The sequence below is a fragment of the Salvelinus namaycush genome, chromosome 9, assembly GCF_016432855.1.
Source record: "Salvelinus namaycush isolate Seneca chromosome 9, SaNama_1.0, whole genome shotgun sequence".
Taxonomy (NCBI): domain Eukaryota; kingdom Metazoa; phylum Chordata; class Actinopteri; order Salmoniformes; family Salmonidae; genus Salvelinus; species Salvelinus namaycush.
This window is the reverse complement of record NC_052315.1, coordinates 23324732-23396820: the sequence shown is the minus strand read 5'-3', so window position 1 is coordinate 23396820 and position 72089 is coordinate 23324732. Positions and strand designations below refer to the sequence as shown.

The 72089-nt window shown below is 41.6% G+C and overlaps 2 protein-coding genes across 4 annotated transcripts; one reads left to right on the top strand and one right to left on the bottom strand.

The window, feature by feature from the left end:
- Positions 1 to 16863: 16863 nt before the first annotated feature.
- LOC120053432 (forkhead box protein I2-A-like) lies at positions 16864 to 18561 on the bottom strand. The gene has a single exon (XM_039000559.1). The coding sequence runs from the start codon at positions 18515 to 18517 to the stop codon at positions 17327 to 17329; it is 1191 nt and encodes a 396-aa protein (XP_038856487.1). The 5' UTR covers positions 18518 to 18561; the 3' UTR covers positions 16864 to 17326.
- A 36404-nt stretch (positions 18562 to 54965) lies between these two features.
- LOC120053868 (gigaxonin-like) lies at positions 54966 to 71830 on the top strand. 3 transcript variants are annotated; one of them, XM_039001144.1, is made up of 12 exons: positions 54966 to 55168; positions 55518 to 55715; positions 56160 to 56274; positions 56553 to 56903; positions 57283 to 57503; positions 59145 to 59266; positions 59434 to 59546; positions 59936 to 60085; positions 60202 to 60338; positions 70270 to 70404; positions 70593 to 70702; positions 70921 to 71102. In XM_039001144.1, the coding sequence occupies exons 2-12, from the start codon at positions 55525 to 55527 to the stop codon at positions 71100 to 71102; spliced, it is 1827 nt and encodes a 608-aa protein (XP_038857072.1). In that variant the 5' UTR covers positions 54966 to 55168; positions 55518 to 55524. The 3 variants fall into 3 exon arrangements, with proteins under 3 accessions (XP_038857072.1, XP_038857071.1, XP_038857070.1); XM_039001143.1 differs by lacking the exon at positions 54966 to 55168 and adding an exon at positions 55173 to 55232; XM_039001142.1 differs by lacking the exon at positions 54966 to 55168 and adding an exon at positions 55201 to 55295 and having other exon boundaries at positions 70921 to 71830.
- The last annotated feature ends 259 nt before the right edge of the window (positions 71831 to 72089 follow it).

The window sequence follows — 72089 nt, the reverse complement described above, 5'->3', positions numbered from 1 at the left end:
CTCAATTGGATTGAGGTCTGGGCTTTGACTAGGCCATTCCAAGACATGTAAATGTTTCTCCTTAAACCACTCAAGTGTTGTTTAGCAGTATGCTTAGGGTCATTGTCCTGCTGGAAAGTAAACCTCCGTCCCAGTCTAAAATCTCTGGAAGACTGAAACAGGGTTCCCTCAATAATTTCCCTGTATTTAGCACCATCCATCATTCCTTAAATTCTGACCAGTTTCCCAGTCCCTGCCGATGAAAAACATCCCGACAGCATGATGCTGCCACCACCATGCTTCACTGTGGGGATGGTGTTCTCGGGGTGATGAGAGGTGCTGGGTTTGCGCCAGAAATAGTGTTTTCTTTAATGGCCAGAAAGCTACATTTTAGTCTCATCTGACCAGAGTACCTTCTTCCATATGTTTGGGGAGTCTCCCACATGCCTTTTGGCAAACACCAAACGTGTTTGCTTACTATTTTCTTTAAGCAATGGCTTTTTTCTAGCCACTCTTCCGTAAAGCCCAGCTCTTTGGAGTGTACGGCTTAAAGTTGTCCTATGGACAGATACTCCAATCTCTGCTGTGGAGCTTTGCAGCTCCTTCAGGATTATCTTTGGTCTCTTTGTTGCCTCTCTGATTGCCTTCCTTGCCTGGTCCGTGAGTTTTGGTGGGCGGCCCTCTCCTGGCAGGTTTGTTGTGGTGCCATATTCTTTAAATTTATTAATAATGGATTTAATGGTGCTGCATGGGATGTTCAAAGTTTCAGATATTTTTTTATAACCCAACCCTGATCTGTACTAATCCACAACTTTGTCCCTGACCTGTTTGGAGAGCTCCTTGGTCTTCGTGGTGCTGCTTGGTTAGTGGTACCCCTTGCTTAGTGGTGTTGCAGACTCTGGGGCCTTTCAGAACAGATGTGTATAAACACTGAGATCATGTGACAGATCATGTGACACTTAGATTGCACACAGGTGGACTTTATTTAACTAATTATGTGACTTCTGAAGGTAATTGGTTGCACCAGATCTTATTTAGGGGCTTCGTAGCAAAGGGGAATACATATGCACACACCACTTTTCAGTTTTTTATTTTTTTGAATTTTTTTAAACAAGTTACTTTTTTCATTTCACTTAACCAATTTGGACAATTTTTTTCATTACATGAAATCCAAATAAAAATATTTTTAAATTCCAGGTTGTAATGCAACAAAATAGGAAAAACGCCAAGGGGGATGAATACTTTTGCAAGGCACTGTAGAGTGGGAAAGCGTTTGGACAATTAATAGACACTGCGGTAAAAGGAAACAAATAAGGACTGGAGTCTACACAGACCGGTGCGCTATAGCCAATTCAGAGCTGCAGTAGGCCTTTATACAAACAAGCCATTTGCCACACGGGCCTGCCATCATTCAATTTGAACTCGACTGTGTGTTTACAGGCAGTTGCAACAGCGCGACTTTAGATCATGAGAACGCATTCACCAAAAGCCACAAAATACACCTGAATGGATTTCTGCAAATATGTAAACACCACCTCTTACACTTGGGAACTGTACAGTCCTATAGATCAAACAACCATGACAAGGTAGGCTCTCTCGCCCTCAGTTATGCACATCAACAATATCAACAACTAATGCTAGTCAGAGCAAGATGAGCTAAACTCTAACGAAGGAACATAAGATATACCATCTCTAACTTTTTCAGTTAGTTGGCTGTCAAAATTGCACTAGTAAACGATGGGGAATTGTAGCCTCCTCGTCCTTCTGCAGCTTGTCTGCCAATTCATGCTTGTCCCAACCAAGCACCCAAGCTAACTGGCTAAAGTTGGCTAGCTTGCTAGCTAGCTACTTCCAGACACAAATGAGAGAACACCTCACTCTGACCATTTTGCTCACCGTAGCAGAGCTGGTTAGGCTGTTTACATGTTATCTAGAGTGTTCTTGACTAACTATTACTTTTTTTGTCTATGTGTACTGACACCGGTCATATTCAGCGGGTGTTGGGGTGTTGCACATTTGTAAATTCATCAGTTGTTCTGCGCTCTGGCACACTCAGATGAGAGTGCTCTGATATCGAAGTACAGTAGCTAGCCAGAGTGAATTTGCTAATGCAAGAGATATGCTAACTGGATAACAGTTGTTCAAGTTCTTGCTAGCTAACCAAATGACACCTGCATCTCTAGCTGTGTACAGTATAGCCACCGAAAAATTATATGAAGGGTAAAAGTCAGTCACTTACCCCCTCACTCCTTCAATGGCATGACATGACATCCTCCTCGCAGCTATCTAGCTATCTATCCAGCTAACGTTAGGCTCTGTGTTTTTAGTTTGCTACATAAATAGATAAGCTAGCCTATTAGCCATGTTATGACAGGTGATCATTGCCCTTGCTAGTTTGAGTGTATTGACATTCTGTCACGTCCTGACCATAGTGCTTATGTGTTTTGCTTGTTTTAGTGTTGGTCAGGACGTGAGCTGGGTGGGCATTCTATGTTGTGTGTCTAGTTTGTCTGTTTCTGTGTTCAGCCTAATATGGTTCTCAATCAGAGGCAGCTGTCAATCGTTGTCCCTGATTGAGAATCATATATAGGTGGCTTGTTTTGTGTTGGGATTTTGTGGGTGGTTGTCTCCTGTGTCAGTGTTTGTGCCACACGGGACTGTGACGGTTAGTACGTTTGTTGTTTTGTATTCTTGTCTAGTTTTCATGTCATTAAATTATGGAAACTTACCACGCTGTACATTGGTCCTCTGATCCTTCTCGTCCGATGAGGAGGACGACTTAGACTGCCGTTACACATTCCCAGCCTTAGTTACATTCGTCTGTTTTTGTCCAGAATATTGAGTCATTTAAACTGAAACAGTGCATCCTGAATGGAGGCAGCAAACAATGTACCAGGCCAGCTGTGATTTACAACCTGATAGCAATATTTTTTAGACTACAAATAAATGTATTGGTGAATTATATTAATTATGCATTGAACTGCGTCCATCTATTCTGCCAACAAAGCCTTAGTGTACAGCATGGAAAGTTGACTCAAATACATTGGCGGCATCTTTTACCTATTTAGGTATAGGCGGCATCTTGCCGGGGGCAGCACGGGGGCCTGCACCAAAAAATCCTAATGTTGACATTTGCGCGATCGGTTTTCTATTGCTCATTTGCACATCACGTCAATGATATCATGTCACCGTGTGGGACTGTGGGTCAATTAACCTTGTCGGAGTGGGTGCCCTGATTCTAGTTTGTGAGCTAGGCAGGCTACTGCCTGGGAAGGTCTCCCACTCAGAAGTATGAGATGCGGAGGGGGGCGGGGGTAGGTTGACCTCAGATTCCCCCGCTCCCCTACCTCGGGCTTCCAGTGGGGAGACCTATCAAATAGCGCACCTCTAACTTTGTACAGTATTAATGCAATTAGTAAAATCAGTCACACTACGAAATGCTACCAAATAAACCACAATTCATTCATAATACTGCGAATATATAGTTTCACAGATATGTTGTTGCATTTTTTTCTGGTTTGTGCGAAATCGTTAAGAATAATATAAAACCAGTCTGCACACCACAAAGGTGAATTGGTTTAGTCTTGACTCTTGGTTGACAGTGTTGCGGGATGGGTAATGTATTGATGCTTGAGTGCCAAGTCAACACAAATTTGTTTCTATTTGTCTTTGTTACTTCTTTTTTATATTTACGAGGCTTGTTTTTTAAATATATTTTTATATTTATATCGTTTTAAATGTTATGATTATTTATTTGTGTTCCAAATGTCTGAATAAAAATTAGTTCGTGCAGAATGGTGCTTTTGTTGGGGGGGGGGGGGGGGGGGGGGGGCTGAAGGGGGGTTCGCCCAGGGAGCCAAGCTAGAACCGCCACTGCTCAAATATAGTCTATTTTTAAAACCTCATATAAAACTGGTTTTGTTGCATGAACTGGAAATTTTGACTGATATTATGATTGTATGTTTGTTTCATATCTGCAAAGTAATTCAAACGCTGTCAGTTCCACTTTAAACTTTAGATTGGGAAATGCTTAATGGTTGTATTTTTGTATTCTTATGATTGGGACCTACTGGCTTATTATGTCTGAGTTTATGGACTGCTTATCTGCCTGACTGACATGCCCAAAGTAAACTGCCTGTTACTTAGGCCCAGAAGCCAGGATATGCATATAATTGGTAGCATTGGATACAAAACACTTTGAAGTGTGTGGAAATGTTAAAATAATGTATGAGACTATAACACAATTGATATGGCAGGCGAAAATCCAAAGAAAAACCAACCAGAATTTTTTTTTTGAGCTCCCAGACTCTTATAATGGAAAGCTATGAGTTGAATGTAATTCCAGCTCCCAGATTGCAATTCCTATTGCTTCCACTAGATGTCAACAGTCTTTGTTCATTGTTTCAGGCTTGTTTCTTCAAAAACTAGCAAGAATTCTGAGTTTTTGTACAAAGAGTCCCGGTACAACATCAGTCTGTCGGCACGCGGCGAAGAGGACACGTGCTTACTAATTTTACTTTTCTATTGAACAGTCTTCTTCCCGTATGAAATATTATATAGAAACGTAGTTTGACTTGTTTGAACAAAGTTTAGCGGTAGCTTTTTGGACTCCTTTGTCTGCATGTTGAACGAGTGGATTACTGAAATCGCTGGCGCCAACTAAACAGACTTTTTGGGATGTAAAGAAGGATTTTATCTAACAAAACGACCATTCACGTTGTAGCTGGGACACTTGGGATTGCAAACAGAGGAAGATTTTCAAAAGTAAGTGATTTATTTAATCGCTATTTGTGAATTTATGAAGATTGTTCTGGTTTGAAAAATATGTTGTGGGGCGCCGTCCTCAAACAATCGCATGGTATGCTTTCGCTGTAAAGCCTATTGTAAATCGGACAATGCAGTTAGATTAACAACAATTTAAGCTTTTAAACGATATAAGATACTTGTATGTTCATAAATGTTTAACATTACGATTATTTATTTGAATTGCGCGCCCTCCAATTTCACCGGAAGTTGTCGACCGGTGTCCCGCTAGCGGGACGCCTAGCCTTAAGAAGTTTTTAACATCAGGCTGTATGTGACTGCTATATTTCCATCGCCCCTATACAGTGGTGTAGTGGTGCCTGGAGAAGTGTGTATACTCAAATTTTGCCCAAAAGTTCCCGAATGGCCCGCATAATGAAGGAAATGTTTCCTATGGATTTATCCGATTTTCACTCTCAAAATCACACTTTTTAAATAGAAAAAACACAAAATATTGATGGTCTAAGTCCACAACAATACTTAAATCACATCAAGGTCATTGGGTGGGCCTGTCAGGGCTTGGTTCCCTAGTTGGTGGGCCTCTGTCCACCCAGGCCCATCCATGGCTACGCCCCTGATGTAAACAGTGCATGATGACAATTGTGCATCCCAAATAGCCTGCTAACCCTTCAGGACTTTAACTTTTTCAATACCTGGTTTGCTTACCCATTGTTGCCTTAGTTAGCATTTGCTGGTAGATATCATAAGTTGAAACGTCTTTCCTACCCTACCGGCTACTGATGTCCTTCTTCTGTGATCTGCTCCATGCCAAAACCAGTTGAGCTCTGTACACTTTTGCTGCCTGCAGATGATATTCCTCTGAAACTAGGCTATGTGTGCGGCGCGCATGTGAATATATTTCACATGCTTTGCGATTGTGTAGGCTACTTTGTGCATGATTTCTCTTTTGTACTACATACAGTAATTGATCAATCGTATAACTCCACTACGCTACTTTGATACGCATCCGTAGGGATTACGAAGCGAGTATATACAATGCTCACTGAAAAAGAAGTGGGTGTCAGGCTTATACCTGCGTATATTGTCCACTACACAACTGGCCCTTTGTGTTTTATAAAAAGTGCACTCTCCTACATGAATGCGCTACTATTAGGGTTCCTGCATTTTCAGAATCATGAACCTGTCACACACTGAAGGCCTATAGTTTCGCCACTGCGCAAAAATGCCTATAATAGATATAAAGGCTGTTACGATATTGTATTAATGTTTCAAGAAAGGAGTGTAGGTCTAAATATTTGGCCTTGCGAAGCGGTTTTATGCGCAAACTGAATGGAAGCTGATCATTATGAGATTTTTTACTCAGCTGGTCTCGGGAAGAAATTACTTGTAACGGCAGCCTTCCTCCTCTTCGTCTGAAGAGGTGTAGCAGGGATCGGACCAAGACGCAGCGTAGTAGGTGTCCATGTTTTAATAATAATCAACTGAACACGAACACAATACAAAATAACAAACGTGGCAAAACCGAAACAGTCCTATCTGGTGCAGAGAACACAAAGACAGAAGACAACCACCCACAAACCCCAACACAAAACAAGCTACCTAAATATGGTTCCCAATCAGAGACAATGACATACACCTGCCTCTGATTGAGAACCATATCAGGCCATACATAGAAATGGACAAACTAGACACACAACATAGAATGCCCACCCAGCTCACGTCCTGACCAACACTAAAACAAAGAAAACACAAAAGAACTATGGTCAGAACGTGACATTACTAGTCCTCACTGTCTGAGACTGAGTCAAGACTGAGTAGAAATGTATCTGACACCGAGACAAGACGGAGCAGTGGCGATTTTAGCATGTAAATCTTGGTGGGGAAAACTCAAATGTTTTAGATGTATGCCAGGAAAGCCACTACACAACACTAAACAATACATTAATTGCACTATAACGGTGACAAACGGTGCCGACAAACTGTTAGGGCCTACATAAAGCTGTCCCAACAGCAGTCCCAACACCTTACCACTGGTACACCCGGCTATCAGCGGAGCCTTGTCTGGCAGTGAAACCTTTCATTCAGCCTCATTTACTGCCTTTAAAAAAAACATAGCTGAAATGGCTGACTTGCTTAAACAAATGTGGTTTCTTCTGACAATTGAGATGTACAAACTATGGCATAAGGGGACGATGAGTGGATAAGAGGCAATCCGTAATTTTAATTTAGACATTAACCTGTCTAGGACAGGGGTTCCGCTAGCGGAACTCCGCCCACATTCCACTGAAAAGGCAGCGCGCGAAATTCAAAAAATATTTTGTAGAAATATTAAACTTTCACACATTAACAAGTCCAATACAGCAAATGAAAGATAAACATCTTGTGAATCCAGCCAACATGTCCGATTTTTTTAATGTTTTACAGCGAAAACACCACGTATATTTATGTTAGCTCACCACCAAATACAAAAAAGCACAGACATTTCTTTCACAGCACAGGTAGCTTGCACAAAACCAACCAAACTAACCAAGAACCAACCAAACTAACCAACAAACAACTTCATCAGATGACAGTCTTATAACATGTTATACAATAAATCTATGTTTTGTTCGAAAAATGTGCATATTTGAGGTATAAATCATAGTTTTACATTGCAGCTACCATCACAAATAGCACCGAAGCAGCCAGAGTAATTACAGAAACCAACGTGAAATACCTAAATACTCATCATAAAACATTTATGAAAAATACATGGTGTACAGCAAATGAAAGACAAACATCTTGTGAATCCATCCAATATTTCAGAGTTTTTAAGTGTTTTACAGCGAAAACACAATATAGCATTATATTAGCTTACCACAATAGCCAAAAACACAACCCATTTATCAGCAGCAAAAGTTAGCGATCGTAAAAAAACAGCAAAAGATATATAATTTCACTAACCTTGATAAGCTTCATCAGATGACAGTCCTATAACATCAGGTTATACAATACACTTGTGTTTTGTTTGAAAATGTGCATATTTAGAGCTGCAAACCGTGGTTATACATTGTGAATATGTAGCATCGATTCACCAAATTGTCCGGAGATATTTTGGACACTCACCTATTCTGACCAAATAACTCATAATAAACTTTACTAAAAAATACATGTTGTACAGCAAATGATAGATACACTAGTTCTTAATGCAATCGCCCTGTTAGAATTCTAAAAATAACTTTAGTACGACATACAGCTTACGTTATAGCGAGAGAGCGCCCAAAATCTGGGCGGAAACTAATAGTAAACATTTTCGACAGAAATACGAAATAACATCATAAATGGGTCCTACTTTTGGTGAGCTTCCATCAGAATCTTGTACAAGGGGTCCTTTGTCCAGAATAATCGTTGTTTGGATTTAGAATGTCCTCTTCGTCTGTAGATTTAGCAACCAAAACTAGCATTGTGGCGCGAAGCTGTCCATCGTCACCAAACGCAGAGAACGGAACACGCCAAAACTCCCGAAAAAATTTCAATAATCTGATAAAACTATATTGAAAAAACATACTTTACGATGATATTATCACATTTATCAAATAAAATCAAAGCCGGAGATATTAGCCGTCTATAAGGAAAGCTTTTCAGAAGCCAAAGCTGATGTCCTTCCCGCGTCTTCCTGAACAAAGGAAATTGGGGTCATGTCATTCCAAGACCTCTCTTTTGACCATAGATATAGCTAGACTCCCCATTTCACCTCTCACTGCCTATTGACATCTAGTGGAAGGCGTATGAAGTGCATGTATAGTCATACATTTCAAGCAAATTGATAGGGAGGCCCTGGAACAGAGCCTCGATTTCAGATTTTTCACTTTCTGACAGGAAGTTTGCTGCAAAATGAGTTCTGTTTTACTCACAGATATAATTCAAACGGTTTTAGAAACTTTAGAGTGGTTTCTATCCAATAGTAATAATAATATGCATATTGTACGAGCAAGAATAGAGTACGAGGCCGTTTAAATTGGGCACGATTTTTCCCCAAAGTGAAAATAAGAGGCAATCCGTAATTTTAATTTAGACATTAATGAGCGAGCTAGGACAGATGTAGTCCATATAACAATTTGTTCAGCACTTTTGAAATGTAAGGTGACATAATTTGTGTTTTTTCAAATTGTTTGTATCTTATTTTGTACATAATGTTGCTTCTACCATCTCTTATTATCAGGACTCAGGATAAGACACAGATGCAGACTGCTAGAGTCACAGATGTTTATTGACACAAACAGGGGGCAGGCAAAAAAAAACAGCTCAAAGTCAGGCAGAGGTCTGTAATCCAGGGCAGAGTCAATAAGGTACAGAACAGCAGGCAGGCTCGGGGTCAGGACAGGCAGAAGTTCGTAAACGGGTCAGAGTCAGGCAGGTACAAAACGGCACGCAGGCTCGGGGTCAGGGCTGGCAGGATTGTCAGGACGAACTAGCAACAGACAAACAGAGAACACAGGTATAAATACACTGGGGATAATGAGGGAGATGGGTGACACCTGGAGGGGGTGGAGACAAGCACAAAGACAGATGAAACAGATCAGGGTGTGACACTTATGACCAAAAATAACTTCTGGATATCAGAACAGCGATTACTCACCTCGAACTGGATGAAGGATATACTGCTTCTCCAAGACCAGGCCCAAATCCCCTTCATTCGCATAAACAAAATATGAAAATGCAGGGGGTGGAAATCAGGGTGCCTTGTGAGAATCTGTTGGCGAGTGGGTAACCCCCCTCTACCATCCGTTCTATTGGCCAATGTGCAATCACTGGAGAGTAAACTGGATGATCTCCGTTTGAGACTATCCTACCAACGGGACATTAAAAACTGTAAGATCTTATGTTTCCCCGAGTCATGGCTGAACGACGACACAGATAATAATAATATACAGTTTGCTAGGATTTCCGTTATGGTGGAAATTACAAGATTATGTTATAATACTTTTTATTGCATCAAATGGTTGTTTTATGCAACAGAATAGAGGGTTCTTATAACTCTATTGTGTCTATGTGAACTGAAAGTGGGCCTCTGGGAGATAACACTGACAGGAGACTTAAGATGTCTTTGGGGATACCGCATTTCAGAGCATGAGTTAATGTTTCTGTTCTATATGGTACCAGGGAGAGATGAGTCCAGGGCCAGACCCTGGTCTCTACACTTGAGATACTGTCTGCTCTGAATTGTAAGTATCTATCATACAAATCTTAACCTTACGACCCATTCCATACATCTGTTGTTTGTCATGTAGACTGAAGGAGGATGGACTTTGCTAAAAAATGGTGTGGCTCAAACCAGCTCGTTGAGTTCTCAGTGATCACCTCCAGGGATGATTACCGACCAGCTCCATTACTGCACTAATTAAATAATAAAGTTAGATTGTTTTGAAGAAATCTACAAGTCTCTCCTTTTGATTACAATAATTCCACCACACCGTGCATCGGCAGGACAGAACAGCTACGTCTGGTAAGACGAGCGGTGGGGGAGTGTGTCTATTTGTCAATAACAGCTGGTGCGTGATGTCTAATATTATGGAAGTCTCGAGGTATTTCTAGCTTGTGGTAGAGTACCTCATGATAAGCTGTAGACCACACTATCTACAAAGAGTTTTCATCTATATTTTTCATAGCCATCTATTTACCAGCACAAACCGATGCTGGCACTAAGACCGCACTCAACGAGCTATATAAGACCATAAACAAACAAGGAAATGCTCATCCAGAAATGGTGCTCCTAGTGGCCGGAGACTTTATAATGCAGGCAAAAATCAGTTTTACCTTCTACCAGCATGTCAAATGTGCCACCAGAGGGGAAAAAACTCTAGATCACATTTACTCCACACACAGAGATGCATACAAAGCTCTCCCTCCCCCTCCATTTGGAAAATCTGACCATAATTATATCCTCCTGATTCCTGCTTACAAGCAAAAACTATCAGGAAGTACCAGTGACTCGCTCAATACGAAAGGGATCAGATGACGCAGATGCTACTCTACAGGGCTGTTTTGCTAGCACACACTGTTCTGGGATTCATCCAATGGCATTGAGGAGTATACCACCTCAGTCACCGGCTTCATCAATAAGTGAATCAACGACGTTGTCCCCACAGTGACCGTACGTACATATCCCAACCAGAAGCCATGGATTTCAGACAACATCCAGACCGAGCTAAAGGCTAGAGCTGCCACTTTCAAGGAGCGGGACACTAATCCAGATGCTTATAAGAAATCCTGCTATGCCCTCAGACGAACCATCAAACAGGCAAAACGTTAATACAGGACTAAGATTGAATCCTACTACACCGGCTCCGACAATCATCGGATGTGACAGGGCTTGCAAACTATTACGGACTACAAAGAGAAACCCAGCCGTGAGCTTCCCAATGACGCGTGCCTAAATGCCTTTTATGTTCCGTTCGAGGCAAGTAACACTGAAGCATGCACGAGAGCACCAGCTCGGCTACGCACTCCATAGCCGATATGAGCAAGATCGTTAAACAGGTCAACATTCACCTGGCTGCGGGGCCAGACGGATTACCAGGACATGTACTCAGAGCATGCGCGGACCAACTGGCAAGTGTCTTCACTGACATTTTCAACCTCTCCCTAACCGAGTCTGTAATACCTACATGTTTCAAGCAGACCACCATAGTCCCTGTGTCCAAGAAAGCAAAGGTAACCAGCCTAAATGACTACCGCCCGTAGCACTCACATCGGAAGCCATGAAGTGCTTAGAAAGGCTGGTCATGGCTCACATCAACATCATCATCCCAGAAACCCTAGACCCACCAATTCACGTACCGCCCCAACAGATCCACAGATAACGCAATCTCAATTGCACTCCACATTGCCCTTTCCCACCTGGACATAAGGAACACCTATGTGAGAATGCTGTTCATTGACTACAGCTCAGCGTTCAACACCATAGTGCCCAAAAAGCTTGTCACTAAGCTAAGGACCCTGGGACTAAACACCTCCCTCTGCAACTGGATCCTGGACTTCCTGACGGGCAACCCCTATGTGGTAAGGGTAGACAACGACACATCTGCCATGCTGATCCTCAACACGGGGGCCCCTCAGGGGTGCGTGCTTAGTCCCCTCCTGTACTCCCTGTTCACCCACGACTGCGTGGCCAAGCACGAATCCAACACCATCGTTAAGTTTACTGACGACAAAACAGTGTTAGGCTTGATCAACGAAAATGATGAGACAGCCTATAGGGAGGAGGTCAGAGTCCTGGCAGTGTGGTGCCAGGACAACAACCTCTCCTTCAACATGAGCAAGACAAAGGAGCTGATTGTGGACTACAGGAAAAGGATGGTGGAACACGCCCCTATTCACATCGACGGGGCTGTAGTGGAGCAGGTTGAGAGTTTCAAGTTCCTTGGTGTCCACATCACCAACAAACTATCATGGTCCAAACACACCAAGACAGTCGTGAAGAGGGCACGACAACACTTTTCCCCCGTAGGAGAATGAAAAGATTCGGCATGGGTCCCCAGATCCTCAAAAAGTTCTACAGCTTCACCATCAAGAGTATCCTGAACAGTTGCATCACCACCTGACATGGCAACTGCTCGGCATCCAACCGTAAGCCGCTACACAGGGTAATGCGTATGGCCCAGTACATCTCTGCGGCCAAGCTACCTGCCATCCAGGACCTATATACTAGGCTGTGTCAGAGGAAGCCACAAAAAACTCCAGTCATAGACTGTTCTCTCTGCTACCGCACGGCAAGCGGTACTGGAGCACCGACCTATACCCCCGCACAGTGACTCGGTACCGGTACCCCCTGTATTTAGCCTCATTATTTATTGTGTTACTTTTTATTTTCTACTTTAGTTTATTTTGTAAATATTTCTTAACTCTATTTCTTGAACTGCATCGTTGGTTAAGGGCTTGTATGTAAGCATTTCACTGTAAGGTCTAAAACTGTTGTATTCGGAGCATGTGAAAAATGTGATTTGATTTGACACATGTTCATGCAAAAATAACATGCAAAACAGGCAAACAACCCACACACACACACAAAGGTGGGGCTCAAAACAGATGAGGCTCTGCCCCACTTGCCCTGAATGACGGGTCGCCTCTGAGCCCGAGACACTCAATATGTGGTCTCAAGATGGGTCTTGAGTACTACAACACTGTAACAAATATTATGGTTGAACTCAAATGTGCTGGTTGATAAAATACCTGTATTTATGGAACAATGTTATGTTTGAAAACGGTATTTTGTTTTTAAATTATATTGGAATGGTAGAGTTATGTCTTTCATGGAGCTATCGGAATTGTTTGGGATGGTCTGCTCAATCCAAGATTAAAACCAATCGATTACAGCACTACTCCAAAAATGGAGGAGGCAGGTGGCAGTGGGAGGAGGTGGGGAACTGCTCTGTCTGCCCAATATAAAGGATCAAAACTGGCGGAAGAACAAAAATAGCATAAATAGGAAAGTATACCCAATGTCATTTGAGGACCAGGATGTTGACAGCTGTACCATACAGATTGAAAAATAGCTGGGAGGAGATTTTTGATGTACCGTTTCCATGGAACAGGGTGTATGAGTTTATATATAAAACGACGCAAGATTCAAGACTTTGCTTTTCAGCTAAAACTATTGTACAGCATTCTTGTAAGGGGGTCTTGGATGGTTGAGGGGCAGCTCTTGGGGGGGAAATGTGGGGGGATCTTGGATGTTTGGTGGCTTGGCGGTTGTGAGCTTGGGCCAGTGGCCGAGAGGTTGCTGATCCGGGGCCCCCGATTCGACTTGGTGGGAGATCTGTTGATGTGCCCTTGGGCGTGGCACTTAACCCTGGTTGCTCCTGTGGGTTGCTCTGGATGGAAGTGTCTGCTAGATAACTGAATGTAATGTTAATGTTGAGCGGCTTCACTGCAGGTAGATTGTATGTATTTAAAATTATATTTAAATAAATTATATAAAATAAATACATTTAAATTATTCTGTGACTATTTCAATTGTTCATCTTGATAGTTGGTAAAGAGGGCCTGCAGAAGTAGAGCCAAAGATTCCAAAGTATCCTAGAAACTGAAACTGTTTTGTGGATGTTGGTAACCAGTTTAAGTACAGGCAGGGTTAATGAGAGAGGACTTTAAATGTTCACACTTGGTTTGCAGCTGTATGCGGTTCACACACAGCCTTTGGCTTCCTCACGCACTGAAGTGAAAGAGTCTTATCAAATGTTTTTCAAAGCGTTTTGCTGTTCTCTTCAAAGTCATATTTTCATGCTTCCACAGATGTTATCATGCCATTCACTATGTAGGTCCATCTTTGTAGGTGGGTCCATTTGTGTTGGTTTTATTGCGGTAAGCCTTCGGTATAATTTTCAAGAAGAGTAAAGGTTTTATGTCTATATTTTTGTGATATTGCTGCTTTGTGTTTTGATGGAAAGATAACTATCATCTGAGAGCATTTTTAAAACAGAGTTTTGTTTGTATGTGTCATTGTAGTGAATGTGTGTCCAATCCATGCTCAGTGTTTTCATGTCACTATACGTGCATTTGTGTCTACATGGTCAGCAGCATGCATAGGCCTTGTGGATATCTGAGGCAGATAATGACATATAAAATTGTGTGCCAGGAAACATAACTTGATTAGCAGCTAATGCTCCTTGCAGCGAGCCCATCAATCTTCATCACGGCCGCCCATACCCTTGTGCTGAGTATGTATTTGGACAAGTGTAGTTGATATATGTAGAGAGTGAACAAATATAATAAACATGAACCTAGCGGTTTTAAATGGCATGATTTATTGCAGAATGGAGATCTGATTGTTCATGAAAGTGATGACACTTTCCTATACAGGCTCTATTTCTCTCACTGTTTATTTGAACCCACGCTGATTCATGAAGCCTTGTCAACTCAATCTCAAATGAATTATGGTGAGGAGATTCAACTTCGATTCATAGAGCTGTGAGTGTGAACCACACCCTTAAACCTACATTACGATATATGCCTCATTACTCCACCATTCACCACTAAAAATCCTCTCATCCACCCATATATCTTCCCTAACAGCCCTCCATTTGACTACTGCGGCCTTGTCCCACTGAATGATGTCATGGAGTCTCTTCCTCGTAGGTGGTCTGGCAATTGGTTAGAGGAAGCAGAGTAGCCAACAGTTGACTTTAGGGGTTACTGAATCCATACGATTCAGTGAGCTGACCTGATTACCTACAGTTTGGGTCTTGAGAAAGAAATTGACAGTCATTAGTGTTTCAGTCTGACATTGTGCGCTATTGCAATTGGTCTAGTTGGTAGTAGAGTAGATCGGCAATATCATACTGGGAACACAGCATTCATCTCATTGAAGAGAAAAGTTATTGACACAGAGAGCTTTCAGATTTGTTTCCCATGAAAATAGATAAGAATGAGAGGACTACATATTGGTGCTGGAGCCTAAATGTGGATCATGTTTTAAATCAAACACTTAGAGGGTTCAACAGATCATGCATTTGTGTGCCTTAGAAATAGAGACCAGAGTGTTGAACAGTTGAGCCACTGAGTGGCACTAGAACATTCAGCCATCCTGGTATGTTTGTCTCAAGATCACCACTCTCTCCAATTAACCAACGTTACAGTTGTTGGTTGAGGAGTTTGCTCTAGAGAGACTAGAAATGATTTGTAATATATGCTGATCATAAGGCTTAGAAGTCATTATGTTAGGGAGTGGTATCTCAGACCAGTAGAAGTGTGTTTAGATGTGAACTGAAATTGGTTTTCAATCATTTACTTAGTCACAATATTTAAATTAGAATAATATTGAGAAGGAAGATTGTCATATTTTAATCAAATGCATAAAATTCAGGAAAAGGATCCATTTTGTGTGCAGCACATTTTATCAAAGAAATTCTTCCAAAGATTATGTTGTTTCAGTTGCTTAGTTCTTGTTTGTTGAGGATCGTCAGTTTAGCAGAGCTACGGTGTCTTACAGAAGGTCCTACAGAATTTGTCCATAGAGCCGAAGCCTAAATGGGCTGATGACCATTTGAGCTGAGCAGGCTAGGGAATGCAAACTCTTTTTCTCCTCTGAGGTTTTCAGCATGAGGTTTTATTTACACATCTGACCAAAATAATCCTATACACAGGAAATTCTTGTGATTGTGAGTTCCTCTCCTCAAATGTTGGGAAGTTTATTTATTTCTACATGCATTCCTGATTTCCACTCTCAAAGTATACAGTGAAGGTTTCAGAGGAATATAAATGTAAGCTATATTTAGAAGTCTGAGTTTTTTTGTCAGATATTTCATGATTATGTTGTCAATAATGCTCTGATTTCATGCAGGTGACATAGAAACCCCTACCACTGCTTATTTATACAGTATGAAACTTTACAGTTCAATACCATAACAACTTTAATTCACTGTAAATCAAATGTGGCCTCAAGGAAACAGATGGCAATGCTCTGATTGATTCAGTATTTGTGTTAACAGCACTTTTTGCAATGGGGAATTTGTTTAACTGATAAACAAATGCATGTTTACTAGTGCCCATAGCTCTAATCCTGATGTAGTATGCAGTGCAGGGTTATTAAAAATGTTTCACTTTTCCCTTCAGAATTTTGGTTTATTATTCCAAGGTGTAAATCTGTTTATGAGGAAGAACATTGAAAACCAGCTGCAGGACTATATTTAAGCAACAAGGCCCGAGGAGGTGTGGTATATGGCCAATATAACACAGCGAAAAGCTGTTCTTAAGCACAACGCAACGCGGAGTGCCTGGATACAGGTGTCCTGAGGCGATTAGAGCTGTAAAAATACATGTTTTGTCATACCTGACCTGTGGTATATGGTCTGATATACCATGGCTTTCAACAAATCAGCATTCAGGGCTCGAACCACCCAGTTTATAATAAAGAGTACATGACTGTAATGATCTTTAAGTTTAATAGGCTAAGATTGAATGTGTTACTTTGTACTGTCCTTTCTTTTCAATTTACTTATGTCTATTTTCATGGAATAAAATCAAGCTGACTTGCAATGTATTTTTTTAGTTTATTACACTTTTATTTTACGTTCAATATGGAAAAAATAATAATAATTTACAGAAGTTTTTTTCAACTAACTTCTAAAAAACTATTTCCACTTTAACATCTAAATTCAACATCTGAGAAGCAGCACAGAATATAACACACACAACAGTCAAATGGCAGGCACTCAGATGACAAGCTCAGAGCTCCTACATATAAACCATAGTTTTCCTAAACATTTACATTTACTAAAACAACATCCGTACACTCTTGGGCTTTTATTAACTGTTCTCTCATGGCGATAAATCAACTGAAAGAGGACCTGCAATGGTATTTTATGCACAGCTGCACTTCGGGAGAGAAGTTAGCCTATAATAACCATAATCACAATCATTTTTTAATCACAGTCTTTATTGGCGCCTGAAAAAGATACTTGTCGAAGTCATATTCTCTCTTCCCACTGTACCAAAATGGTGACACTCGCGCGTAATATCTTGCAATATATTTTATTTATTTTTGAGATGTTCCCATTATATTATTATTCAGATGTTTCCTATTTTTTTTAGCTTTACACTCTGCCTATTTAAAATGTAGAACTTTCTCAGGGCATGTGAGCGATAAGTAAGGGCAAAGCGGGAATCCCATCAGCTTGAATTGGTGACTTTGGGGGTACAAGCCTGTCTCTGTTGTTACACCAAAGCTGCTTTTGTGCATTTGGTTTCCCTTTTTTGATAAGATACTGTCTATGCTAAAACCTTTGGATTTGTCCGTTGCTCTGCTAGGGACAGTGGGTATAATTTCCATTGTTCTACACAGCATAGATGAGTTCAAGTTCTCCGTGCAACCGGACAGGATAGGAGGACCATACTCCCTCCCATCAAAGGCTAGTCTAGTGTTGTCTGCTTCACTCGCATGGAGGGAAGGCGCTCCTGACAGATGAGCTGTGTCCAAACAGACCCTGTGCTCCTGAACGGGTATGCACCTTGGACCGTGTCGCGCGTCAGTTGATTGTGTGCCATACATGTCCTGCATGGATTCAGTTTGGATTTGATTCTGCACATTACATTTTTGGCCATGGACAGACCCACTTTGCTGCATCCCAACATTGTTGAACTCACCAAGAACATGTTTTAAATCTGAACTACGTTTCTCAAAATGTCTATGTTGTTGTTCCACCTCCGTGCCCACCACAGCGCAATCTCCAGCTGACATAGGCCTACCCATCCTCCTCAGGTGAGCATCAGCTGGAACGTTAGATCCTGACGGGTTCGTGGAGACTGGACCTCTTTTCCTCTTGTGAGTAGTTTTGGACTCTGCAGTCTCTTGGACCTTTAGTTTTCTCTTCCTCCGTCTATAGTTCCCGTTCTCAAACATGTCTAGACATTTGGTGTCCAGAGTCCAGTAGCTGCCTTTCCCGGTACGGCCCTTCTCTCTCGGTACCTTGATGAAACAGTCGTTTAGAGAGAGGTTGTGGCGTATTGAGTTCTGCCAGCCCTGCTTGTTGTCATGGTAAAAGGGGAAGCCGTCCATTATGAACTGGTAAATGCCGCTCAGCGTTGCGCGCTTGTCTGGTGCGCTCTTGATGGCCATAGCGATAAGTGCAATGTAGCTGTACGGAGGTTTTTGCAGAGATTCCTGCCGAGTTGGGACGAAGCCCAAAGCGGGAAGAATGGTACCGCCGTCGCCTCCATACAAGTAAATCAGGGACGAATTGGGGAAATTGAGCGCCGAGGGTGGCACTCCAAGCACTCGGCTGTGGTAAAGGCTCATGATGCTGGAGCGCTATCTGCTTCCCAAGGAACTTCAGCTCGTGGGGAGAGCTGCTCTTGGAATGATGGGATCCCACAGTGTCTCTGCCTCATGAGTCAAACAATGTTAAATAATTGTTTAACATGTTTTATGTTGACTTTTCATTGGAAAATAAATTGTCTATCATAAACACTGGTTGTGTTCTCAGCCCACCCACATTAATTAAAATTTCATTGCTGAAAGCCCCAGCTCTCTCACCGCGTGTCCCCTGCGTAGGCCTACCAGCCAATGGTGTTCTTGGTTATTCCCACATTTGTTTATAGAATTAGTCTGTTGATAAGTCTGCCCACCCAAGTTGAATCAAGCTGTGTTTATTTGGAAAAATTTCCGGGCACCCAATACATAAACGCACTGATCTGATGTTTGAAATATCACGTCCACCCTTGACGCTGAAAGTTGCTCACACAGAGAGAACAAGCAAACACGGCCGAGTTCTTTCTGGGAGTTGCTGTGGGTTACTTGAAATAAAAACAAAGTGTATAAAAGGAAAATAACTTTAACCATTTTATTTTAAAGGGATAGTTCACCCAAATTACAAAATTACACATTGGTTTACAAAGTTACTGTTGAGTAACTGATTACATGTGGGGTGACCCCCCCAAGTGCTGACACAAAACATTTGGTCAAAAATTAGGTAGGCCTATGTGGATGATGGTCATGCTTAAACAAACAAACTATGAAGGGATATAAGTGGCTACAATTTGCACTTTTTTTGTTATTTAATTAAATGTGTTTGGCCAAATCATGTCCAAATCATCCTCAAGTTTCAAAAAATGACTGTGTATTTGTATTTGTATTTCTTAAGGATCCCTGCCAAGGCAGCAGCTACTCTTCCTGGGGTCCTGCAACATTAAAGCAGTTATATACAATTAAAAATATTTCATGACATTACATTTCATAACACTTTACCCAAAACATTTAGTTTGTTCCCTCAGGCCACTACACCACTATCACATATTTACAATACAACATCCATGTGTATGTGCGTGTCTTATCATGTGTATGTGTGTCTGTGCCTGTGTGTGTCTCTTCACAATCCCTGTTGTTCTATAAGGTCTATTTTTACCTGTTTTTTAAAATCTGATTCTACTGTTTGCATCAGTTACCTGATGTAGAATATAGTTCCATGTAGTCATGGCTCTATGTAGTACTGTGCACCTCCCATAGTCTGTTCTTGACTTGGGGATTGTGAAGAGACCTCTGGTGGCATGTCTTGTGGGTAATGAATGCATGGGTGTCCGGGCTGTGTGCTTTAAACAGACACCTCGCTGCATTCAGCATGTCAACACTTCTTACAAAAACAAGTAGTGATGAAGTCAATCTCTCTTCCACTTTGAGCCATGAGAGATATACACTGCTCAAAAAAATAAAGGGAACACTAAAATAACACATCCTAGATCTGAATTAATGAAATATTCTTATTAAATACTTTTTTCTTTACATAGTTGAATGTGCTGACAACAAAATCACACAAAAATGATCAATGGAAATCAAATTTATCAACCCATGGAGGTCTGGATTTGGAGTCACACTCAAAATTAAAGTGGAAAACCACACTACAGGCTGATCCAACTTTGATGTAATGTCCTTAAAACAAGTCAAAATGAGGCTCAGTAGTGTGTGTGGCCTCCACGTGCCTGTATGACCTCCCTACAACGCCTGGGCATGCTCCTGATGAGGTGGCGGATGGTCTCCTGAGGGATCTCCTCCCAGACCTGGACTAAAGCATCCGCCAACTCCTGGACAGTCTGTGGTGCAACGTGGCGTTGGTGGATGGAGCGAGACATGATGTCCCAGATGTGCTCAATTGGATTCAGGTCTGGGGAACGGGCGGACCAGTCCATAGCATCAATGCCTTCCTCTTGCAGGAACTGCTGACACACTCCAGCCACATGAGGTCTAGCATTGTCTTGCATTAGGAGGAACCCAGGGCCAACCGCACCAGCATATGGTCTCACAAGGGGTCTGAGGATCTCATCTCGGTACCTAATGGCAGTCAGGCTACCTCTGGCGAGCACATGGAGGGCTGTGCGGCCCCACAAAGAAATGCCACCCCACACCATGACTGACCCACCGCCAAACCGGTCATGCTGGAGGATGTTGCAGGCAGCAGAACGTTCTCCACGGCGTCTCCAGACTCTGTCACGTCTGTCACATGTGCTCAGTGTGAACCTGCTTTCATCTGTGAAGAGCACAGGGCGCCAGTGGCGAATTTGCCAATCTTGGTGTTCTCTGGCAAATGCCAAACGTCCTGCACGGTGTTGGGCTGTAAGCACAACCCCCACCTGTGGACGTCGGGCCCTCATACCACCCTCATGGAGTCTGTTTCTGACCGTTTGAGCAGACACATGCACATTTGTGGCCTGCTGGAGGTCATTTTGCAGGGCTCTGGCAGTGCTCCTCCTGCTCCTCCTTGCACAAAGGCGGAGGTAGCGGTCCTGCTGCTGGGTTGTTGCCCTCCTACGGCCTCCTCCATGTCTCCTGATGTACTGGCCTGTCTCCTGGTAGCGCCTCCATGCTCTGGACACTACACTGACAGACACAGCAAACCTTCTTGCCACAGCTCGCATTGATGTGCCATCCTGGATGAGCTGCACTACCTGAGGCACTTGTGTGGGTTGTAGACTCCATCTCATGCTTCCACTAGAGTGAAAGCACTGCCAGCATTCAAAAGTGACCAAAACATCAGCCAGGAAGCATAGGAACTGAGAAGTGGTCTGTGGTCACCACCTGCAGAACCACTCCTTTATTGGGGGTGTCTTGCTAATTGCCTATAATTTCCACCTGTTGTCTATTCCATTTGCACAACAGCATGTGAAATTTATTGTCAATCAGTGTTGCTTCCTAAGTGGACAGTTTGATTTCACAGAAGTGTGATTGACTTGGAGTTACATTGTGTTGTTTAAGTGTTCCCTTTATTTTTTTGAGCAGTGTACATGCATATTATTAATGTTAGCTCTCTGTGTACAGTTAAGAGCCAGCCGTGCTGCCCTGTTCTAAACCAATTGTAATTATTTTACGAGGTCTCTCTTTGTGCCACCTAACCACACAACTGAACAGTAGTCCAGGTGTGATAAAACTGTAGGACCTGCCTTGTTGATAGTGTTGTTAAAATGGCAGAGCAGCTTCTCCCCATCTTAGCTACTGTTGTATCAACATGTTTTGACCATGACCGTTTAAAATCCAGGGTTACTCCAAGCAATTTAGTCTCCTCAACTTGCTCAATTTCCACATTATTTATTCCAGGACTTAGTTGAGGTTTATGGTTTAGTGAATGATTTGTCACAAATACATTGTATAACTAAATTAAGTTACACTATATATAGAAACATATGTGGACACCCCTTTAAATGAGTGGATTTGGCTATTTCAGCCACACCCATTGCTGACAGACACACACTGGCAATAGAATGGCATTACTGAAGAGCTTAGTGACTTTCAACGTGGCACCGTCATAGGATGCCACCTTTCAAACAAGTCAGTTCGTCAAATTTTTGCCCTGCTAGAGCTGCCCCGGTCAACTGTAAGTGCTGTTATTGTGAAGTGGAAAAGTCTAGGAGCAACAACGTCTCAGCTGCAAAGTGGTAGGCCACACAAGCTCACAGAATGGGACCATCAAGTACTGAAGTACATAGCGAGTAGAAATCGTCTATCCTCAGTTACAACACTCACTCCCGAGTTCCAAACTGCCTCTGGAAGCAAAGTCAGCACAATAACTGTTTGTCGGGAGCTTCATGAAATGGGTTTACACAAACATTTACATTTACATTTAAGTCATTTAGCAGACGCTCTTATCCAGAGCGACTTACAAGTTGGTGCATTCACCTTATGATATCCAGTGGAACAACCACTTTACAATAGTGCATCTAACTCTTTTAAGGGGGGGGGGGGGGTTAGAAGGATTACTTTATCCTATCCTAGGTATTCCTTAAAGAGGTGGTGTTTCCGGAAGGTGGTGATTGACTCCGCTGACCTGGCGTCGTGGGGGAGTTTGTTCCACCATTGGGGTGCCAGAGCACAAACATTTGAATAAAAAAGACTGGGTTAAAAATGGGAATCCTTCTGAGTTACATATCCTTGGGAAAGGCTTATATTAGCATAAGGTTGTTGGTTGAAGTTTGTGTCTTTATCTCTTTGTTCAATTAATGTCAGGGGTATCCGTAATTTACTCAAACATAAGGATATTTTCCTGTTTTGCAAACGGTTTAATGCAGACTTGTACTTTCTACAAGAGACTCATGCAATAAATACTTTCTCTAATCTCTATGGTGGACCTTGATGAATAAAGAAAGGGTCTGAATGTACAAAGAGAGAGCAAAAGGGCATTTGTATGATCAAAAAGGAGATGGTTGGAGGAAGGTCAAAAATGTCAACATTTTTACAATTTAGAGGAAAAAAATCCGAATTTTTCTTCTACTAATAAGCTTAATATTGATTGCAAAGAAAACGAAAACCTCAAAGATATTTCTAAATATGTTTCAGAAATCTATGGTAATCTTTACACCAGTAATGCCTGTCCTACTAGTGATGCCTGTCCCACATGTATATATTACCTCGACTAACCGGTGCACCCGTACATTGACTCTGTACCGGTACCCCCTGTATATAGCCTCGCTATTGTTATTTTACTGCTGCTCTTTAATTATTTGTTACTTTTATTTCTTATTTTTGTAGGTATTTTTCTTAAACTGCATTGTTGGTTAAGGGCTTGTAAGTAAGCATTTCCATGTAACACCTGTTGTATTCGGCGCATGTGACAAATACAATTTGATTTGATTTCTGCTTTTCTAGACTGTCAAATACTATGCAAAATTCATAGATGAAGACTTCAATACTGTAAGTCTTGTGATTCATTTATTTCAATTAATGAAATGTAAAAAAAGAATCTCCAGCAAATGATGGCCTTATTAGGGAATTCTATAGATATTTTCATGAGGATATTGTTGAATTTATATGTAATGTCTTTAAGGAGGCAATTGATTTAGGATTCCTGCTTGTTTCTATGACAAAAGGCCTCAGTTCTGTAATCCTTAAACCAAACAAAAATCTATGATGTGAGAAAATCGGAGACCAATCACATTAATGAACAATGATGGAAAGCTACTTGCATCCATCTTTGCAGAAATACTTAAAAAAGGTATTGACCAAATCACTGATGATACCCAGTCTGGTTTTATGAAGGGCAGACATACAGTTGAAGTCTGAAGTTTACATACACTTAGGTTGGAGTCATTAAAACTTGTTTTTCAACCACTCCACAAAACTATAGTTTTGGCAAGTCGGTTAGGACATCTAGTTTGTGCATGTCATTTTTCCAACAATTGTTTACATACAGATTATTTCACTTATATTTCACTGTATCACAATTCCAGTGGGTCAGAGGTTTACATACACAAAGTTGACTGTGCCTATAAACAGCTTGGAAAATTACTGAAAATGATGTCATGGCTTTAGAAGCTTCTGATAGAATAATTGATATCATTTGAGTCAATTGAAGGTGTACCTGTGGATGTATTTCAAGGCCTACCTTCAAACTCAGTGCCTCTTTGCTTGACATCATGGGAAAATAAAAAGAAATCAGGCAAAAGAATTGGAGACCTCCACAAGTCTGTTTTTCCAAAATGTCCAAACGCCTGAAGGTACCACGTTCATCTGTACAAACAATAGTACACAAGTATAAACACCATGGGACCATGCAGCCGTGATTCCGCTCAGGAAGGAGACGCGTTCTGTCTCCTAGAGATGAATGTACTTTGGTGCGAAAAAGCAAATCAATCCCAGAACAACAGCAATGGACCTTGTGAAGATGCTGGAGGAAACAGGTACAAACGTATCTATATCCACAGTAAAACAAGTCCTATATCGACATAACCTGAAAGGCCGCTCAGCAAGGAAGAAGCCACGGCTCCAAAACAGCCATAAAAATGCCAGACTACGGTTTGCAACTGCACATGGGGACAAAGATCAGACTTTTTGGAGAAATGTCCTCTGGTCTGATGAAGCAAAAAAATTACTGTTTGGCCATAATGACCATCATTATGTTTGGAGGAAAAAGGGGGAGGCTTGCAAGCTGAAGAACACCATCCCAACCGTGAAGCACGCGGGTGGCAGCATTATGTTGTGGGGGTGCTTTGCTGCAGGAGGGACTGGTGCACTTCACAAAATAGATAGCATCATGAGACAGGAAAATGTATATGGATATATTGAAGCAACATCTCAAGACATCCGTCAGGAAGTTAAAGCTTGGTTGCAAATGTGTCTTCCAAATGGACAATGACCCCAAGCATACTTCCAAAGTTGTGGCAAAATGGCTTAAGAACAACAAAGTCAAGGTATTGGAGTGGCCATCACAAAGCCCTAACCTGAATCCCATTGAAAATTTGTGGGCAGAACTGAAGAAGCATGTGCGAGCAAGGAGGCCTACAAACCTGACTCAGTTACACCAGCTCTGTCAGGAGGAATGGGCCAAAATTCACCCAACTTATTGTGGGAAGCTTGTGGGAGGCTACCTGAAATGTTAGACCCAAGTTAAACCATTTAAAGGCAATGCTATCAAATACTAATTGAGTGTATGTAAACTTCTGACCCACTGGGAATGTGATGAAAGAAATAAAAGCTGAAATAAATCATTTTCTCTACTATTATTCTGACATTTCACATTCTTAAAATGAAGTGGTGATCCTAAGAGAAGGAATATTTACTAGGATGAAATGTCAGGAATTGTGAAAAACTGAGTTTAAATGTATTTGGCTAAGGTGTATGTAAACTTCCCACTTAAACTGTATATGTAATAATATCTGACTACTATGGGAATTGATAGACTACAATAAGCACATTATGGAAGATAGCTTTATTTCATTTGTAGACTTTTACAAGGTTCAATATGTAATATTCCTGTAAAATATGTGATCACATATTTTGGTATTAAAGTTTGAAAAGATCAGAAAGAAAGAGCCAATTAAAATGTCTCTCCTATTGTAGAGAAAATTGGAAAAAGATTGAACCCCTTGTTATTAAGAGATATTTCTTTATCTGGATGTGTACTTTTGTCAACATCTGCTAAACACGTGTATGTGACAATTACATTTGATTTGATTTTGATTTAGCTAGCGTTAGCCTACCAGGAAAGGATATTTAGCTCGCTAGTTAATGTTCTCACCAGTCGTGTAGTCAGACTTGCTAGCTAACATTAGGCCAGCACCAGGGCAAGGATAGTTGGTTAGCTAGCATGTCACCACTTACAAAAGTCTGACTAAACAAACGGTGAGCTAATGTTAACTAGCTAGCTAGCTAGCTAAATATCACCAGGTTACCTAGCTAGTTAGGCACCTTGGTCGACTAGTTAGCTACATCAGGTAAAGTTGGCTAGCTAGCTCTCAAAGGACTTGTGTGCTCAATGTTTTCCCCATACAAAACACCAACGTTTTTGTTCCATGAGTGCCTTTGTACATGACGAATCAAATGACCTGTGAAGTCAGTTATACATATCAGCAGGGATGGAAATTAAGCTAGCCTGAGGCTAGAACTTTTCTGACACAGCAGTGAAATACTTAGTAGAACATGTGCCAAACTAGCCTGACACAGCAGTGAAATTTAGCCTTTACAAACATCACATGCCAAAGATTTAGGACCTGAATGTAGAAATCATGGTTGGCTGGCCGGTGCCCAAAATCCTTATGTTACATCCCTGCATGTCAGTCCCTTTCAGTGACTTCACGGCTAACGGTTTTAACTTTCCTCTTGAGAATTAGAATCAGAAGTACAGTTGTGTAGCTCATCGCAATACTTCACCTCTTCAGGCAAATAGTACCCTAAAATTGTCCTGATCATCTAGTTGAGCGTTCCATATAATTCCTCCATCCCAGCAGAAATGTCCAATCCATATATTAGGATTTTAGATGTGCAGATAGACCAAAACCCAGTCTGTTTTACCGTTACTATGGTCAAGTCTGTGGGCTATGGTATTTTAATATAGATGTTAACATTTAATCAGTAATCAACTTAGCTAGCTAGTAAAAGTAACTTATCTTTTTTTATCTTTCAGATGGGCGGACCGGAAACCCAGTGACAACATTTGGGTCTGCGGCTGCCATTTTCCAGTGGGAAAGAGAAAGGGCCCTGTATTTACCAGAAAAGGAAGCTCATCCACCATGGCATAAGTGGAAGATCCAGACTGATGATTGGGAAACAAGAACAAACAATGAGGCATGAGGCATGAGGATTGGGTGTTGATGGACCACTTGTCACATTGTCCAAGGCTGGTTTGTGTTATGATAAACAATGCATTTTCTGTCCAGATAAAGATGTTGATACGGCATTGAAAAATACCCATCATTGATTAAATGTATCTTTGTTTTCCAGTCCAACAAAAAATCCTTCGGACCATCTGATGCATGGACATCCTGTGCCGGGGTGATCCGAGCATGAGCGTCCAGTTGTGGAGACTACAGCAGATAGGACAGATAGGTCAATAACTCATCAAATACGATACAATATTGTGTAAAACATTGCATTTGTAGCTGCATCAAAATTCTGACTTCATGTCCCCTTTTCCCCATGTTTTAGACATGAGGCTTGACATGCGGAACATCAGGCTCACCCCACGAGAAGCAGTGCACGATCAACGCCACCCTCAGCAAGGACATCTGCTGGAAGTGATGTACTCTTTCATTCTGGGGGTAAGAGATACAGTACCAGTCAAATGTTTGGACACACCTACTCATTCAAGGGTTTTTCTTTATTTTTACCGTTTTCTACATTGTAGAATAATAGTGAAGACATCAAAACTATGACATAACACATATGGAATCATGTAGTAACCAAAAAAAAGTTAAACAAATCTAAATATATTTTACATTTGAGATTCTTCAAAGTAGCCACCTTTTGCCTTGATGACAGCTTTGCACACTCTTGGCATGGTGCCAGTAAGGATGGTCTTCACTGAGAAAATCCTTTGACTTTACTGAATCTTCAATGGTAAGGTCCCTTGCACCATAGGTACACTTGACCTCCATCACTTTTCCTTCACCAGACCATCTGGTGGGGCACCCAGGATCCCAGACCCTGTGACCCAAAGCCCTGATTCCTGCACATCCATCCCTATAGCCATTTTGAATGCCTTGATGCCCTCCTTTTTGTTATCTGAGCCCCACATTACAGACAACAACCCATCCAACGACTGTGATCTGAGGACGGTTCCTTAGCCACTGAAGATCCTCCTCTGTGGGCTCTCAGGACAGAGGGTTGTAGTCTTCGGCCAGGTACAGGTCCTCCATTGTCGGCACCTGGTTGGGCACGGCTGGTTTCCTCCACTCGCATTCCACATCCATATGGCCGATATTGTGAACCGCCAAAATAGCTGCATGGCTACCTGTATGAGCTCCACGGAGGCATTCCCATGTGGTAGAGAGAATCCCCTGGTCACCTATAGAGACCTGGCAAGAGGAAGGATGTGCCACATGCCTTTCAATGTGTGACTTTGAACACATTAGTTGTAAGAAATGTGCTATTTAAATAAAGTTTGATTTGATTGATTACATATGTAGAATATTTAATAAACTGTCATTTTCAATAGAACAAGTGCAGTTTTTCCATAAATTTGTAATTGGTAACTTGGGATTTTAACACTTGACATATCAAACATAGAGTGGGAAAGATTCTATAAAGCAAGATTGTGTGAATGCATGTACCACTCCGAATAAATAAATACTTTGCCTTTGAAGATTTGTCTCTGGTCATGAAACTACAATACAGGCTGTATGTCTAAACAAAATCAATTCTGAATGTCAATACATTTTTTGATTCATTCTCATTAATGACAACACTGGAATGTATCCATGATAATCTGGTCAATGATTATATAATTTATTAAGTGGCTCTTTCCTTGTAGAATGTTGACAGCTGTATTGAACACATTGTGGTGCTAAGATGCTCAAAATGAACTTAATAGCTACACTCACCGACACAGGATAAACTTTATCCCTCATTCTGGCCCTGACCAAACCGGTAAGTTGCCCCTCACTTTAGCTGCACTTCTCCACATGAGTAGACTTATAGTAGTCTTCTCCCTTTTTAAAGCTCTTATGCTCATCCTTGAAAATTGTCTTAAGGTCTGAAGTAGACATGGTTTACAAATAATTATCTAGGCTATTTTTTTGGTCTACTGCTCTGCTAACTAGCTAGCTAAAGTGTAGTTAGTGGCTAGCTAAGACAGAGAAAGGGTACGCAAGAAGTTTAACACTTTATTTAATTAATTTCAATACAGCACATGGATTCATCATGGATTGGGTACAGGCCTCTGATCTGGTGGTGAACGGTAGCTGAAGTGCAGGATCTTCCTGCAGGAATTTGTAGTCTTGCTGAATTTGTAGTCTTTTCTGTTGCTAATTAGCATTTTGAATTTTTTAAAGTAAATTGAGGCGAATATATTGATAAAACGTACCTTGTCCGAGAGAGAATTACACGGTTATCAAAACGTCACACCAATGTAAGCCTACACAAAACACACACTTAATTTGAAGTGTTTGTAAAATTCACGATGTGAAAAATTAATGGCAGAAAAACCATTGGAACCATTTCTGTGTTGTTATGACCATTTATATAACCATTTCGGTGGCTTCAAAACCTCTCATCAGCAATCCAGGGTTTAAATACATCATTGGTCAATGACATTCAAATCAGCATTGGAAAAAAGCACAAGTTTAAGTTTGTTCTACCTGAGCAAGTCTGACCACAAGTCAAAGACCACTATGATGACACACCAAATGCATTTGATGGATCCTTTTTTGTCTTCATCTAATATAATCCAAAAGTAACTGAAAGTACTACATTACTGAGTTTGGGTAATCCAAAAGTTACATTACTGATTAAAATGTTGTAGAGGTAACTAGTAACTGCTACATTTAGAAAGTTACCTACCCAACACTGTTGGTTTAATCCGTCTATAGACAAGGTATGACAGCAATCAATGCTTTGGTTTTGTTTCCCTGGCACTGTTCCACATGCTAACATTTTAACATGCCAAATCATGGGACCGATTTTAACATTGTTCGTGCGTCATGTCCAAATAATCTCTAAGTACAATATCTCAAATTGATTGTGAAGCTCAACAAATTCACTTATAGATGATTTGAACATAATGCGCAAAAAATGCTAATATTTGAATTGGATTTGTGCCACAAATGCTCAAACGTTCGTATGTGGAAACAGTGCCAGGTAAACTAAACCAAAGCATAGATTGCTGCCATACCTTGTCCATAGACTGCTTACAGGTTAAGGAAACCAATATTTAATTTGTAATTTGGGTGAACTATCCCTTTAACTCATGTTGTGCAGATTCCCCTTGCATCTTAAATTAGGAATTTAAAAAGAGAGAAGCCTATACTTTACTTATTCAATTCCCAGACCTGCTGTTAATATACACTGATTTAATTTAATTTATTACTATACATAAAAATATACTTCAGGTATTGTTTTATAATGGAACATATCCCTCTGCTATGCTTGACATTTTTTTAAATACAGCGTTTTAACTGTTTTATCAACAGATGAGTGAGAAAGCAGTCAACCACTGCCATAAAAGGACAACTTGGCAGGATGTCAAAGTAAACTATATTATTTGTGCATGATGCTTTATATTATGTATTTTCCTGTTTATAAAACGGAGGGGGATTATAACAACTTTACAAGTGCACACAGCTGGCCGGTGCTTACATTACGAGTTTGGAGGTTTCAGCATCTAAACTACTGAGTTTTTCTGAGTTTGTCTTTTTTCCTAGCCTCACAGATGATGATTCATTAAGAAATCAGCCAACCAGTGGAGGCTGCTGAGGGGAGGACGGCTCATAATAATAGTTGGAATTGAGCGAATGGAATGGCATCAAACACATGGAAAGCATATGATTGATGTATTTGATACTATTCCACTGATTCCGCTCCAGCCATTACCACAAGCCCGTCCTCCCCAATTAAGGTGCCACCAACCTCCTGTGAGGCCACCGTGTCCAAAAGCAGCCTATATTCTAGGTAATATTAATAACATGGGGGGTGCTTATATTTGTCCTGTTAAACACTTGTACAATGTGTTTTTTTTTGTGTATCCCAACTCCCCCTGAGACACCCACAGGGAGTGGGATCACGACCAGGGTCACCATTGTCCAGTGTCTCTGGAGCAATTGGGGTTAAGTGCCTTGCTCAAGGGCACCGTGACAGGTTTTCACCTTGTCAGCTCTGTGATCTGAACCAGCGACCTTTCAGTTACTGGTCTAACGCTCTAACCTTGAGGCTATGTAGTCTCTCTCAAGTGTTTAGCCCACACACTCATCTGATATTGGAGGGTGCTATTGCAGCCCATTCCGTTAATTGACCAATAACAAAATACAGAGGTGCAACTTTCATTGGGGACGGAGGGGACATGTCCCCCCCACATTCTGAAATTGCATTTTTGTCCCCCCCAGTTTTATCATTGGAATGTGATACAAAATGAGGCAACGGTGTGCTTCAGGACCATGAGGACGCCTCTGAGCGGTGTTTGGAGTGTTTATCCGACTGGATAAACATTTATTTTTAATATTATGTCCCCGCCACCTTTAAAACCAAAGTTGCGCCCCTTACAAAATATATAGACATAAAGCCCGCTATAAGTGACAAATATTTAACATTTGAATATAATAGCTGGGGTAAATGCAAAAAGGAAAATAATGTGGTCTATGAGCATATAGTCTACCTACAGTAGGCAATTTTTTCTAGGTTGTTTTGTGGACATCAAAAACTTGGCCTACACTACTCTGTTGGTTTGGTTAGTGGGGAGATGGCTCTTAGACAATTATAGTGTAACCAATAAGAAGTATTTATATTTTAAACAATCAATTGAGTAACAAAACATTTACATTTGATAGAGAAATAGGCTACAGAGGTCACCCTTTGAATAATATAAATATTGCATTGACAGGGACAGTGTTAGACACTATATAAATATTGCATTGACAGGGACAGTGTTAGACACTATATAAATATTTTATCACTGAAATCCTCCAAAAGAGGTCAGAGCAACCCTGACAAGAAGGGTTACAGATTTGTTTAAAGATAGTATTATACAGTATGTCAAACCCTGGCCTATGGACCTGGCCTTCCCAGGAACAAAAGAAAGACATTTGGCGACACCTAATGGCGAGAACGAGAATCGTGTGCTTTTTTTACCTGACTTGTGAATGATATATTTTTTAAATAGTTTACTTATTCACACACACTTTAATACGGAAGCCCAGAACAGACATGAATAAAAAAAATCCTAGTTATGTTGAAATCACAACATAACAAAAGTTGTTTTCTCGTGATCACGATATAATTTTCTCACAGTCAAGACATAACAAAAATTGTATTGTCGAGATTAAAAACATAAATTGTATTTAAAGAAAAATCTCAAAATGTATTTGATTTTACTCAAGACTTCCAAGGATTAGTTTTAGTGCACTTCCCCTGTACATGACAAACACTCAGAGATTCTGTTCAATCCAACTTGCACACAATCGAAACACCCTATAAATAGGAGTGATTTTATTATTGCTACGCTAAGGGATGGCACATTTCATGCTAACATCAGGCTTTCATTTGTGTTTGGAGCTCATTATTGTGAAGGATGGTTTTGTTCTCTTTTTAACAAAAATATATGCCTTATAGAAATAGGACATTTAATCACAAAACATAGCGTGACTGCAGAAAAGCTGTTGTTAATCTAGGGTGTCGACTGTGCAAACCAGAAGGTTGAGACAAGATGGAAAAATGCTGAATAACAAGAAAACAGGAACTGAGGAATGTGTAGCCACCGACAACTCAGCTCAAACTTCACAACAAACACTTCCGGATATCTGGATCCTGTGTGCTGTGAGGCTGGGACCAGCCTGGGCACCACCGATAGGCTAGCAAGTTTAAACCATGCTAAGCCTCTACTGTGACAGGCCAACTCTAAAGCTGGAACTACCTCTGTCACAGTATAAAAGAAGATGTCTGTACTATTTCAGTCAGTTCTCTGCTTTACCCTGCGTGGTGATACAGTGAACCCGTAAATACGAAAATTGCATTTACCATTTATCGCTTATGTTAAATAAAAATACTTAAAGTATATTCGGTGACTCTGAATCACATTTTATCCTGATACCAGATTCGATTGACGCAACCCTTTACATTATCAGTTTATAAGTTAGAATGTTTGCAAGCTAAATGTCCTTACCTTGAGCTAAGAGCTTGTGAAAGAGCTAAGTAAGACCTGGTGGGGCATTTAAGCCCTGAACGAGGCCTGACAGGCAGCTCTGTCTCCCAGGCTGTGTGCCACCCCCAAGACCACAGCCAATCACATGCAAGCAATGCAGCTAACTTGGCTAGTCTTGTGAGTGAGCGAGCTAGTTAGCTAGTTAGGTAGGTAGTCGTGTTACCTAGATAGCTAACTAGCTTGTTTATTATCAATGCTCTTTTTTAGCTTGCGTAACTGATATGTGTATAATTGTAAGGGACAATTCATGTTTTATGGATAATATTAGCTTAAATGCCCTACAAGCACATTGTTATCAACGCAGCCACAGGGCTCTTTGATGAGGTGGTTATCGTGCGTCTGCCCTTCTTACATCAGCTGATATCGCAAAGTGCTGTACAGAAACCCAGCCTAAAACCCCAAACAGCAAGCAATGCAGGTGTAGAAGCACGGTGCCTAGGAAAAACTCCCATGAAAGGCCAAAAACCTCTTCTGGCTGTGCCGGGTGGAGATTATAACAGAACATAGCCAAGATGTTCAAATGTTCATAAATGACCAGCATGGTCAAATAATAATAATCACAGTAGTTGTCGAGGGTGCAACAAGTCAGCACCTCAGGAGTAAATGTCAGTTGGCTTTTCATAGCCGATCATTGAGAGTATCTCTACCGCTCGTGCTGTCTCTAGAGAGTTGAAAACAGCAGGTCTGGGACAGGTAGCACGTACGGTGAACAGGTCAGGGTTCCATAGCCGCAGGCAGAACAGTTGAAACTGGAGCAGCAGCACGGCCAGGTGGATTGGGGACAGCAAGGAGTCATCATGCCAGGTAGTCCTGAGACATGGTCCTAGGGCTCAGGTCCTCCGAGAGAGAGAAAGAAAGAGAGAAAGAGAGAATTAGAGAGAGCATACTTAAATTCACACAGGACACCGGATAAGACAGGAGAAGTACTCCAGATATAACAGACTGACCCTAGCCCCCCCCGACACATAAACTACTGCAGCATAAATACTGGAGGCTGAGACAGGAGGGGTCAGGAGACACTGTGGCCCCATCCGATGATACCCCCGGACAGGGCCAAACAGGCAGGATTTAACCCCACCCACTTTGCCAAAGCACAGCCCCCACACCACTAGAGGGATAACTTCAACCACCAACTTACCATCCTGAGACAAGGCCGAGTATAGCCCACAAAGATCTCTGCCACGGCACAACCCAAGGGGGGAGGGGGGGGGGGCGCCAACCCAGACAGGAAGATCACGTCAGTGACTCAACCCACTCAAGTGACGCACCCCTCCTAGGGTCGGCATGGAAGAGCACCAGTAAGCCAGTGACTCAGCCCCTGTAATAGGGTTAGAGGCAGAGAATCCCAGTGGAGAGAGGGGAACCGGCCAGCCAGAGATAGCAAGGGCGGTTCGTTGCCCTAACCTAGTCTAACCTAGAAGTAACAAAAGCATGGATTCATTTTTCTGCATCATTTTTGGACAGAAAGTTTCTGATTTTTGCAATGTTACGTAGATGGAAAAAAGCTGTCCTTGAAACAGTCTTGATATGTTCGTCAAAAGAGAGATCAGGGTCCAGAGTAACGCCGAGGTCCTTCACAGTTTTATTTGAGACGACTGTACAACCATCAAGATTAATTGTCAGATTCAACAGAAGATCTCTTTGTTTCTTGGGACCTAGAACAAGCATCTCTGTTTTGTCCGAGTTTAAAAGTAGAAAGTTTGCAGCCATCCACTTCCTTATGTCTGAAACACAGGCTTCTAGCGAGGGCAATTTTGGGGCTTCGCCATGTTTCATTGAAATGTACAGCTGTGTGTCATCCGCATAGCAGTGAAAGTTAACATTATGTTTTCGAATGACATCCCCAAGAGGTAAAATATAGAGTGAAAACAATAGTGGTCCTAAAACGGAACCTTGAGGAACACCGAAATTTACAATTGATTTGTCAGAGGACAAACCATTCACAGAGACAAACTGTTATCGTTCCGACAGATAAGATCTAAACCAGGCCAGAACTTGTCCATGTAGACCAATTTGGGTTTCCAATCTCTCCAAAAGAATGTGGTGATCAAAGGTATCAAAAGCAGCACTAAGGTCTAGGAGCACGAGGACAGATGCAGAGCCTCGGTCTGACGCCATTTTAAGGTAATTTACCACCTTCACAAGTGCAGTCTCAGTGCTATGATGGGGTCTAAAACCAGACTGAAGCATTTCGTATACATTGTTTGTCTTCAGGAAGGCAGTTAGTTGCTGCGCAACAGCTTTTTCAATTTTTTTTGAGAGGAATGGAAGATTCGATATAGGCCGATAGTTTTTTAAATTTTCTGGGTCAAGGTTTGGCTTTTTCAAGAGAGGCTTTATTACTGCCACTTTTAGTGAGTTTGGTACACATCCGGTGGATAGAGAGCCGTTTATTATGTTCAACATAGGAGGGCCAAGCACAGGAAGCAGCTCTTTCAGTAGTTTAGTTGGAATAGGGTCCAGTATGCAGCTTGAAGGTTTGGAGGACATGATTATTTTCATCATTGTGTCAAGAGATATAGTACTAAAACACTTGAGTGTCTCTCTTGATCCTAGGTCCTGGCAGAGTTGTGCAGACTCAGGACAGCTGAGCTTTGGAGGAATACGCAGATTTAAAGAGGAGTCCGTAATTTGCTTTCTAATGATCATGATCTTTTCCTCAAAGAAGTTCATGAATTTATTACTGCTGAAGTGAAAGCCATCCTCTCTTGGGGAATGCTGCTTTTTAGTTAGCTTGCGACAGTATCAAATTTTTTTGGGGGATTGTTCTTATTTTCCTCAATTAAGTTGGAAAAATAGGATGATCGAGCAGCAGTGAGGGCTCTTTGATACTGCATGGTACTGTCTTTCCAAGCTAGTCGGAAGACTTCCAGTTTGGTGTGGCGCCATTTCCGTTCCAATTTTCTGGAAGCTTGCTTCAGAGCTCGGGTATTTTCTGTATACCAGGGAGCTAGTTTCTTATGACAAATGTGGATGGCTATTTTGTTAGTTTGTAACTAGTTTTTTAAACTTATTTTGTACATAATGTTGCTGCTACCATCTCTTATGATTGAAAATAACTTCTGGACATCAGAACAGTGATTACTTACCTCAAATTGGAAGAAGCTTTTTCCTTTAACAAGTCTGACGAGAAGGATATACTGCTTTCCCGAGAACAGGCCCAAATCCCGATCATTTGTGTGAAGAAAAGAGGGAGGAAAAGGGGGCGCAGGTCGGGCTGCCTTCTGAGAATCCGTAGGCGAGCGAGTAAACTCCCACTGCCATCCATTCTACTGGCTAACATACAATTATTGGAAAATAAAATTGATGACCTACGATTAAGATTATCCTACCAATGGGACATTAAAAACTGTAATATCCTATGTTTCACCGAGTCGTGGCTGAAGACGACACAGATAATATAGAGCTGGCGAGATTTTCCATGCAATATTTTGTGGTATCCATTTTCCAATAATATTTTGTGGTATCCAATTGGTAGTTACAGTCTTGTTCCATTGCTGCAACTCCCATACGGACTCGGGAGAGGTGAAGGCCAAGAGCTGTGCGTCCTCCGAAACACAACCCAGCCAAGCCGCACTTCTTCTTGACACAATGCCCGCTTAACCTGGAAGCCAGCCGCACCAAGCCGCACCAATGCCCACTGACACGGTCACACCTGGTGGGCATTGTGGGCATTGCGCCCGCCACAGGAGTCGCTAGTGCGAGATGGGACAAGAACATCCCTGCTGGCCGAACCCTCCCCTAACCCGGACGGCGCTGGGCCAATTGTGCGCCGCCCCATGGGTCTCCTGGTCACAGCCAGCTGCGAAAGAATCTGGGCTCAAACCAAGATCTATAGTGGCACAGCTAGCACTGCGATACAGGGCCGTAGACCACTGCGCCACTCGGGAGGCCTAAGGGCGTGTGTCTATTTGTCAATAACAACTGGTGCGCGATGTCTAATATTCAAGAAGTCTCGAGGTAGTACTATGCCTTCAGATGAACCATCAAACAAGCAAAACGTTAATACCTGAGGTAGAGTACCTTATGAGAAGCTGTAGACCACAATATCTACCAGTACTTATATATATTATTCGTAGCCGTCTATTTACCACCACAGACCGATGCTGGCACACTGGAATATGTTCCGGGATTCATTCAATTGCATTGAGGAGTATACCACCTCAGTCATCGGCTTCATCAATAAGTGCATCGACGACGTTGTCCCCACAGTGACCGTATGTACATATCCCAACCAGAAGCCATGGATTACAGCCAACATCCGCATCGAGCTAAAGGCTAGAGCTGCCGCTTTCAAGGAGCGGGACACTAATCTGGACGCTTATAAGAAATCCCGCTATGCCTTCAGATGAACCATTAAACAAGCAAAACATTGACACCTGAGGTAGAGTACCTTATGAGAAGCTGTAGACCACAATATCTACCAAGGGAGTACTTATCTATATTATTCGTAGCCGTCTATTTACCACCACAGACCGATGCTGGCAGAAAGACCGCACTCAACCAACTCTATAAGGCCATAAGCAAACAAGAAAATGCTCATGCAGAAGCGGCGCCTCTAGTGACCGGGGACTTTAATGCAGGCAAACTTAAATCAGTTTTACCAAATTTTTACCAGCATGTGCAACCAGAGGAAAAAAACTCGAGATCACCTTTACTCCACATACAGAGATGCATACAAAGCTCTCCCCCGCCCTCCATTTGGCAAATCTGTCCATAATTCTATCCTCCTGATTCCTGCTTACAAGCAAAAACTAAAGCAGGAAGTACCAGTACCAGTACCAGCTCAATACGGAAGTCGTCAGATGACGCGGTGCTACGCTACAGGACTGTTTTGCTAGCACACACTGGAATATGTTCCGCGATTCATCCAATTGCATTGAGGAGTATACCACCTCAGTCATCGGCTTCATCAATAAGTGCATCGACGACGTTGTCCCCACAGTGACCGTATGTACATATCCCAACCAGAAGCCATGGATTACAGGCAACATCCGCATCGAGCTTAAGGCTAGAGCTGCCGCTTTCAAAGAGCGGGACACTAATCTGGACGCTTATAAGAAATCCCGCTATGCCTTCAGATGAACCATCAAACAAGCAAAACGTTAATACAGGCTCGTCGGATGTGGTAGGGCTTGAAAACGATTACCGACTACAAAGGGAAACCCAGACGCGAGCTGCCCAGTCCAGCGAGTCTACCAGACGAGCTAAACGCCTTTTATGCTCGCTTCGATGCAAGCAACACTGAAGCATGCACGAGAGAACCAGCTGTTCTGGATGACTGTGTGATAACGCTCTCGGTAGCCAATGTGAGCAAGACCTTTAAACAGGTTAACATTCACAAAACCACGGGGCCAGACGGATGACCAGGACGTGTACTCAAGCATGCGCGGACCAACTGGAAAGTGTCTTCACTGATATTTTCAACCTCTCCTTGACCGAGTCTGTAATACCTACATGTTTCAAGTAGACCACCATAGTCCCTGTGCACAAGGAATCGAAGGTAACCTACCTAAATGATTAACGCCCTGTAGCACTCACGTCCATAGCCATGAGGTGCTTTGAAAGACTGGTCATGGCTCACATCAACAGCATCATCCCGGATACCCTAGACCCACTCCAATTTGCATACCGCCCCAACAGATCCTCAGATGATGCAATCTCTATTGCACTCCACACTGCCCTTTCCCACCTGGACAAATGGAACACCTATGTGAGAATGCTGTTCATTGACTACAGCTCAGCGTTAAACACCATAGTGCCAGAGAAGCTTGTCACTAAGCTAAAGACCCTGGGACTAAACACCTCCCTCTTCAACTAGATCCTGGACTTCCTGATGGAACACCTATGTGAGAATGCTGTTCATTGACTACAGCTCAGCGTGTTGAACGCCACTCCCAGGTGGTAAGGGTAGGAAACAACACATTAGACACGCTGATCCTCAATACTGTGGCCCCTCAGGGGTGTGTACTTATTCCCCGCCTGTACTCCCTGTTCACCCATGACTGCGTGGCCAAACACAACTCCAACACCATCATTAAGTTTGCTGATGACACAACAGTGGTAGGCCTGATCACCGACAACAATGAGACGGCCTATAGGGAGGAGGTCAGAGAACTGGCAGGACAACAACCTCTCCCTCAACGTGAGCAAGACAACGAAGCTGATCGTGGACTACAGGAAAAGGCGGGCCGTAAAGGCCCCCATTAACATCGACGGGGCTGTAGTGGAGCAGGTCGAGAGTTTCAAGTTCCTTGGTGTCCACATCACCAACAAACTATCATGGTCCAAACACACCAAGACAGTCGTGAAGATGGCACGAGAAAACCTTTTCCCTCTCAGGTGACTGAAAAGATTTGGCATGGGTCCCCAGATCTTCAAAAAGTTCTACAGCTGCACCATCGAGGGCATCCTGACCCGTTGCATCACCGCCTGGTATGGTAACTGCTTGGCATCTGACCGCAAGGCACTACAGAGGGTTTTGTGTATGGCCCAGTACATCACTGGGGCCAAGCTTCCTGCCATCCAGGACCTACAGTTGAAGTTGAAAGTTTACATACACTTAGATTGGAGTCATTAAAACTAGTTTTTCCAACACTTCACAAATTTCTTGTTAGCAAACTATAATTTTGGCAAGTCGGTTAGGTCATCTACTTTGTGCATGACACAAATAATTTTTTCAAACCATTGTTTACAGATAGATTATTTCACTTATAATTCACTGTATCACAATTCCAGTGGGTCAGAAGTTACATACACTAAGTTGACTGTGCCTTTAAACAGCTTGGAAAATTCCTGAAAATGATGTCTTGGCTTTAGAAGCTTCTGATATGCTAATTGACATCATTTGAGTCAATTGGAGGTGTACCTGTGGATGTATTTCAATGCATACCTTCAAAATCAGTGCCTCTTTACTTGACATCATGGCAAAATCAAGAGAAATCAGCCAAGACCTCAGAAAAAAAAATGTTGACCTCCACAATTCTGGTTCATCCTTGTGAGCAATTTTCAAATGCCTGAAGGTACCACGTTCATCTGTACAAACAATAGTACGCAAGTATAAACACCATGGGACCCCTCAGCCGTCGTACCGCTCAGGAAGGAGACGCGTTCTGTCTCCTAGAGATGAAAGTACTTTTGTGCGAAAAGTGCAAATGAATCCCAGAACAACAGCAAAGGACCTTCTGAAGATGCTGAACAAAACAGGTACAAAAGTATCTATATCCACAGTAACATAACCTGAAAGACCGCTCAGCAAGGTAGAAGCCACTGCTCCAAAACCGCCCCAAAAACATCCAGACTACGGTTTGCAACTGCACATGGGGACAAAGATCAGACTTTTTGGAGAAATGTCCTCTGGTCTGATGAAACAAAAATAGAACTGTTTGGCCATAATGACCATCATTATGTTTGGAGGAAAAAGGGGGAGGCTTGCAAGCCGAAGAACACCATCCCAACCGTGAAGCACGGGGGTGGCTGCATCATGTTGTGGGGGTGCTTTGCTGCAGGAGGGACTTGTGTACTTCACAAAATAGATGGCATCATGAGGATGGAAAAGGATGTGGATATATTGAAGCAACATCTCAAGACATCAGTCAGGAAGTTAAAGCTTGGTTGCAAATGGGTCTTCCAAATGGACAATGACCCCAAGCATACTTCCAAAGTTGTGGCAAAATGGCTTAAGGACATCAAAGTCAAGGTATTGGAGTGGCCATCACAAAGCCCTGACCTCAATCCCATAGAAAATTTGTGGACAGACCTGAAAAAGCGTGTTCGAGGCTAAGAGTCCTACAAACCTGACTCAGTTACACCAGCTCTGTCAGGAGGAATGGGCCAAAATTCACCCAACTTATTGTGGGAAGCTTGTGGGAGGCTACCCGAAACGTTTGACCCAAATTAAACAATTTAAAGGCAATGCTACCAAATACTAATTGAGTGTATGTAAACTTCTGACCCACTGGAAATGTGATGAAAGAAATAAAAGCTGAAATATATCATTCTCTCTACCATTATTCTGACATTTCACATTCTTAAAATAAAGTGGTGATCCTAACTGACCTAAGAGAGGGAATATTTACTAGGATGAAATGTCAGGAATTGTGAAAAACTGAGTTTAAATGTATTTGGCTAAAGTGTATGTAAACTTCCAACTTCAACTGTATATAATAGGCGGTGTCAGAGGAAAGCCCTTTAAATTGTCAGAGACTCCAGTCACCCAAGTCATAGACTGTTTTCTCTTCTATCGCAGGAGGTACCGGAGCGCCAAGTCTAGGACCAAAAGGCTCCTTAACAGCTTCTACCCTCAAACATAAGACTGCTGAACAATTAATCAAATGGCCACTGGACTATTTACATTGACCCCCCCCCCCCCCCCCCCCCCCTCTATTTGTTTTGTACACTGCTGCTACTCGCTGTTTATTACCTATGCATAGTCACTTCACCCTTACCTACATGTACAAATTACCTCAACTAACCTGTACCCCCGCACACTGACTCAGTACCGGTACCCCCTGTATATAGCCTCGTTATTGTTATTTTGTGTTACTTTTGTATTTTGTTTATTTTGTTTATTTGTTAAATATTTTCTTAACTCTTTTTGAATGGCACTGTTGGTTAATAAGGGTTTGTAAGTAAGCATTTCATGGTAAGGTCTACACTTGATGTATTTGGCGCATGTGACAAATAAAGTTTGATTTGATCAAATAAAATTTCAGCCTCAGCGCTGATAAATCAGGATTTTGCCTTGTAGCCTGTTTCATAGGTAAAGCTGCTTGCAGGCAGATTAGCAGACAGTGCATTATGATTATGATCAAAGGTGGGTGCACTCTATTCCTGGCAGGCTGATCAGATTCAATAACAGCCTCAGAGGCTGATAAGTCAGCATGCTGCCTTGTAGGCTGTCTGCAAGAGCCTTACATATGAAAGAGCCTACAAAGCAGCATCCTGATTTGTCAGTCTCTGATGCTGCTATTGAATCTGATCAGCCTGTCAGGAATGGAGCTCACCCACTGTAAATTGAAATATTATCCACAAAACATGAAGTGTCCCTTATAATTATATACATATCAGTTATGCAAGCTAATAACTAGCATAAATAACAGAAGACTACCTAGCTAACTAGCTGGCTCATAAAATCTATTTTTATTTTGCTGCGTTATTCCTTGGATGTGATTGGCTGTGGTCTTGGGAGTGGCACGCATCCTGGTAGATAGCACAGCCTGGGAGAGAGGACTGCCTGTCAGGCATCGTTCAAGGATTCAATGCCCCACGAGTGCATTGAGATCATTGGAGCCACAGGGCTCCTTGATTAGGTGGTTATAGTCCCCCACAGTGGGCGTGTCATAATACCCATAAAACCTAGTGGTCAAACACGGAAATGGTTCCAATCGTCTTTCCACCATTCATTTTTCACACAGTGAATTTTACAAACACTTCAAATTAAGTATGTGTTTGGTGTAGGCTTACCTTGGCGTGTGTGTAATTACCTCTCTGACAAGGTGAGTTTTATCAATATATTCCCCTCAATTTACAATTTTTTTTGTTTAAATTAGTCACAGAGAAGACCTCAGCAAGACTACATATTCCTGCAGGCAGCTCCTGCACATCGTTTCTAGCCGACACTGTCAGCTACCATTCACCAGTGCGATGAGAGACCTTCTGTGCCCAATCCATGATGAATCCATGTGCTGTATTGAAATTAATTGAAAAAAGTTACCTCCCCTTTCTCTGTATTTGCTAGCCACTAACTACACTTTAGCTAGCTAGTTAGCAGAGCAGTAGATTAAACTGGTTGGCCTATTTCTTAATGAATCATCATCTGTGAGGCGAGGAAAAAAGACAAACTCAGAAAAACTCAGTAGTTTAGATGCTGAAACCTCCAAACTCGTAATGTAAGCACCGGCCAGCTGTGTGCACTTGTAAAGTTGTTGAGAATTGAATAAGTAAAGTATAGGCTATACCTTCTCTCCTTCTAAATTCCTAATTTAAGATGCAAGGGGAATCTGCACAACATGAGTTAAAGGGATAGTTCACCTAAATTACAAAATTAAATGTTGGTTTCCTTAACCTGTAAGCAATCTATGGACAAGGTATGGCAGCAATCTATGCTTTGGTTTAGTTTACCTGGCACTGTTTCCACGTACTAACGTTTGAGCATTTGTGGCACAAATCCAATTCAAATATTAGCATTTTTTGCGCATTATGTTCAAATCATCTATAAGTGACTTTGTTGAGCTTCACAATCAATTTGAGATATTGTACTTAGGGATTATTTGGACATGACGCACGAACAATGTTAAAATCGGTCCCATGATTTGGCATGTTAAAATGTTAGCATGTGGAAACAGTGCCAGGGAAACAAAACCAAAGCATTGATTGCTGTCATACCTTGTCTATAGACGGATTAAACCAACAGCGTTGGGTAGGTAACTTTCTAAATGTAACAGTTACTAGTTACCTCTACAACATTTTAATCAGTAACGTAACTTTTGGATTACCCAAACTCAGTAACGTAATCTTATTACTTTCCGTTACTTTTGGATTACATTAGAAGAAGACAAAAAAGGATCCATCAAACGCATTTGGTGTGTCATCATAGTGGTCTTTGACTCGTTGTCACGCCCTGACCATAGAGAGCCCTTGTTTCTCTATGGTGTAGTAGGTCAGGGTGTGACTAGGGGGTATTCTAGTTTATAATTTCTATGTTGTGTTCTAGTTTATATTTTCTATGTTGGTGTTTTGTATGATTCCCAATTAGAGGCAGCTGGTAATCGTTGCTATTTTTCCCACCTGTGTTTGTGGGATATTATTTTGTGTTTGTGCGCCACAGTCACGGTCTTTTGTTCGTTTATTTGATTTATTGTTTTTTTTGCTCAAGTTCTTTGGAATAAATATGTGGAACTCAATATCTGCTGCGCCTTGGTCCCGTTCTTACGACAGCCGTGACACTTGTGGTCAGACTTGCTCAGGTAGAACAAACTTAAACGTGCTTTTTTCCAATGCTGAATTGAATGTCACTGACCAATGATGTATTTAAACCCTGGATTGCTGATGAGAGGCTTTGAAGCCGCTGGTCTGCCATATAGTCCGCCATAAACCATTTCTGTGTTATGGTACTTTCTGCAATTCATTTCACATCGTGAATTTTACAAACACTTAAAATTAAGTGTGTGTTTGGTGTAGGCTTACATTGGCGTGATGTTTTGATAACAGTGTAATTCTCTCTCGGACAAGGTAAGTTTTATCAATAAAGGGCTTTGTTAGACAGAAATGCTCCTCAGCACCCACCTCTGCAGTTGAGGCCGTTTGATGTAATGCCAAATTCTCTAAAACGATGTTGGAGGTGGCTTATGGTAGAGAAATGAACATTAAATTCTATTGTAACAGTTCTGGTGGATGCAGTCCGCATGCCAATTGCAAACTCCCTCAACTTGAGACATCTGTGGCATTGTGATGTGTGGCAAAGCTGTACATTTTAGTGGCCTTTTAATGTCTCCAGCACAAGGTGCACCTATGTAATCATGCTGTTTAATCACATTCTTGATATGCCACACCTGTCAGGTGGATGGATTATCTTGGCAAAGAAGAAATTCTCACTAACAGGGATGTAAACAATTTGAGAAAAATAAGCTTTTTGTGCCTATGAAACATTTCTGGGATCTTTTATGATCTTTTACGTGGCCTCCCGGGTGGCGCAGTGGTCTAGGGCACTGCATCGCAGTGCTAGCTGCGCCACCAGAGTCTCTGGGTTCGCGCCCAGGCTGGGCTGGGTTCGCGCCCAGGCTCTGTCGCAGCCGGCCGCAACCGGGAGGTCCGTGGGGCGACGCACAATTGGCATAGCGTCGTTAGGGAGGGTTTGGCCGGTAGGGATATCCTTGTCTCAGTATGTAAAATGTAATGAAATGTAAAATGTAAAAAAAAAAATGTAATAAAACGTATGCACTCTACTGTAAGTCGCTCTGGATAAGAGCGTCTGCTAAATGACTAAAATGTAAATGTAAAATGTCAGCTCATGAAACATGGGACCAACACTTTACATGTTGAGTTTATATTTTTGTTCAGCATATATAGCACATTTCTTACAACAAATGCATTTCAAGGTGTTCAAAGTCATTAATTGAAAGGCATGTAGCACATAACATCCTTCCTTTTGGCAGGTCTCTATAGGTGACCATGGGTGAATGCCACCATAATAGCTTGTTAGCTTCTACCAAAAATGGTTTACCTTATCACTCGGCTACAGTGATGCCTCTCACTTAGAGGTCAGAAAATGATCAAATGCATGTGTGCTTATCGGAGTACTTGTAACAATCCAGTACATAGCACAGAACTATCCTTGCTTCTGATCAACAGAGAGACCTAAAGTCAGCTACAAAGGCCAGGGTATTTTTTTTTTAAATGTTGTAATTTGAAAATGCTAAATTAAGTAATTTAAGATAGTAAACAACAATACACATGAGAAATACACACTATCAACTATTTAAACAAGAAACTAGAAAAAGACATATCTACTAGTTATTCTATTATACTTTACTTGCTAGATTTGTTGCTACTCCCTATCTGCGGATGACTTTGTCAACCAATTTGAAAAGGTTGACAACATCCACTCAGCCTATTTAGTCCACTGGTCCCACTTACACAGAACTACCCTACGCCTTGACCTCTTTCTCCCCTCTCTCTCCAGATGAAATCCTGCGACTAGTGAGGTCTGGCCGCCCGACAACCTGCCCGCTCGACAACCTGCCCGCTCAACTCCATCCCGTCCCTTCTCCAGACCATCTCTGGAGACCTTCTCACTTCCCTCATCAACTTATCCCTGACCACTGGCTGCGTCCCCTCTGACTTCAAAATCTCCAACACTCGACCCATCTTACGTCAAACTATAGACAAGTATGCCTTCTTTCCAAAACACTTGAGCGTGCTGTCTATGATCAACTCTCTCGTTATCTCTCAGAACAATCTTCTTGACCCTAACCAGTCAGGGTTCAACACGGGTCATTCAACCGAGACTGCTCTTCTGTGTCAGAGGCTCTCAGCACTGCCAAAGCTGACTTTTCTCCTCTGTTCTCATCCTCCTAGATCTTTCTGCTGCTTTTGACACCATGAACCATCAGATCCTCCTCTCCACCCTCAGTGCTGGGTGTCTCAGGATCTACACACTCTTGGATTGCATTCTACCTGGCAGGCCGCTCCCTCCAGGTGACGTGGAGAGGATCTGTCTGCACCACGTACTCCCACTATTGGTGTCCCCCAGGGCTCGGTTCTAGGCCCTCTCCTCTTCTCTCTATACATCAAGTCATTTGGCGTCGTCATATCCTCACATGGTATCTCCTGTTATTGCTATGTAGATGACACTAAACAACTTTTCTCCTTCTGACACCCAGGTGGTGACATGCATCTCTGCATGCCTGGCAAGATATCTTATCTTGGATGTCGGCCCACCACTTCAAGCTCAACCTTTACAAGACAGAGCTGCGTTTCCTCCCGGGGAAGGCTTGCCTGTACAAAGACATCTCCATCACGGTTGACAACTCTACAGTGTCGCCCTCCCAGAGTGCAAAGAACCTTGGCGTGACCCTGGACAACACCCTGTCATTCTCTGCTATCATCAAAGCAGTGACTCGCTCCTGCAGGTTTATGCTCTACAACATCCATAGAATACGACCCTACCTCACACAGGAAGTGGTGCAGGTCCTAATCCAGGCACTTTACATCTCCAGTATGGACTACTGCAACTCGCTGTTGGCTGGGCTCGCCACTTGTGCCATCAAACCCCTGCAACTTATCCAGAAAACTGCAGCCCGCCTGGTTTTCAACCTCCCCAAGTTCTCCCATGTCACCCTGCTCCTCCGCACACTCCACTGGCTTCCATTCGAAAGCTCACATCACCTACAAGACCATGGTGCTTGCCTATGGGGCAGCATGAGGAATTGCGTCTTCTACGTCCTGAAATATATTCCTGGGGGAGGTGGTGATATTATTTTTTACCATTATTGCTGTTATAACTATCAACTTAACAACCTACTCTTAACTTAGTATGCTCTGTACATTGCAATGGAAGCACAGTGTGATTTCACTGAGGTATGTATAAATTATGAAATTCTCATCACTAGTGGATATGTTTTTTGGGATCCCCATCCGATTGTGATTTTCTTTTTCAAAGGAAAACATGCAGCAAATTATGCGACAGTGGTGCCTAGTTCTGCAGAACTTTCCCATGCCATAAGTCTTGAACATTTTAAACTTTTCATTTGCATCCTTAAAATCACTTGTTTCACTGTAGCCAGACTGACCTGAATATATTGAATGCATGTCAGTCACTCAAAGGTCTGAAGAAGAGAGGTTGAAAGATCGAATAAGGTGGCGAAAACAAAACACACTACAGGTAAGTGTCATATGATGAGTGGCATAGTCTTAAACCAATGTTTAAAGACTTAAACCCCCTCCAATATACACTGCTCAAAAAAATAAAGGGAACACTTAAACAACACAATGTAACTCCAAGTCAATCACACTTCTGTGAAATCAAACTGTCCACTTAGGAAGCAACACTGATTGACAATAAATTTCACATGCTGTTGTGCAAATGGAATAGACAACAGGTGGAAATTATAGACAATTAGCAAGTGTCACAAGCCAGCTCATAGCCTGTGACAAAAATGAGGGGACACGAACAGGTATAGGCCAATTAAGTGTTCTTTATTATAAAAAAAAGGATTAACTTTAAACTAAGAAAAAGGAATGAGGTATGGAAGTATCATAATGTAAGGTGTATGTAAAGTGCATGTATGCGTGAATATGTGTGTGTGAACATGACTGAGTGAAAACTATGCAAAACTACAAACAAACAAAACATGATCATACCTGGAGAAACAGAGAGAGAGAGGTGATTAGTGAAGCAGTTTTATACCCTGAGCCCAGGTGGCTCCAATCACTAACGACCCTCCTCTGCCTGCAGGAGGAACCGCCCCCTGCACTGCAGAGGAGGAGCCGTGACACCCCCCTCCTTAAAATGAGGGTCCCACCCTCAACCCAACTTCCTCCAACATATTCAAAACAATCCAAATTTCTCCAAAAACAACAACAAAAAAAAGGATACCAATCCCGGCTCCTAGCAGTAGCCCCGTGTCCCCCAGCTGACTGTCCGCCCCTCAAACTCAGCAGCCCTGGTACCTGGGGAGCAATTTAAGAGGAAAGAGGCACAGACAGCCCGTAGGGGTCAGCAGAGAAAAGATACAAGCTAGGTTAAAGGAGCACGGGACAGAGCATCAGCAATGATATTATCCTTACCACTAATGTGTCTAATATCAAGGTTGAAAGGTTGCAAGAACAAAGCCCAACGCATCAGGCGCTGGTTTGGATTTTGCAGGGACCTCAGAAAAACAAGTGGGTTGTGGTCAGTGAACACAGTTAAAGGGGTCAAACCAGAACCAACATAGACCTCGAAGTGCTGTAAAGCCCAAATGAGACCTAAAGCCTCCTTTTCAATTACAGAATAGTTTTTCTGATACTTATTACATTTCCGGGAGAAGAAACTGAATGGACACTCAACCATGTCATCATTCTCCTGGAGAAGCACAGCCCCAGCACCGATTTGACTGGCGTCTACCTGCAATTTGAAAGGTTTCCTAAAATTTGGTGCTGCCAACACAGGTGCCAAACACAAAAGAGCTTTAACTGCATCAAATGCCTCTTGACACTGGGTGGACCAGATAAATTCAGCCTTGGCCTTCAACAGATTGGTCAGTGGGGACACTACTACCGAAAAGTTTTTACAAAAAGCACGGTAGTACCCCGCCATTCCCAGGAAGCGCATCAGTTCTTTCTTTGTAGAGGGCTGTGGGAACTGCTTCACAGCCTGAACCTTGGCTTCCACGGGACAGACAAATCCCTGACCAACAACCTTGCCTAGGTATGTGACTGTAGCTTTGGCAAACTCACATTTTGAGTTCTCATTGTTAACTTTCCTATAATCAGTGCAATCAGACTTTTTGACCAAAAGACAGGGTGAAGCCCAATTTGAACATGGCTCCGCAATACCATTGTCCAACATAAATTGCACCTCTGTTTCCAGTTTCAATCTCTTCTCCTCAGACACACGATAAAATCTCTGTTTGATAGGCTTATATCTCATGCTCAATTAAGTGGGTTTGTGATGGAGTGTCAGAAAACAAAACAGGGTAGTTTCTAATAAGAGCTACCAATTCATCACGTTTCTCAGAGTCTAAATGATCTACCAAAACCCCAAAGTTTTGCAAAGTCTGGGAGTTTTTCAACCGACCTTGTAAGTCCTGGTTTGGCTTACTTGTGCGCTGACACGTATGACAAGTTTTAATAAACTGAGATACATCCCGCTTTAAACGTGGCCAGAAAAAATAACGAAGTATGCGATCATAAGTTTTACGAACACCCATATGACCTGCCACATCACCATGTGAAGTTTGCAACACTTTATTTCGCAAGGTAGTAGGTACAACTATTTGAAAGACTGGTTCTCCTAGACCCTGATCATAGTGTGGAACCCATTTCCTGACCAACAGCCCATCAAGAAGAAAATAACACTGAGCACTATTCCTCACCACTGGATCAGGAACCACTTTATCAAACAGATCAGCCAAAGTAGTATCGGCCTTTTGCTCAGCCATCAATGAATCTCTAGAACTAGTCAACTGTTCTGTCTGGAGTTTGACTGGCAACTCAAGACTTTCTGGCTTACTCTCAATCTCCTTACGAGAGGCTGCGCGGGTAACCGCACAAACTGGAAATACCTCAGGAGACACACAGTTTTGATCCGGAGATTCCCTTGTAGGGGACACTGAAGGTTGCTTCTTACAGATGTTTAGTTTGCCATCTGCCCACACCTTACTACCTGCCAAGTCATTCCCCAAAATCATGTGGACTCCCTCTACTGGCAACTGGGGTCTAACCCCAACATCTACATCACCCTCCACTAGACCACATTTTAGGGTAACTTCATGCAAAGGACAAGAGAATGGAACTAAACCCATACCACATACCATTACACAACGGCCAGTATCAGACTCTTTAGAGAACGGCAAAACAGATTCCAGAATAAAAGAATCTAAAGCTCCAGTGTCTCTTAGGATCTTGATTTTAACATTCTGGTTGCCATCTACCAGGGACACTACACCATCTGAAATAAAGGCTGAAAAATCACAGTGGGAAGACTGAGAATCAAACTCAACTAGTGGCTGAAACAGCTCACCCTGGTGGTCAGAGGCTGTAACGGTTACGGAATCCCTACCTGTCCCAGACCTGCTGTTTTCAACTCTTAATGATCGGCTATGAAAAGCCAACTGAGATTTATTCCTGATTATTATTTGACCATTCCTGTCATTTATGAACATTTTGAAAATCTTGGCTCTCTCTAATTTTCTCCTTCTCTCTTTCTTTCTCTCGGAGGACCTGAGCCCTAGGACCATACGTCGGGACTACCGGGCGTGGTGACTCCTTGCTGTCCCCAGTCCGCCTGGCCTTGCTGCTATTCCAGTTTCAACTGTTCTGCCTGCGGTTATGGAACCGCCACCTGTCCCAGACCTGTTGTTTTTCAACTCTTAATGATCGGCTATGAAAAGCCAACTGAAAATTATTCATGATTATTATTTGACCATGCTTGTCACTTATGAACATTTTTGAACATCTTGGCATAGTTCTGTTATAATCTCCACCCGGCACAGCCAGAAGAGGACTGGCCACCCCTCATAGCCTGGTTCCTCTCTAGGTTTCTTCCTAGGTTTTGGCCTTTCTAGGGAGTTTTTCCTAGCCACCGTGCTTCTACACCTGCATTACTAGCTGTTTGGGGTTTTAGGCTGGGTTTCTGTACAGCACTTCGAGATATTAGCTGATGTACGAAGGGCTATATAAAATAAACTTGATTGATTGATTGTAACAGGAGCTGCCATCGTAGCAGGTTTAACTTGACCTGACTGTTTTGAATGAAGCCGAGGACAATCTTTCTTCCAATGTCCTTCAACTAAACAGTAGCGACAGGTATTAGCATTAACCGGTGCTTTAAGTTCTCCAGACCCAAACTTCTGCTGAGGCCTTTGGAAAGAAACTCCAAAAAAAGGTGACCTACTATTCCTAGGAGTAAAGTTATTTTTATGGTACATGTCACTATTTGACTCAAAATGGCTTTTATGTGTTAGCCTGTACTCATCTGCAAGGATTGCTGCATCACTTGGAGTCTTAACTTTACGTTCATTCATGTATGTAGCAACCTGGTCAGAAACAGAATTTTTAAACTGTTCTAACACAATCAAATTAGACAGACCCTCAAAAGTACTAACTTCCGAAGCTGTACACCAACGATTAAATGCAGAAGTCAAATCACGAACAAACTCAGAATAGGTTTGTGAATCTAACTTTTTCCTGTAACGAAAACGTTGACGATATGCCTCTGGCACAAGCTCGTAGACCTTCAGAACTGCTGATTTAACTTTAGCATAAACTTTACTGTCAGCTACACTCAGTGCTGCAAAAGCCTCACATGCTTTACCTGTAAGTACACATTGCAACAACATAGTCATGTCCAAATCTGACCAAGCTCTAGCTTCCGCAATACGCTCAAATAAAGTAAAGTATGTGTCTGGATCTGACTCATCAAATTTAGGCAACAAACGAAGATTCTGTGAAACATCAAACTGTGGTAGTCTTTCTGGTCTATTAGCATTTCTCAATCGCTCTAACTGCATTTGCAACAGCTCTCTCTGCTGCTCAAAAGTTAAAGGGCTAGACTGAAAACTTGCACCCTCACTACTAGCAGACTGACCGCCAAAAACACCCATTTCCCTAAGACCCTGCTTTAATCTAGTTTTAACAGTCTCTTTGTTGATAAAACAATTAATCTCAATCTGATAATGTTCAGCAATTTCAATTAACTGATCCTTAGTACACAACTCTAAGGCTACCTCTGAAGGAGCTTGAACAAAACTACTCAAAATGGAAGACATTTTCCTCAACCAATACAACTATTACAAATGCTCCAAAAACACACAACTCACCTGCTGTCAGTCTGGGTTCAAGGACAGGAGCCACACCCCACTATCCTCCAAAAACAACTAACTAACTGGCCCTGGTCTTCGTGCAGTCACATGTGGTGGGGTTTTATGCACACAAAACCAGTGGAGTGGAAAAGACAACCAGAAACTGGCGGCCCTCCCATAACCACGGAGGTGCTCCCGAGCCGATGTAGGGGAAAAGGGAAAGGGATGCTCTACCCACGTTCACTGCCACCTAAAACAAAAACACCACAAGCCTCCTATTGACACTCGCTGATAAGCCTGAACAGGAGAGGACTCCCACCTGAACAAAACCCAGAAAAACACAGAGTGAATTGCTTAGCTACCAAGCTAACTGAACCAAAAGAACACATGGCTCTCAACGCTCTCTTCAACAAAATTGGCCCAACCAAAACAACCCCTCAAACAAAAATATTTGGCAATCTGAACTAAACTAACCCAAGTTAACTACTGTCCCGGACGAGTCCCCACTTGTCACAAGCCGGCTCATAGCCTGTGACAAAAATGAGGGGACACGAACAACAGGTATAGGCCAATTGATGCTATGGACTGGCCCGCCCGTTCCCCAGACCTGAATCCAATTGAGCACATCTGGGACATCATGTCTCGCTCCATCCACCAACGCCACGTTGCACCACAGACTGTCCAGGAGTTGGCGGATGCTTTAGTCCAGGTCTGGGAGGAGATCCCTCAGGAGACCATCCGCCACCTCATCAGGAACATGCCCAGGCGTTGTAGGGAGGTCATACAGGCACGTGGAGGCCACACACACTACTGAGCCTCATTTTGACTTGTTTTAAGGACATTACATCAAAGTTGGATCAGCCTGTAGTGTGGTTTTCCACTTTAATTTTGAGTGTGACTCCAAATCCAGACCTCCATGGGTTGATAAATTTGATTTCCATTGATGATTTTTGTGTGATTTTGTTGTCAGCACATTCAACTATGTAAAGAAAAAAGTATTTAATAAGAATATTTCATTCATTCAGATCTAGGAGGTGTTATTTTAGTGTTCCCTTAATTTTTTTGAGCAGTGTATTTCAGGTTGATGTAGATGTATCCCCCCCCCCCCCCCCCCCCCAAGAAGTCACAGCATGTCACATCAGCATCCAGCTCTGCAGGATCAGGTACTGTATTGGCTATTAGCTAAAGTAAGGTTCATTCTTGTACACACATCTCTAGAGGTTCCTTACATTACTTAATGACCACAATCTGTTTTCTTTCTAGATGATACTGAAAACAAAATGCACGGAAAACTGGGAGCTGTGAACTGGATATGTAGTCTACTGTATGTAATGCTGGATGTATGGCAAGATATAATAGTTGTGATGACTTGTTGAGTAGTTATAGATATCACTGAAACCCTTTAGTAATAGTGATTTTTGTTTGCATGGTGGTATTGTGAAAGTGGGGTGTAATTTGTCTTGATCACCCAATGAGGCACTACTCTTAATATTTATTCTTCCTTTTTCTTCAAGGAAGCAGATGTTCTTCTAAGGGCCACCCTAGAGGCAGCAAGGTGGTGCGAACTCCAAACATTTAAAGGCATTGTTTCCTTCCATAGTGTAATTGGGATGGACGGAGACCGCATTACAACCCTTAAAGAACTACAGTTGTATAATGGCCTGGATGAAGAGGAAAATATTATCCTCAAGGAACCATTCATGTTAGAGAGATTATGAGATGTTCTATGTGGAGGCAGTTGACAACAAGAAAATTACTGTCTATGCCTCTTGAGGAGCAGGAGTGAAGCAATTTGAGGAGTGGTCAAACCTTGTTTTTGTCTGCTGTTTTAATTGTGTGGTTTAGTAAAGATGACGTAGAAGTCACCCGAGTCTCAGATCTCTACTGGAGCTGGTATAACTTGATGTACAAAGCACATTCAGCTTGTCTATATGGTATAGTCTGTCTCCATTCTCATGAGGAAAGTAAATAGCAGCAGGATAGGAAGTAACTGTGTTCAATGAAATAATATAATTACAAAGTTAGAACACTTATCAACACAATTTTAACAGTACATGACATACATTACAAGTCGGTACACTGCAACAATATCAGTAGCTTGTCTCAAATATAGCAAAAAGTGTTACAACACATCTGCTGGTACCACTTTAAATAATATTTCTTATGATCTTTAAAAATGAAATACGTTTGTATTGAACGAGTGCCTTGCGCAAACATGTTTGTATTCAGTGTTACTGCCAAACTTCAGATGGACAAAAAAAAGTGGGTGGGGTCAAACTTTTAACTCCGCCCACATTTAGCCTGGGCTCGATTTGCACACTGCAGTCAGGGGTACTAAGATAAATAAGCGCAGCGCGTATGCTGCGTTCATAACCAAGTGGGAGGTGGTATTTACCACAAACGACAGGGAAAATACATTTCATACCCATCCAACTCGTAAATAATATTGGGGGAACTCGGAAATCTCTGACTTCCGACTTTAGTGAGTTCAAAACAACTGGGAACTCTGGGGGGAATAATGAGCTCCAACTTGGGAAATCGGGCCTCTTTCTATGGCTTTCTGACCTGAAAATCGCTGACTTCATGATTTGACCTTGTATTTTTCCTGAGTTCCCAGTTGGTTTGAATGCGGCGTCATCCTTCCAACTTCTCCCACATGCTGACCTCGTGTCACCTAAGGTATTTACCTCAATAACAGCATTTTCGGCAGTTAAATGTAACAGCAAGACATATATACATAAAAAAGCAATCTATTAATAGAGTTTTTGAACACTACCATTTGTTTACAAGGATAATAGACGAACGTTTAGTTCATGGTTGACACAGCTTGTTGGCCATCCGCCAATCGGCGTTTCTAAACGAGTTCAAAGCATATGAATGCATTTAACTGGTATTTACGACTTCACCAATGGTAATTACTACCTTTCCTTTTGGTTATGAATGCAGCATTATTGCCTCTCCGACACATGCGCGTGGACCATCTGTGTGAAAACACTGTAGAGCTTTTTTGTGGGCGTAACATGGGCGGATCCTAAATACAGTACATTTGGGCTCTGTTCGATTACTTTGAAGATGTATCCAACCTTTCTTCCTCGAGGCGAGGTTTACATCTTCATATATAATGTCAATCAATGGTGCACACACTAATCTGTTTGAAAGCGGAAAGGTGAAAGGAAGGATTCAACATATATCTCTCGCAGGTCTGTGATTGCTCCAATTAATGTATGGTTTGCTCAAAAGGAAGGACATTAAACGTTTTTCATTGGAGCCTGCTGAAAGCTTCTTCACGCCTACTTTACAGAAACTCGCTGTCTGCCTCTGATTTGTGGTGGTCCATGCAAGGTAACGTAATGCTACTGTGAATTGGGACGCACCCTGTTCTTTGTTTATGTCCAGCTAGCTAGCGGTAAAGTATTATAACGATAGTTAGCTATGCATGTCGTCGAAACCTGTCCGTTTTTATTGAAATGTGTGTGACCCTACCAAGTGTAACGATGTCACTTTTAATATTCAGCCAACAATTCAGTTCAGTCATTTCTTATTGCTACAGTAACTCATGTATTATGTTGACGTTAGCCTAGCCTACGTAGACTAATCCTGTGTGAAACTAACACTGGCCGGCTAAATTGATTTATTCTCTGTGCCCTCATCCGGGCAGCTGTGTTAATAATGACGGGTTTTTCATCTGTAGGTACACAATGTCCACCTCTGATCCAGTGGTAAGCGCTGCAGGTTCGGTGGTATCGGACCCTCAACACTCTCAGAAACTTCTCAAGGCCCTTCGCTCCTTCTGGATAGAACAATGCTTCCAGGACGCAGTGTTAGTACTGGAAGGGGAAAAGATTCCAGTCCAGAAAAACATTTTGGCTGCGGCTAGTCCATATATCAGGTAATCAGCTATGGCTTTTGACATGCCCACTAGCATGAGTATGAAATCATTTTTACATAACTCATTTTTGCTATCTTTCTTTTTTTACATCTGTTATTAGACAGAAAATGTAAATAAATTGTTGAATGATTATTAACATTGTCTTTTGCCTGCTAATGCCTGCAATGCAGTGAAGAAAACGATATGACAACAATAACGTCTAATGTAACTGGCCCCTCTAACAATACAACTGGCCCCTCTAACAGTACAACTGGCCCCAACTTGGCCCCCCCAGTTGAAATGGTCTAGAACTGCCACTGGACATGCCATGGTTAAAAACATTTTTTGACAGGGCTAGTTATGTAACATTGTTTACTAGCTGTCAAGGGTGTGTCCCACTCTGTGCTTTGCAGACCGACAGTGCCCTTTCCTGTCATTCTGATACAGTATTCTGACATCCCATAGAACAAAGCTGAACTACAACCCTCCAAAGGAAGATGGATCCATGTACACCATTGAGCTCCAGGGAATCTCTGTCACTATCATGAAGCAGATCTTGGACTACATCTTTAGTGGGGAGGTAAGCAGTATGCAAATATGTAGTAGGTCTACAGTAAGTTGAACACAAGTGGGATGGGTCAGATTACTTAAAACTGACCAGTACGTGTGATTCTTATACTGGTTTTTAAATTGCCAGTACCGATATTGTCCAGTAGGTTATATGCCTAACTCTTTTGAGAGAATTCATATTCATATCTATTTTAGAATTGTATAATATTCAAAAACATATTATGATACCTAGAACAATCCTGATGTTACACTTCTCCTTCCATCCCGATCCTTGTTGTCTGTGTGTAGATCAGTCTGAGTGAGGACACCATTCAGGATATGGTCCAGGCTGCTGACCTGCTGCTCTTGACAGACCTGAAGTCCCTGTGCTGCCAGTTCCTGGAGAGCTGCATTGCTGCAGAGAACTGCATTGGGATCCGGCTTTTCTCTCTACATTACTGCCTGCACCATGTTCACCATGCTGCCACAGACTTCCTTCAGACACATTTCTGTGATGTGGCCGTCACGGAGGAGTTCAAGGAGTTACCTCCAGACCGGCTGTGTGAGATCCTGTCGATGGACAAGCTCAACGTGGGCAATGAGAAACATGTCCTGGAGGCTGTCGTGCGCTGGCTTGGCCATGACCTGGAGGAACGGAGGGTGAGAGCCTGTTCTACTACTAGGGTAGTGGTCCTGCCCTTATTTCTGTCTGTTTGTATTTTTTTATTTAACTAGACAAGTCAGTTAAGAACAAATTCTTATTTACAATAAAGGCCTACCCTGGCCAAACCCAGACGACGCTGGGCCAATTGTGTGCCGCCCTATGGGACTCCCAATCACGGCTGGATATGATACAGCCGGGTGTGATACAGACGTCTGCCTAAAGCATGGCTGTAGAATTACTACAATTATGGTCGAAGACTACTAAATCATTTGAAGGAACGTGTTTTTCGCACACAATTTGCCTATGCATTACTATTGGCTTTTTGGCTTATCCCCTGAGTAACATCTTCTTGGTGTGTCCCGTCCCCCCTTCCAGGTGCACATGAGAGAGGTGATGTCATCGGTGTGGATCCAGGGGCTGGACCAGGGTTACCTGAGGGAGAAGATGTTAGGAGAGCCCTTGATGAGGGAGGTGATCCGGGAGTACTGCAACGCTCCACTGGGGGGCGCAACACTGCAGGGCGAGGCTCTTTTAGCCGCCTTCAAACCTCGTGGCTACTCTGAGTGCATTGTCACTGTAGGGGGGGAGGAGAGAGTGTGAGTATCTTCTAAGTCTCTTACTCTGGGACGATGTCCAGACATAAATGTCTATGCTGTTGAATGTGTACAGTGCCTTCAGAAAGTATTAATACCCCTTGACTTATTCCACATTTTGTTGTGTTACAGCCTGAATTCAAAATGGATAACTTTTTTTTCTCTCACCCATCTACACACAATACCCCATAATAATGATAAAGTGAAAACATGTTTTTAGAAATGTTAGCAAATTCATGGAAAATAAATACAGAAATATCTTATTTACATAAGTATTCACACCCCTGAGTCAATCGTTTTTAGAAGCACCTTCGGCAACGATTACAGCTGTGAGTCTTTCTGGGTAAGTCTCTAAGAGCTTTCCACACCTGGATTGCCATTATTCTTTATCAATATTCTTTAAGCTCTGTCAAATTCATCTCCCAGTGTCTGGTGGAAAGCAGACTGAACCAGGTTTTCCTCTAGGATTTTGCCTGTGCTTAGCTCCATTCCGTTTTTTTTTTTATCCTGATTAACTCCCCAGTCCTTAACAATTATAAGCATACCCATAACATGATGCAGCCATCACTATGCTTGTAAATATGGAGAGTGGTACTCATAACACTTTGTTTTCAGGGAAAAAAGTGAATTGCTTTGCCACATTCTTTACAGTGTTACTTTAGTGATGCATGTTTTGGAATATTTGTATTCTGTACAGGCTTCCTTTTCACTCTGTCAATTAGGTTAGTATTGTGGAGTAACTACAATGTTGTTGAGCCGTCCTCAGTTTTTTCCTTTCACAGCCATTAAACTCTGTAACTGTTTTAAAGTCACCATTGGCCTCATGGTGAAATCCCTGAGTGGTTTCCTTCCCCTCTGCCAACTGAGTTAGGAAGGATGCCTGTATCTTTGTAGTGAGTGGGTGTATTGATACACCATGTAAAGTGTAATTAATAACTTCACAATGCTCAAAGGGATATTCAATGTCTTCTTTTTTTTTTTTTATCTATCAATGGGTGCATTGGAAAACCTTCCTTGTCTGTCACTTGTTAAGAACATTTTTACTCCTGAACTTATTTAGGCTTGCCATTAATATAGGGGTTGAAATTTCAGCTTCCCATTTTAAATTAATTTATAAAAGTTTCCAAAAACATCATTATACTTTGACATTATGGGGTATTGTGTGTAGGACAGTGACAAAAAAATCTAAATTTAATCAATTTTAAATTCAGGCTGTAACACAACGAAATGTGGAAAAAGTCAAGGGTGTGAATATTTTCTGAAGGCATTGTATATGAATCATACAATGTGGTCATAACACATTGATTCTCATTTTGCAATATGCTGTGGTTTTGTGCACATGCTTGATAGATAAACAGTTTGTAATGGAAATTCATGCAAAACATTCAGATAACTGCAAGTTATGACAAGCAAGAAGAGAATGTATTATGGACAGGAAGGAGAAAAACTGAGTATAGTGTGTGTGGTTGATCTACTGATAGAGCACATGGAGATTGAGGAGACTCTAGACAAGTAAGTAAAGTTGAAGGGGTGTTCTGGTGACACACAGACAGAGGATGAGGTTAGAGAAGGAGCCAGTGTGTCAGAGATAAAAACCAACAGGACTGACCACAATTGACGTCCTGTTATCTGGTTCCTGTTTAGAACGAGGAAGCCGTCAGCCATGGTACGCTGCATGTGTCCACTCTATGACCCAAACCGCCAGCTGTGGATCGAGCTGGAACCAATGAGCATTGGGCGAATAGGGCATGGGGTGCTGGCAGCAGGTTGGTATTGGATCCAGTTTTACTGTTACATATGCACATACTTATACACAGTGCAGTCTTCATGGCAGCTAATGATTAGTTGATAGCTCCAACAATTCTCATGTAAGGCAAACCTAACCTAGTCTTAGTAATCAACAATGGATTAACCCCATTCTTTGTCCTCTCAGAGGGCCATCTCTTTGTGATGGGTGGCATGGATGAAACCAAGACAGTCCTGAGCAGTGGCGAGAAATATGACCCAAACACAAACACTTGGACCCCCATTCCTTCCATGAAACAGGTATTCTACAGTACTACTCCACGCAACATTAAAAACTGCAACGTTTTTCTCTTTGCAATCCTTTCAACCTTTTCATTAGCACCATTCAACCCGCTTGTTTCATAGACATTTCAAGTGGTATCATCTGAAGTTCTCACTTCAATTGGTTATGTAGACAAAATAAATGTCTTCCACTAAACTAAAGGGATTATTGTGGTATGTACATACATTACACTTTATTTAATCTGTCAAATGTTCCATCTGTTCTTTTTTACTTGTATACTCCCACGGGTAGCCATTTTTTGTTTTGTTCTTCTCTACCCTCCTAAAGTGTGTTATAGTTCAAAGTGATGCCACCAGGGGTCAATGTTTCTCAGCATTATTGAGGCTTCTGCCATTTGTTTGGTCAGGCGAGGCAGAACTTTGGTGTTGCAGAGCTGGATGGGATGATCTATGTGTTGGGAGGAGAGGAAGAGGACATGGAGCTCCTGACTGTGGAGGTGTTCGACCCTCACTACAACACCTGGACCACCCAAACCAGCATGACCATGGTCCGCAAGGTGTGACATGACATGAACATTTCCGGCTTCCAACTGAAATGTATAACAAACACATTCACAAATTGCATCCTCTCCAAATCTCTCACCACTTGCCCAACGATCTCTCCTCTCCTTAGGTTGGCTGCTATGCCACCATGAAGAAGAAGATCTATGCCATGGGTGGTGGGTCATATGGAAAGCTGTACGACTCAGTAGAATCTTATGATCCAAAGACCCAGCAGTGGACTGCAATCTGCCCTTTGAAAGAGAGAAGGTACATAATCAAGTCAGTAGTTTGAATATGAATATACAGTATATGCAGTGGGGTTGGAAATTGAAACCCTTGATAAAAAAATTGAAAAAATTACTATGTAAAATAAGTACTGAGCTATATTATATGCCAAAAAGGTATTTTATACTAATACAATTGCTCAGAGAAATTTATTTTGTCTAACAAGTAATATAGTTTTTTTCTCTCCTGTTTTCAATTACTTTCAATATCTCACTTTGTGAGGATAACAGCAATGACCCTTTTTTCTAAAATGTTTTATGAGTTAGAGAACACATTGGGAGGATCATAGACCATTCCTCCATACAGAATCCTTCCAGATCCTTGATGTCCTTCGTCAACTAGTGTGCATGGTCAAAGAGCTCAATTTTCATGTCATCCAACAAATGTAAATGCCTGGAGTTTGTTAAATGACATTGACACTTGGATTGGAACTAGTGCTTTGGTCAGATGACATGAAAATAGAGCTCTTTGGCCACGCCCACCAGTGGTAAGTTTGGCGTCGAAATGAGAATGAACACGCAGAAAAGAACCCCATACCTACTGTAAAATATGGTGGTGGATCTTTGATGTTTTAGCATGTAAATCTTGGTGGGGGGGAAAAAAACATTAAGTGGGCTGCATGCCAGCAAAGCCACTAAACACTAAACAATACATTAATTGTACAAACTATGGCATAAGGGGACAACGAGCGGATAAGAGGCAATCAGTCATTTCGATTAAGACATTAATGAGGGAGCTAGGACGTAGTCAATATAACTATTTGTTCAGCACTTTTGAAATGTACAGCAACATAATTCAGTACATGGGCTGCTCTTACAGTGTTCTCCCTGTACACCAAGTCAGAACCGTAGGATAAATAAAGGGGGCCTATAAGCAGACAATGAAACCAATTACAATATTACAATATTACAACAAAATATACAATATTCAATGATTACATTTCTCAAAAACAGGTCATATGTGCATCACCAAGTCAGAACAGTAGGCAAAATTAGGAGGTGAAAATAGATCAAATTATTAGGGTGAGGCACATGGGCTACTAACAGCTAACTGCACAACATACTCTTAGTATTACTTTCTTAGCTACAGTATACATATCTCCCTGGCATATTACATAATTTATGCAGCAACATACAAGACATTTTTGGGCTCACATTGTTGTGCTGTGCTCACTTGAACAGGAAGGTGGCGCGGCGGTCCTTGGTGGGCAAATTTTGTCATCAAACTCTGTCATCAGTCTGCCATTCTCTGGATTTATGGTGCTTTCAAGACAACTGGGAACTCAAATAAAGAAAAAAAAGTTGAATCATGACGATGTCAGTGATCTTCAGGTCGTAGCTCTAGAAAAAGGCTTGAGTTCCGGATTTACAATTCCGAGTTGGAGGAAAATTCTAAACGTTTTTTCCCAGTCTTTGCTAGTTTTTCCCCGAGTTCCCAGTTGTCTTGAACTCCCTAAAGTCAGATTTTGCAGTTCAGAGTTAACAGTTGTTTTGAGCGTGACACAAATCATGCTTCATTGACAGCATGGCCAATGTTGAATTTGTATCATTTTAAACTAGGAAAAGAGACCCTTAGACTTGAGACCACATAGCCACTCCACTGAATAGCAGGCTAATGATTGCTTTGCAATGCTTGCAGTTAGCCACTTATTCCTTCCAAACCACTCATTGTTAAATTTGCGATTTCCAACTTGAGTAATGTTTATGTCCATGGCCGATGAGCATATGACAAGGATTAAAAAGGATTTGCAAGTAGATTGTCGGCTTGATTCATGATGACTGCTAGCTAAGATTGTGTAAGTATGATGTTGACATGATCAGTCCAATCAAAGCTACTGTAGATATAACGTGATTTGACATCATTTTATCTGTGGCCAAAGACCTTGAGCCTTCTTCGATGGGCACTTCTAATGCAGCACCCAACGGGCTAGAATTTTTGAGGTCTACCCTTAGACTTGGCTCTGATATAGTGTCCCCATGAGTGACAGAACACTGAGCCAATCACGGCGCAATGCTCCGTATTTTCTGCTGTCTTGCCCCACCAACACCGAAAGCACTGAGCTAGGCTGAAACGCCTGCATTTTGGAGCTGCCTTACTCAAGAAAACAAAAAAGAGACCATGTTTGTATGCTGCTTTACTAACTCAATGATGTATATATATTTTTTACATTGTTTGCAAACTGATATGTGACACGTATTAATGTGTCTCTGCCCCACCTGCCCTGAATGACGGGTTGCCACTGGCTCAATGTGTTTCCATTGCATTTTCAACTCTACCGGTAGTTTTGTCACAAATTGTTGCGTTAAATAGCAAATATGCCTACTCTGTTCTTGGCATGTGCACTCTAGCCAACAGCTCGCAGATACAGTGGGGGTAAGCTTTTCTACATGATGAGATTATGGATAAATTCAAAAACGTTTTTATTTGTCAAAATGGCAGTCAAGCATCGTTCATCATGTCACCAGAATAAGATCCTCGACATTTTATTGGAAAGAAGCATCAAGTTAATACCATGCACTTTCACCACCCTGTGAAGTTCATATTAACTTATTTCATCTGTAGCCTAATTTAAACTGCATGGTTTCCCGAGTCGTAGTGGGAGGAGCACACACCATATCATCGCATGACTACAAAATCACATCGATATGATGGTTATTATATCACTATTTGCACTTGGTTTCCATCACCATTTCTTGCATAATTTATTTTACACACCAAAAAAATCTCATATTGTTGAATGAACAAATGATCTGTGCATCTATGAAATTGTACTGAAACTTCCTGTTTCCATCACAGCTGTCATCATTTTATTTTATATGGTATAACTTTACTCGTATAAAAACTGTAGATGGAAGCGTGGTTAGTAAGGTATTTAATTGTTACCCAGAAATGGTTTGATATTGATATAGAAATGTCTGCATTGGGCCTTTTTTTAAGGTCAACGGCATCATTAACTTTACCCAGTACCAGGATATTTTAGGCAAAGACCTGGATGCCTCTGCCAGGAGGCTGAAACTTGGCTGCAAATGGATCTTCCAGAAAGACTATTACCCCAAGTACACATACAAATCCACAAAGAAATTGTTAATTGGCCACAAAATCAACATTTTGCTCCGGACTTGAAACCCATTGAAAACCTGTGGTTTGAATTGAAGAGGGCAGTCCATAAGTACAGAGGAAGGATATCAAGGATCTGGAAGGATTCTGTATGGAGTAATCGTCTAAGATCTTTTCAATGTGTTCTACCACTCATAAAATATTTTACAAAAGGGCTCAGTGCCATTATCCTCGCAAGGTGAAAACGGGTGTCAATAATTTTGACCCCTACCTTTTTGAGAAAAATAAATATTACTTGTTAAACAAAGTTATTTTCTTTGAGCAATTGTATTAGTATAAAAAAATATAACTTACCAGTTTATTTTGCATACAATACAGCTCAGTATTTGAATTATTTATTTTATACAGTCATTATTGCTAATCTTTATCAAGGGTGTCAATTTACGACCCCACTGTGTGTGTATATATATATTTTACCTGTCAGATGTCAGGTTTTACTTTAGAAATGATTCAACTTTATTGTCCACATTTAGATTGAAAATAGCCTTTGTCTTCACCTCTCAAGTAACACATTTATACATTGTAATACTGTTTTTTTTTTTATTGCTTTTGTACTATTTTCTAAACTCTTACATGCTGACCAGACCGGACACGTTGCGTGCGCGAGCGTCGCAAAGTAAATTTTGAAATCCATGTTATTCAATTATTGCACCCACACTGCTCACGCGTGAAAACGAGCGTCTGCGACGAAGTCGTTCCTATTTCTGACGCAGATCGCGCTGCAAGTCCTGCCTCTCCCATCTCCTCATTGGTTTATAGAAGCAGGTACCCACGTGCCATCTCCTCATTGGTTATACCCACGTGGGTGATTGAAAGACAAACTTTGTTGCGGGTTGTCGTGGTAATACAAAGAAAGTTTAGATGCGATCACCATATAAGTTCAAAGATGAAAAAGCCTGGAAGGAGGAGAGATGACTAGAAACGATTCGGTTGGCCGTTTTATGTGTGGATTAATTGTCGGAATAGAGGTCCTTGTGCATTTCAGGTAAAATAACAACTCAATGTTTATATCCCAGGACAAATTAGCTAGCAACAGCAAGCTAGCTAAATAGGACAAATTAACGTTAGCTAGCAAGTGCAAGCTAGCTAGCTAAATTGCCATACATGTTTAATGCTTTTTGACATGTCCCCAAATTAATATAATTGGTTGAGTTTGTTTTGATATTTTAACCTGCGTGTCGTGATCGCGTTTGGTGTAGGGGGACAAAATAAATGTATGCACGATAGCGCACGCGCGCAGCCGGTTTGGGTTCCGTGTTAGTACGAAACTCCAAACTGGTAACTTGTAACGCAGCCATTCTTACATTCAAACCTTTCATTGTGCATTAATTTTGTTTGTAGACATCTTTCACCACACAACCATTGATCCAAAATATGAGTTTACTGTGAAATATAATGAGTACATTGGTTTAATCACCACAACATAATGATATCTTCTCAATTTAGTTATTTTAACAACCAGTTCATCTAATAGCAAAACATGTAATGTAGTATGCTACAGTCCTGTAAATTACAGTACATTACACTGTTTTCACATTAGGCAATACACTTGCACTACTGAACATCACATTTCCATCATCTCTATCCCATGTGTGGTCATCTTTCACAATTTTTATTTTATTTTTATTTAACCTTTATTTAACCAGGAAGGGCTCATTGAGATTTAAAATCAATTTTTCAAGAGCGTCCTGGCCAAGATAGGCAGCACCAAGTCATTACAAAAATTACAGACAAACAACATGAAAAACTACAAGTAATCTAGTAAAAACCATATAATTCACAAGAGTATAACAAAATCAAAAACAGCTAATTGAAAACATTGACAGGTCAGGGAATCAGTCTCAAGATCATTCATCAGTGATTTAAAAATACCAATCGGGACAAGTTCTTCCAATTTTAAAAGTATTTTGTAAGGTGTTCCAAGACGATGACGCAGAGTACATAAAAGCCCTTTTTACCAAATTCAGTTCGGACATTTGGAAAAGTTAGCAGGATAAAGTCCAGCGAACAAAGAGAGTACACACCACATTTCTGAACAATAAAAATGCCCAAATAAAAAGGTAGTAAACCCAAAATGGCTTTGTAAATAAAAGTATACCAGTGACTGAGCCTACGAGTGACTAGAGAAGGCCAGCCAACCCTGGTATACAAAGTGCAGTGGTGCGTAAGGGATTTGCAGTTTAAAATAAATCTCAAAGTGCCATGGTAAAGGCTGTCAATTAATCTCAAACACTGAGCAGAAGCATTCATATATAAAATATCCCCATATTCTAGTAAAGGCATAAATGTAGCTGATACTTACATCCTTCTGGCTTCAAAAGAAAAACAGGCCTTATTCCTAAAATAAAATCCCAATTTCAGCTTCCATTTTTTTGTAAGTTGTTGAATATGCAATTTAAGAGGCTGTCATCAATTAAAATTCCAAGATATTTATGAGGTTACAGTCTCAATCTCATTGCCCTGACAGGTAATACTAGGTGAAAAGTTCAGAGGTCTATTTCTTGCTTTAGAAAACACCATTAGTTTAGTTTTGTCAATATTGAGGATAAGCTGTGTATTGAGGATAAGCTTCAATTGACACAAGGTATGTTGAACAGTATAAAAAGCCGTTTGCAAGTTCTGGAAAGCTTTTGTAAGAGATGAGGCACAACAGTAAATTATAGTATCATCAGCATAGAAATGAAGTTGCGCATTTTGAAAAACTGTCTAAATTATTTATATAAATAGTGAATAAGAGAGGACCAAGTACAGAGCCTTGGGGCACACCATTACAGACAGACAGTTTAACAGACATGAGCCCATCAAATTCTATCAGACAGATAGTTAGCAAACCATGCAACTGCATGCTCCAAAAGGCCTATACTCGACAATCTCTGCCTTAGTATAGCATGATCAACTTTATCAAAAGCCTTAGAGAGATCAATAAAAAGTGAGACACAGTGCTGTTTTTTGTCAAGGGCTTCAGTGATATCATTTAAAACCTTCATGGCTGCTGTGCTATGCTTCTTCCTGAAGCCCGATTGGTACATTGATAAAATACAGTTAGTAAATAAAAACTCTTAGCTGTTCACCAGGGGTGACAGCTTTGAGATTGGCCTATAATTATTTAAGAGTTTGATCTCCCCCTTTTTTAATAGTGGTAGGACAAATGCTGATTTCCAGATCTTTGGAATTTCATTACATTCCAGGGTTGGATTGAACAGATATGAAAGTGGTTCAGCTATGAAGTCAGCTGCCAGATTTAAAAAGCAGGGATCCAGAAGATCAGGACCTGCAGGCTTTCTCTGATCTAAGGATTTCAGGGCTTTATGTACCACCTGCACTGAGAATGGCAAAAAGCAATGTAATCAAATTAAAGAAACATCATGTTTAGCAGGCACTAGTTTGCAGCAAGCCTGTCTTGAGCATTTGGCCAAAGGTTCTCATTGAAATTGCAGTAAATATCCTCATTGTTCATGCACCTAGGGAAAACCCTTTTGGCATGGCGAGTCCAAGCCTGACATACACTGTAGGTCTGGATTGAAATCATTCCATGCCTCGTCCATGGCCTTTTGGATACATGTTTAGGGGATGCATTTCTTTCTTGTTTTGGACTTTCTGGATTATTTGATTTTGTAGTGACCTAGAAACACAAGCATTTCGCTGCAGCTGCTGTAACACCTGCTAATCTGTGTACACAAACCAATACACTTTGATTTGTTACATACGGTACATGTCTGATCTTGTCAGATATGATTTTACTTCACAGCAAGTTTACAATAGTCATCATAGTAGTACATTCGAGTATATATCGTACTTTTTATGTTTATACTTTACAGACATACAGAACTAGTCAAAGGTTTTGACACACCTACTCATTCCAGGGTTTTTCTTTATTTTTACAATAAAAAATTGTAGAATAATAGTGAAGACAAACTATGAAATAACACATATTTAATCATGTAATAACCAAAAAAGTGTTAAACAAATCAAAATATATTTTAGATTCTTCAAAGTAGCCACGCTTTGCCCTGATGACAGCTTTGCACAATCTTGGCATTCTCTCATCCAGCTTCATGAGGTAGTTATCTGGAATGCATTTCAATTAACAGTTAATTTGTGGAATTTCTTTCCTTAATACGTTTGAGCCAATCAGTTGTGTTGTGACAAGGTAGGGGTGGTATACAGAAGATAGCCCTATTTGGTGAAAGACCAAGTCCATATTATGGCAAGAACAGCTCAAATAAGCAAAGAGGAACGACAGTCCATCATTACTTTAAGACATGAAGGTCAGTCAGTCCGGATAATTGAAAGAACTTTCAACGTTTCTTTAATTGCAGTCGCAAAAACCATCAAGCGTATGATGAAACTGGCTCTCAGGAAAGGAAGACCCCGAGTTACCTCTGCTGCAGAGGATAAGTTCATTAGAGTTAACTGCACTTCAGATTGCAACCCAAATAAATGCTTCACAGAGTTCAAGTAACAGACACATCTCAACATCAACTGTTCGGAGGAGACTGCGTGAATCAGGCATTCATGGTCGAATTGCTGCAAAGAAACCACTACTACAGGACACCAATAATAAGAAGAAGAGACTTGCTTGGGCCAAGAATCACAAGCAATGGATATTAGACCAGTGGAAATCTGTCCTTTTGGTCTGATGAGTCAAATGTCTTTGTGAGACGCAGAGAACATGAACAGATGATCTCGGCATGTGTGGTTCCCACTATGAAGCAAGGAGGAGGAGGTGTGGGGGTGCTATTCTGGTGACACTGTGATTTATTTAGAATTCAAGGCACACTTAACCAGCATGGCTACTCCAGAATTCTGCAGCGATACGCCATTCCATCTGGATTGCGCTTAGTGGGACTATCATTTGTTTTTCAACAGGACAATGACCTAACACATCTCCAGGCAGTGGAAGGGCTGCATCAGATGACCTGGCCTCAACAATCACTTGACCTCAAACCAATTGAGATGGTTATAGATGAGTTTGATCACAGAGTGAAGGAAAAGCAGCCAACAAGTGCTCAGCATATGTGGGAACGCCTTCAAGACTGTTGGAAGAGCATTCCAGGTGAAGCTGGTTGAGAGAATGCCAAGAGTGCAAAGCTGTCATCAAGGCAAAGGGTGGCTACTTTGAAGAATCTCAAATGTAAATATATTTTGATTTGTTTAACACTTTATTGGTTTACATGATTCTATATGTGTTATTTCATAGTTTTGATGTCTTCACTATTATTCTAAATGTAGAAAAAACCCTTGAATGAGTAGGTGTGTCCAAACTTTTGACTGATACTGTACATTTTCATGAATACATTTTTTGCCGCATAGAAAGCGGTAACAGTGCACCAAGTCTGGAATCAACAGGACTCTGAACAGCTTCTAACCCCCCCAAGCCATAAGACTTCTAAATATCTAATCAAATTGCTACTCGGACTACCTGCATTGACCCTTTTTTGCACTAATTCTCTTGCACTAACTAACTCTATGCACCCACACTGGACTTTACCCACACAGGACTTTACCCACACAGGACTTTACCCACACACTCATACATACTTACACTGACACCTCAACACACACTTTCACACTCACCACATACTCTGCTACAACTGTCTATTATCTATCCTGTTATCTAGTCACTTTACCCCTACCTATATGTACAGTACGTAGCTGCTTAAATTACCTCGTACCCCTGCACATCGACTCGGTACGGTACTCCTTGTATACTGAGTGTACAAAACATTAGGAACATCTGCTCTTTCCATCACATAGCTTTCACCTGGTCAGTCTATGATCCCTTATTGATGTCACTTGTTAAATCCACTTCAATCACTGTAGATGAAGGGGAGGAGATGGGTTAAAGACGGGTTTTTACGCCTTGAGACATGGATTATGTATGTGGGCCGTTCAGAGGGTGAATGGGCAAGACAAAAAATGTAAGTGCCTTTGAACAGGGTATGTTAGTAGGTGCCAGGCGCACCGGTTTGAGTGTGTCAGGAACTGCAACGCTGCTGGGTTTTTCTCGCTCAGCAGTTTCCTGTGTGTATCAAGAATGGTCCACCACCCAAAGGACATCCAACCAACTTGACACAACTGTGGGAAGCATTGGAGTCAACATGGGCCAGCATCCCTGTAGAATGCTTTCGACACCAGAGTCCATGCTCTGACGAATTGAGGCTGTTCTGAGGGCAAAAGGGGGTTCAACTCAATATTAGGAGGGTGTTTCTGTTTTGTACACTCAGTGTATATAACCACGTTATTTTCTACTCTGTATATAGCCATGGTATTTTTACTCGTCATTTTTATTATTCACTGTGTATTTATTCCTCGTGTTACTTTATTTTTTTATTCGATTTTCTATCTTATCTTTAACTCTGCATTTTTGGAAAAGGACCCGTAAGTAAACATTTTCACCTGTTGTCTACGAAGCATGTGACAAATAACATTTTATTTTAACTAAGAGTTGTGGAACAGTTCCACATATTGTAAAAATTGCACCAAAGTGATTAAAAAACTAACAGTGAACAATTGCATGCACTTATTATACGGACTATATATTAGGTTAGATTACATAACTGCATTCTGTCTTGTATTTCTACCCAAGAGGTCGAGAATAAGGTCACAAGCATAGCTGCGTCTCCAGATGAACTCGTATTTTTAAAGTAGAATTTACATCCCTTCTTAGACCACAGAAGATGAATGTTAACAAAGTCTCCTGTAGTGGATTTGTTTAGTGTTGGTGTTATTAATGTTATGCTTTTGATGAGTGACCCCTGACCTGATGTTACGTTGGGGATGTCTTTGCCTGCAGGTTTGGCTCAGTGGCGTGTGGTGTGGGTCAGGAGCTCTATGTGTTTGGAGGCGTGAGGAGCCGTGAGTCAGACAACCCAGAATCCAGCACCATGACCACCTGCAAGTCCGAGTTTTTCCATGATGAGATGAAAAGGTCAATAATAGGGCTTACTTTGATCAAATACGTCCTTGTTTTCATTAATGCTTTAGCCAGAACGGTTATAGACTGGGTGTATCCTTGTTACCTAAAGATGAAGAGACCTTATATTTACTGTGTTTGTAGATTATCAACATCTTTCAATCGTATTTGGTTTTTTTGTTGCCCAACCACACTGTGTCCAGATGGATATACCTGGACGACCAGAATCTCTGTGTTCAGACCAGTTCCTCCTTTGTGTATGGAGCTGTCCCCATTGGAGTCAGCATTTATGTGGTGGGAGACCTAGACACTGGTGAGTTAAAGGCTGTGCCAATAGAATATAAATATTATGATATGTTATGTAATGGACTCCTGAAGCATATTACAACAACTTGGCAAGCATTTGCAAATACAAGTTACTGTATGTGTGTACTGTGTGTATACATTCTCTAAAGGGGTGTGTGTGTGTGTGTGTGTACAGCTGGTAATCCCCTGAGGGCAATATCAATATATTTTCCTACCTCTGCGTAGGTACAACCTATGACTATGTGAGGGAATTCCGTCGTAGCTCGGGGACGTGGCACCGCACCAAGCCCATGCTGACATCTGATCTGTGCAAGACGGGCTGTGCAGCCCTGCGCATCGCTAACTGCAAACTGTTCCGTCTGCAGCTGAAGCAGGGCCTGTTTAGACACAGGGTCCCATCGTCATAGAAAGCACCTAAAGGAGTGGCATTGTCTCCACACTCATCTTTTGGCTATGGGCACAGCAATGGGACATAAGAATGGAGGTTGAAGAAGGGACCCTCCAATGGGAATGTTAGAGTATTTATCTGCATATTTTGCTGGCTTTCTTAGTGTTCATTGGGGTATTATTGTATGTGCGATCTTGCTTGAAGAGGGATCACTTTTTAAACATGGCCCTATTTCATTGCAATTTAACAGTGGGAATGATTTGTAAATACATTTTACTGACATTCCCCATTTGCTTTTTATGTTTACATTTTTGCTGCTGCTTGGTGGGTTTCAGAGAATGTCACACTAATTTTAAGGGGTGAAAAGGAAGAATTACATTTTAGCAGACACGCTTATCCAGAGTCACTTACAGGAGCAATTAGATTAAAGTGCCTTGTTCAAGGGCACATCTACAAATGTTTCACCTAGTCGGCTCGGGAATTCAAACCAGCGACCTTTCACTTAACCGCTAGGCTCCCTGCCGCCTAGTAGTACTGTCATTTGTAATCACCTAGCCTGTCACTTTTAAGGAAAATCTAGACCCATGTCTAACACAATTTTTTTTTTATGAGTCAGTGAATGTCAACTAGAGATGCATAACTAGATTCACAAAAGGACAAATGCTGTTTTTGGCCTATGACAACTAGAGATACACAAGGAGACTTGGCTAAGGGACTTGTGGCCTATAAAATAATCTTTACTCAAAATCTTAACTTAAAATAGACTCTTTAAATAGACAGTTTATAGTGCTTAATGCCAAAAGTTGGAGCATAGCACATATTGCAATGGTTACTGGTGATATACTGTATACACTGAGTGTATAAAACATTAGGAACACCTGCTCTTTCCACGACATAGACTGATCAGGTGAAAGCTATGATCCCTTATTGATGTCACCTGTTAAATCCACTTCAATAAGTGTAGATGAATGGGGGGAGACAGGTTAAAGAAGGATTTTCAAGCTTT

Excerpts from the sequence above, each read along its gene's own strand:
- LOC120053432 (XM_039000559.1), bottom strand. The coding sequence starts at position 18,517 with ATGAGCCTTTACCACAGCCGAGTGCTTGGAGTGCCACCCTCGGCGCTC.
- LOC120053868 (XM_039001142.1), top strand. Across the intron at positions 59,267-59,433 it reads GCATGGGGTGCTGGCAGCAG|AGGGCCATCTCTTTGTGATG; the intron begins GTTGGTATTGGA and ends TTGTCCTCTCAG. Across the intron at positions 60,339-70,269 it reads TGCCCTTTGAAAGAGAGAAG|GTTTGGCTCAGTGGCGTGTG; the intron begins GTACATAATCAA and ends CTTTGCCTGCAG.